Source organism: Pyrus communis, chromosome 14 (assembly GCF_041283825.1).
Source record: "Pyrus communis isolate YQ-2024b chromosome 14, ASM4128382v1, whole genome shotgun sequence".
NCBI lineage: Eukaryota > Viridiplantae > Streptophyta > Magnoliopsida > Rosales > Rosaceae > Pyrus > Pyrus communis.
The window spans coordinates 21,760,250-21,824,272 of NC_142578.1; the positions used below are offsets into that span (position 1 = coordinate 21,760,250).

The window sequence follows — 64,023 nt, forward strand, 5'->3', positions numbered from 1 at the left end:
TCCATCAAACACACTACACATTCCTCCTCCAAACAGTAGATAATACTCATGTTCATCCATTTGTCCAACAATCAACAAGTTTTCCTTCAAGCCTAGCAAATACATGACTTCTCTAATGTATTTCTTGCCTTTGTTGGTGTCAATTCCCAATGAACCCATTCTAGCAATATTTACCAATACTCTAGTAGGAATTTGCACCTTTCCTGCAATATTTGTTCTTATATCAACAAGAATATCAAAATTCCATGTCATGTGGTTGCTACAACCACTGTTAATTTACCAATTACCATTGACATTTGTCTCAAAAATAGCACAATTTGCATAGAAAAAAATTTCCTATCACTTCTACCTGATTTGCAGAGTTTGTTTTACCCACAGTGCATTCTCTGGCCCAATGACCAAATTTTTCACAATTGTAGAATTTTGGTTTCCCCTTATGTCTACACTCTCCAAAATGAAACTTAGAGCACACTTTGCATTGAGGTTTTGCACCTGCTTAACCCATAGGTTGTGATGAGTTCAAATTCTGTGTAGGTGTGCCAAATGGTTTTTGTTGAAACCTTGGCTTTGAATCTCATTTTTTACCCTTTGAATTCAAACTCTTCTGTGCCCTGTAATTACCAGACTGAGTATTGCTTTTATTCTGTCCATTGTTACTCACAGATAAAGCGGCAAAAGCTTTCTTAGTTGCATCAGAGGAATGCAAATCAAAACGTTGTTCTTGGCTTTTCAAAATTGCAACCACTTCTTGTAGCTCAACAATTTCAAGACATTTAGTATTTTCAATCACAAGACATATATGATCATAAGCTTTACTGAGACTAATCAACATTTTCTATACTAATCTCTCATTCAAAAGTGTCTCTCCAAATGTTTTCATTTGATTAATCATATCATTTAAACTAGTAAGATAGCTAGATAAATATTCACCATCTCACATTCTAGCATATTCAAACTCATGTATGAGATTTTGAAGTTTTACCGATCATACCTGATAAGCACCATGGTATTCTCCATACAACAGATCCCAAGCCATTTTAGATGAATCTGTGTTGGCGATTCAAGGGAAAATTTGATTGGAAACTGCATTTGAATAATCCTGAGAGCTTTAGCATCCTTCATGAACATCGAAGCAGTTTGTTCATCATCATCATCCACTGCTTCAACTTCATCAACCTTCTTTTTCTTCTTCACGTCATCAAGGAGTGTAATCCCTTTCTCTACCAATTTCCACAATCCATGAGACTTGAAAATTGTCATCATCTTGATCTTTTAGAACTCATAGTTCTCACTAGAAAAGATCAGAATCCTTACTTCTAAACTTCCAGATCTGACCATCATGAGCTCCGATGTATCGAAAACATGTAGTTTTAGATCACACAGGGAACTCCGGCGAGCTTCACCAAACTAGGATAAGCTCAGTTGAAGCTCGATTTCCCAGTTCCGGCAACGTCCCAAATTACACAGTTTACGCCCATCTACAAATGATCCAACCTGGCTCTAAGGCCATGTTAATGTGAATTGAAAAATAGCTCAGTAAATTGATATATTTAGAAGAAAAGAATTGAAGGAAGATGAATGCACAAGGGAAAGGATATGGTTGCTTCTTTCTCTCTGCAAATCACAAAGGAAGTATTCTTTTCATTGATTGCTTCTCTCACACTCACACAAGTCAGGTAAAAGGGAATAAAACTGTTAGGAGCTCTTAGCTGGATCACTCTCTCTCTCTCTAGAAACTGATCTCAACCACTCATCTAGCTAACAACTAGGATCATTACACATGGCACTCATAGCCTTACATATTTGAGCTTTACTCTTGGCAATCTTAAGCACAAGTGAATACAAAATTAAACACATGACTTATTCATTAATACTAATCAGCTCACCAGCTTATACATTAATTAACTCATGGCTTTGTTGAATTCTTTCTTGGTAATCAATCTTTTGTTCATTCATTTTCAAAGGAAATAAGCTGAACTCACAATATTCAAAACACCTTAATTAGAATAAGAAGTAGAAATATAAGTAGTTGTAGTTAATGTTCTTTCTCAATGGCAGAAATCCTTGGGTTTGCCTCTAGTGAGATTCTCTAAGAACCCATCAGGCTTTGATTGCCGGAGACGATCACCATCACAGGACAATGACGAGTCGTCATTGTGACTGGTCATCGCAACCTATGGCTATGGAAGCGTCTTGACTTCCAGTGAAGGAGGTGGGTTGGCGGTGTTGACTAAAGGTCAAAGCTGACATCGGTTTTGGTGACCCAACTCGCGGGTCGGTGGCTCGAACTCAAGCGCGGCTCAAAGCCGCGACTTTTGTGATTTAGGATTTTGGAATCCTTTGTTTTCTTTTTCTTTTTCAACGTACCCTCACATATTTATCAACGTATAACATGTATATTACGCAAAACAGTAATCACAGTATTTATGGCATATATTAAATTAAAACCAAATAAATTAGGGGTTAGGATTACTTGGATGTTGATGAAGATGGTGAAAGTAGTGGTAGCAAGATTAATAAATTAGCGTTTAACATTTACTTTTTTTTAAAAAAAATTGGATAAAAAATTATGAAATTTTTTAGGGAAATAGAAAAAAAAAAAAAAAAAAAAGGAGGACCCATTTTGTTAATCTTGGTACAGAAATAGAACAAACAGGCCATGCACAAACCATGCACATCATGCATAAAACCAAAATGATTAAAATACCCACATATGTACTAAAACTCTCAGCTCATTGCATCACTTTACATCATTTTTCAGATTTGGAATCGAGGAAGTCAAGAGAGAGTGTGAGCTCTAGGTTTCTGGGTTGAGCTCATATCTGTGAGCATACCATTTGCATATTATATGCATGTCGTGTACATATCGTGTACATACAGTGTATAAGTGAGCTTAATACGAAGAGTGAGAATGAGTTCACGAAACGATTTTGTCCATATCTTCTCTCTTCTTTCCGCTCTGATTTATCTTTTTTCCCTCAAATTTCTTTCTTCTCCAAAAGCCAACTGAACTTTAATAAGTTTTGTTTAATTGCAACCAAATCCAAACCTTATTTTAGTACTTGTAAATTTGGATCGAGAGAGGAAACAGATGGAGGAAGAAGACAGAAGAAATAAAAATCCACACATAAAATTGAAGTGAAATTAATTTTATCTCAGATCTGTAAGCATATTATGTGCATGTCATGTGTATACAGTATATGTAATTTTTTTGGAAAATTGAAGGATCTCGGTCTCCTCTAAGAAACACCAAACCAATCACTTCAACTCTAAAAGTCCACCTTTTTCGTCTCAAACACAACTATGTTGAATTCAGTATGAGGGCAAAAAACAAAGAGACCCAAAAACATAAGTTTAGCCTTCAAAATTTCCCCCCCAAAAAAAAAAAAAAAAAACAAGAAGAAAAGAAAATGAAAAAGGGAATTCCACATTTCGGCATGAACATAAATTGGAGGAGGTGTGCGGGGGCAGGGTTGCCTCTACCTGATAGGATGATTTGAACAAGGAAAAATTAGTATACGATCTCTAGTTACTAATATTTATTGGCTGAAACGTTATTAGTATTGAGATTTTGATCTAAGTTCCTAGCATTAATATAATAATGAATTTACATGTCAGTTACATAATTTTATAAAGTAAAAATTAATAATTGATTTATAATTTTAATACTCACACCTTTATCAAACTCCTAACTAATTTTCAATTCAAAATATTTCCAAAATTAATAAAAAATTAGAATAAGTTTGCACCCATTAGCTTTTCTAAAAAATGTTTTCAATTTTTTAATCTTATATGTACCCATACATATAATTTTTTTTTTCAAATTTTTAATATTAAAATTTATCATTATTAAATATACCAATTTATTATATGTAAAATGTAACTTTTTTTTTTATATATAAAATCTATTCAATTTTTTTTCTAATCTATTTTTAAACTTATTGAGCATATATCCATATCAAGTTTAATCGAAGAAATTTACTAATGTTATTAAGCCTAATATTTTATTATTTATTTATTTATTATATATATATATATATATATTTTTTTTTTTTTTTGTGATTTTGAAGAATGTACTCATGTTTTGGTATAATAATTTTTTGGTTAATTTTGATGAATGTACCCATGTTTACACACACACACACACACACACACAATAGCATATTTATATTTTAATATTTTTAATCTCACAAATTATGGGTTTTTATTTAAAATCTCATTAATATATAAACAACTATAATTTTTAATTTTTAATTTAAAAAATATAGTAACATACTTAGAAATAAATTATCACATTAATTTCAGGGATTTCGATCAAAAATTGAAAACTAACAAGGTTTCAGTCAAAGAATATTCATAACTAGGGACCGCATTCAAAGTCTCCCGATCTTTGGATTTTGGCTCTAAGGAGATAACAGATCTAGAGAGAAAATGAACCGAGAAGACGAGAGAGCAAGTAGCGAGAGAAGTCAGAAAATGTGGGAGGAATTAACACATTTATATATAAGGGCAATTAGGTCATTTCAACATGTAGGAAAAATCATAGTTCTGCCCTATTATCGTGCATGGCGTGTGCATATTTGAAAAATCCTATTTCTGTCCCAAGATTAAGAAAATATGTCATTTTTGTTATTTCCTAAAATATTATCACACTGAGTAATCGCGCCAAAATGCTCAACGTTATGTCCAAATATAGTCCTAATCGATTTCGCACAGAAAAAACAAAAATTATTACAAAATTTCAAGCATGATTACATGAAAGCATGAGAACTTCCTGGAAACAGTAAGCCATTGTTACAATATTGCCACACACACTTTATGAAACAAAAGACAATAGTCATTCTATGGGATCATATCCTTTAAATGGAATATGATCAACGTATGAGTGCCAGTCAATTGATTGTAGTCTTCTTATCATCTTCCAATTCTGCCTTCTTTCTTACTCAACCATTAGTCTGATTTGAAGTTCTTGATTCTGACTAATTCTCTTTTCAGGGCTAACTTATCTTGGAGTGAAAACTAGTATTCGCAGAACCTTCAGAAGTTGAAACCTGATCAGTATCGTCGAGACTATTTGATGGGACAGCTTCGTGGCATGTGACGTCCACGTTCTGAGTCTTCAACAGGCTACTGCTTGCTTGTTGTTGCAGATCAAACATCTCCTTGAGCTGCTTTCCTTGTTCTTCAATTCGCAGCTGCAACTTTCGTTGAATCTGCATTTTGAAATAGTTGAATGAAATTTGTTATGAAGATTGGAGTATTAAGAATGATTTTTTACTGCTACCAAAAATATTTGGAGATCATTTATATATAACTTGAGAAACTACAGAATTGGATCTCATGAATGCAAACCTCCAACTGTTCGTGAAGACGCCGCTGAACATCTAATTGCAGTTGGAGCGCCTCTTTGATTTGCAAGCCACTGCCAAAAAGTTCACATCATAGGTTTGTTAGAAGCTGGAGGATATAAGAGGAAAATATCAAGGTGAATGCCAAAACTAAAACCAAAAGCGTGTTCATTTTGAAATGGTAGACTGAAAAACCAGAATAACAGTCAGGGTAATATAACAGGTTACGTTTTCACAACTAGATGGGGTTCAAAATTCAAAGTAGTTCTTTTCTCAGATTTTCCTGCAACGCAAGAAAAGTACTCGGGTCAAAACTAATGTTAAAATAAGCCACGCCAATTGATCATTAAACTTTATAGGCACTTGTAGTTTGTAACAAGAAGTAAAAGTCTTATTCATTAGGAACGGATGTATGATTTGAACAATTTTATATTTACCTTCCGCAGGGTATGGTAGATATTTCGCAATTCGATATTTCTACAAGAAGAATAAAAAGGGGAGAGGAAAATAAATCATACTTCTAGAAAAGGAAAAAAAACAAGAATTTTTTAAAGGATTCCTTTAAACCTGCAGATGACTTTTAACATGAAAGATGGTTAATCCATCCAAACACATCATCTTCAGTATTGCCTTCGGTGTTGCTTCTACAATGGATCAACAGATAAAGAAGCATATCAATTATTCGATCATAGCAAATTGCACAAAATTATACCAAGTTACTTACTTTCAGCACCCCCAAGACGATTTACACACTCAACGAACTTTTCGTGAAGATCTTGACTCCATCGAATTCGTGTTTTACTGGAGAGTACAGGGCTAGTTGAAGGGGAATTACCATATGCAGCGGAAACATTTCCGGAGGAATATCTTGGCGACTGCTTTCCTTGTTGAGAAAAGAAGCTCGGTTGAGTTACCGGGGAAGTATTGAATGAAGTATGACAGCCCTGTGAACAAGAAACTAGCACATATGGATATCTTGAGGTGGAGTATATGAAAAATCAATGCACAAAAACAGCAATAAAAAAAAAAGATGATGATTCAAGAAATATTCGTACTACTTGATCCTGATTTTCTTTAGAAGGAAGGGATAAGGACGGTCTTCTAATTGTAGTAGTTTTATGATCTCCATGCAACTTATTTGATTGATGTGCAAAGAGCTTACAGCCTGACAAATCGCTTCCTGGGATTTGGTTAAACTTCTCTGAGGAATTCTGGTATTGATAGCTGCGGGGTTGAGTTTTCACAATCGACTGCAAAGTGTTTCTGATGTCGAAATCCAGATCAGTTTGCTCGGATGAATTCATGGAGCTGTAGCTTTCATTATAAGATTGACCTGAAGGGAAATGAGGATTATTACCAACTTGAGAGTCATACTGTGGAAACCCTCCCATACAGCGTTCAGTTGCATAAAAAGCAGAAGCCGGGGATTCGAGGCGGCTTGTAATACTGCTGGGAGATTTAGGAGGCCCAAGATTTTGAAGCAGTGACACTACATGATCCATGGTGGGTTGCTGAACCCAAATTCCCATGTTGTTCCAAGCCTGTTGTTGCTGCTCACCAAAAATTTGATATGACTGATTACCAACTTCAAAATTGCACTCACTGATTAATTCATGGCTTTGTTGATTTCTTTCTTGGCAATCTATCTTCTTCTCATTCATTTACAAAATGCGATTTGAAACACCGTTAACAAGAACAAGGAACTAACAGTCCCACTTCTGCTCAATATAATTGCCCAACATCCGAAACCCTATCAAAATACGAATTTTCAGAAAGAAGAAGAACAGCAATGTTAAATGCAGATTTATGGAATATAATACCAACATTTATTCCACAAGACGTTAAGTGTAAGATTTGAATATAAATATACGCAGTAATATTATAGTCCTTTTAATTGTTCTAAAAAGGATAGGTACGACAACTTATTGATATAACCAAGGAAGAAAAACATTGATAAAGACGCAACTCTTCCCATTACAAACAAATGTGTCGACAAACTATGTCCTAATAACGAGAGCTTAGAATATCGTGCTTGATGTGTCTCATCACCTAAAGAATAAAACAGAAATCTTCAAAAACGAATCGGTAAGGGGTTTCAGAAGACAAAGCTAATGATTCCCAACATGTTACTATTTTGTCGTCAAGATTTGGAATTGGAGAATAATTTTAAGACGGCATCTGTGTATATATAATTATATAAGAGATACTGGCATAAATTCACGAACCAGATCTATGGTTATTGTTCCTGCCGTGGATACGGATGAAAGTCACTTTTTGGCCACCCCAGAAAGATGAAATTAAATAAAATGTGCCCATATTTTATCTCAAAAGAAATGTAGTACTAATCCAATGATCTGATCAAGAAAAAAGATAAAAAAAAAAACAAAAAGATCCCAAGAGAAATTGCATCATGCAATGTCGATATCTAAAATTAGGATCCCTGAATTACAACAAAGTATTAAGGATAGTGAAGGACCACCAGATTGTAATGAGCATAAGGCACTAGATTAGTACTTAGCTTAGCTATTAAGTCAAGGGTGTTATAGTCAGTTATGTATTGCTGACTCAGCATTGAGTAAGATATTTTATTGATGTATATATCCTTGTGTAATCTGCAATAACAATGAGATAAGAATCATTCTTCTTACACTCTGAATCAATCTCTCTCTCTCTCTCTCTCTCTCTCTCTCTCAATATCAACTGCACAGATACATAAATTCATCATGGTATCCTCGCCGGAGTCCACCGACGTCGATCCTCCGCTTCCCTTCATTTCTTGGTTTCTTGAATTTTCTCACCTCCTAAACAGATCTTACCTAATTTTTCTATCTTCTCTCTCATGTTATTCGTCTGCAACAACTCTGGCGCCTACTCTTAATACTTCTGATTCTTCCTCTCCACCTACATCTTCTGATTCTACCAATGTACCTCCATTGATTGCGACGATTACCGTCCAAAATATTGCTGGAATGGTTCCGACGAAACTAAATCGGCAAAACTACATCACCTGGCGCAGCTTGTTTCTTCCTGTTCTGAAGCGATTCAAGCTTTTAGGGCTTATCAATGGCGATGATCCTTGTTCTCCTCAGTTTGTTCGTGATTCGTTTGGATCTCAAATTCCTAATTCTGCGTACGACTTGTGGTGTGAACATGATCAAATCTTGACGATCTGGATCAATTCCACTCTTGGTGAAGATCTTCTTCCTCTAACTATTGGAATGGAAGACTCTCGTTCTCTGTGGTAGTCACTTGAACGACGTTTTGTAGGAGCTTCGCGCACTCATGTTCACAGTCTCCGATCTAAAATCCAGACAATTCGGAAAAGGTGAAGCTTCCATGGCTGATTATCTTAACACTATTAAGGATATCTCTGATAAACTTGCTGCTGCTGAAGAATCGATTTCCGATTCTGATCTTGCGGCGTATATTCTTGCTGGTTTACCGGATGAGTATGAATCCTCTGTTGATTCAATTGAAACAAGGACTGAGTCGGTTAATGGTGATGAACTTCATGGACTTCTACTCAGTAAGGAGATTTCTCTTCAGAAGCACAAAACTCGAGCCTCTTCATCCTCAAGTTTTGCACCTTTTCATGCTTATGCTGCACAACAAGGATCATTTGGTTCAACCTCTTTCCAAGGCAACTTCAGGGGCAAATATCAGAACCAAAATCGCAATCAATATCAGAATCACAATCAATATCAAAGTCGCAATCAATATCAGAATCGCAACTTTGGTGCAAATCGCCAACACAATAACTTTGGAGGTATTCTTGGTCATGCTCCTTCTCACTTATCATTCTCTGGAGCAAATTCAAGTCAAACTTCTGGACCATCCCAATCTAGCCAATCCTTCTCTCTCACTGGTCATTCCATTCCTTGCCAACTTTGTAATCAATATGGTCATTATGTTCTCTCCTATGGCTGCATCTCACAGTTTGCTTCTCAGAGTCATCCTTCAATAGGATTAAATGCTATGTTTGGATCACATTCTCCAAGCTACTGGATTACTGACAGTGGAGCGACTCATCATGTCACTCTTGATCCAACTTCTCTTAATTATACCATACCTTACACGGGCACAGAACAACTTTTTGTAGGTGATGGCAAAGGTTTGTGTATTTCTCACACTGGAGATGCTTTAATACGTACTCCTAATGCTGTGTTCTAACTTCATGATATGTTATTAGTTCCTCAAGCCTCTCATAATCTCATGTCCGTATATAAATTTGTGTATAACAATTGGTGCTCGCTGACTTTTGATCCCTTTGGATTCTACATCAAGGATCTAAGAACTGGGAGGATGCTTTTCCAGGGCCCCAGTGAAGGAGGCTTGTACTCTTTTTACTGGAATGCCTCTAATGGTATTTCTGGTATTACTATTTCACCTCATGCTTTAATGATTGCCAAAGCTGATATCACTACATGGCACAAACGGCTTGGTCATCCTTCTAGTCTAGTTTTAAATAAAGTAGTGAATAAAGGTCAATTGTCTGTTGTTGGTTCAAATTCTCAGAAGTCTGTTTGCTCAGATTGTCAAATTGGGAAGGCCTCCAGATTGCCATTTTCTGTTTTGCCTTGTAATTCCACTCGGCCATTTCATCTTGTTCATGCTAATGCATGGGGTCATTCTCCCATTTCTTCTTGTACTGGATATTGGTATTACCTAATTCTAGTTGATGATTTTACAAAGTATAGCTGGTTATATCCACTGCATTATAAATCAGATGTATGTTCTATTCTTCAGACTTTTGTTCTTAAAGTCCAAACACTATTTGACAGTAAAGTTCAATGTTTGAGGTCCGAATCAGGGGGTGAGTTCTTAAGTGCTGATTTGCAACGTTTCTTTAATGCTCAAGGCATAACTCATCAATTAAGTTGTCCTCACACTCCTGAGCAAAATGGATGTGCAGAAAGAAAACATAGACATGTGGTTGAAATAGGCAGAACTTTACTATCTCACAGTGGCTTACCATCTCAGTATTGGGTTGAAGCTTTTCAAACTGCAGTGCACCTCATCAATCGACTACCACCTCAGACTTCTTCTATTAGTCCTTAGAAATTACTCTTCAAAGCCACACCTAAGTATCACACTTTGAAGGCATTTGGGTGTGCGTGCTATCCATGGCTACAACCCTATTCGTCCAGTAAGTTGTCTCCAAAAAGTAAACTTTGTGTGTTCTTCAGATATAGCTTAAATCACAGTGGTTATAGGTGTCTTGATCTTGTTACTAACATGTTATATATTTCAAGACATGTGGTGTTTGATGAAACCTTATTCCCTTTCAAACAATCTCTATGTTCATGTCTACCTACCTCATCTTCTAATCCTATTCCTCTCACTCCATTATCTCACCCTATTCTTCCCACTACAACCATTCCTGCAAACATACATAATTCTTCACATTCACCTATATCAGTCTTTTCACCCGTACTCATCAACAATTCCTCACCTTCATCCCTTGTCCCATCTCCTTTATCTATTCTCGTCAACCAACATCCTATGATTACTCGAGCCAAGTCCGGTATCTCTAAACCAAAAATCTTTACAGCCACTAAGCATAATCTTTTACCTTCTGTTGATCAACTCACCACCATCCCTCATACTCCTACCACTTATCTTCAAACTTCTAAAAATCCCAATTGGGTGAAAGCAATGACAGATGAATATCAAGCACTCCAAACCACTGGTACTTGGGAATTAGTACCTTCACACCCGAGCTACAATCTCGTAGGGTGCAAATGGGTGTTCAAAATTAAACACAAAGTTGATGGTTCCATAAAGCGATATAAGGCTCAATTGGTGGCAAAAGGGTTTCATCAACAAGAATGACTGGATTTTTCCGAGACCTTTAGCCCAGTAGCCAAACCAACAACAACCTGACTTCTCTTGTCTATTGCTATGAGTTATGATTGGTTTGTGCATCAGTTAGATGTGAGTAATGCTTTTCTGCATGGTCATCTTAAAGAAGTAGTGTTTATGATTCAACCTCCTGGTTTTGTGGATCAGTCTAAACCTCACCATGTTTGTAAACTCAAACGGTCTCTCTATGGTCTTAAACAAGCTCTAAGAGCTTGGTATAAAGCCTTCTACCGTGTCATTATTTCCTTGGGTTTTTCATCCCCCTCCTCAGATACTAGTCTTTTCATCAAGAAAGACTCTCACATCACCTTCATATTAGTCTATGTGGATGACATTATCATCACTGGGAGTTCCGCTGCACTCTGTCACTCTATCATTTCCAAGCTTCAATCTTTCTTTCCAATTAAAGACTTAGGAGATATCCATTATTTCCTAGCATTGAAGTTCACCGATCTGCCAAAGGATTGTTTCTCCATCAATCCAAATATGCTTTGGATTTACTTAAGAAGACAGATATGCTTGGGGCTAAACCATGCACAACTCCAGCTAGTTCAATGAAATTGGATCACTCTAGTACTCCTCTCCTAGATCCTGCCTCTTATCGCTCAACAATTGGAGCTTTTCAATATCTTATGTGGACATGACCAGATTTGGCTTTTGCAGTCAATCAAGTATGTCAGTTCATGCATAGTCCTAGAACCATTCATTTACAGGCTGTGAAAAGGATTCTCAAGTACTTGAAGGGTACCATTGATTCAGGGTTGTGGTTTACAAAAGGTAAGCAAGTTCTTACAGCAATGACTGATGCTGATTGGGCAGGATGCCTTGTGGACAGAAGATCTACTAGTGGATACTATGTGTTTCTTGGACCAAATCTCATCTCTTGGAGTGCTAAGAAACAAAGTACAGTAACTCGATCTTCTACTGAAGCCGAGTACGGATCCCTTGCTCACACTGCTACAGAACTTAGTTGGGTTTGTAAAATTTTACATGACATTTCATTTCCTCTTCTGCAAACACCAAGTGTTTTCTGTGATAACAAAAGTGACATTGCTCTTGCTTTCAACCTAGTGTTTCATGCTAGAACAAAACATGTAGAGATAGATTATCACTACATCCGAGAAAAAGTTTTTATGGGTCATATCAGTGTTCATCATGTGGCTTCCTTACTCCAAATAGCTGATATATTTACCAAATCTCTGCCTGCCGACAGATTTGCACAGCTCAGATCCAAGCTTTCAGTTCGATCTCCTTCCTTCAGCTTGAGGGGGTGTATTAAGGATATTGAAGGACCACCAGATTGTAATGAGCATAAGGCACTAGATTAGTACTTAGCTTAGCTATTAAATGAAGGGTGTTATAGTCGTTTATGTATTGTTGACTCAGCATTGAGTAAGATATTTTATTTATGTATATATCCTTGTGTAATCTGCAATAACAATGAGATAAGAATCATTCTTCTTACAGTCTGAATCAATCTCTCTCTCTCTCTCAATATCAACTGCACAGATACATAACTTCATCACAAAGTTCGTCTAAAGGGTATATTACTCTAAAACTAGAAGCACAATAGACTTTTGTAACAATAAAGACTCCCAAAACGTGTTCATAACCTCCTGCATTAATAAAATGTATTTTTTTTTTTCATTCCAAATGATATTTTACACTAGTCTAAAGGGAGAATATATATGAACCCGAGATGCAGTGGGTAGAAAACTTATTAACATTTTATAAAAAATAATAAAAAAAATTATTAACAATTATGCATATCTTTGTCTCACATTAACCTCTCATCTATAACATTTAAGATTTAACCATGACACGAGGTTTTAGGATTCAATTTCTCCCTCCTCAATAAGCTTGTATATAAAAAATTTAATTGAAAATAGAATTTCTCACTTGTTGTCAAATTTTTCAACAGATGCTAGCAAGATAGTTCATCTTAGTAAACATGCATTTTGACAAGGGGATAAAGTTTTTCTATCGATCTATATATACTTAGAATCTCTGACTGGCCTCCTTAACCATCCAGATGAAGATGAACATTTTTTATTCCTATACATGCACATAGGGAGAATCAAATGCGTCTTAGTGACGATTATTGATCTTTTTACAAGTCGGGTCGGAAAGCAGGATTCCTCGCTGAGACAATCAAATTCTTGAGATTTTTTTATTGTGCTCCGAAGTATTCGATACTCCAAATCTTTTAACTAGAAGACTTTCGTTAAAAATAAAAATAAAAATAAAATTCAATGATAAATTCTCAAAATATTCCATAATCCAGAGAACCATGTAATTTTTTCTTATTCTTTACTTGAAGAGACATAGCACTTAACTTAATTCGAGTGAGTGTGAACCTATATGGATAACACAGGGACGAGCGAACTCCACTTTTTTGGCAAACTAGCTAGAAATAGACCAAAGCCACTTGAATGTTGAGAACCTAGAACCTTGTTCTATGTCTTAATCAGAAGAGAATTCAAGTTATGAAAAGCAGAAGCACTTTCTCAAGGTGCAGGATCTATCTATCTATAATATATGCCCAACGTTGGGATAGTTGTTTCCTTCCATCCGATTTCGATTTTAATTTAGGACCATTTGATAATTATTTTATTTTTAATTTGTTAGTTTTCACTTGTTGTTCTTGTGAGAAAAAGTACATGGAGAAAAGCAAAGATGAAGAAGGGTGATGGAGAGAAGGAAGAAATAATGAGGAAAAATGAAAACAAAATCTTTTCGAAAATACTATTATTACCACATTTTTCATAATATAATTGTACCGCCACTTAGTATTACAGTTTAGTGGTATTCCCCTTCATTGGTAAGTGAGAGGTCTTAGGTTTCATTCCTGCCAAAGGCGAATTTGAACCACATTATTGCTAACTCATTGTGAGGCTAAGCCCACCCTATCCCCTTAGTATAGATAATATCGATTGTTAAAAAAATAATAATAATAACTAAAGAAAAAACATACATGTGTTCGTGGGCCTTACCTCTTAAATGAATCATACCATATTTTCTTTTCAACAAGGTAAGCGTAGCATTGTTCAAACCTTTAACATGAAAACAACTTAAATGTTGTAAACATTCATAGTTTAAGTATGATTGTGTAAATCCTATATTAGATTTGATTCTAGTTATCATTTCCTATTGTATCTTATATTCCTTGGGGATGAAGGAATATCTTCTCTCCCTTTACTACTATAAATAAAGGCACAAACAATTCTACAAACACATCTCTCTCTCTTCTCCTTGCCGCCAGCCCTCCCTCTCATTGTCAAATAAAATAGACCACAACACGTTATTTGCACGCTCCTACCCCTGCGCTTAGGAATTTGACTTTGAAGAATTTTTCTGCATCAAACCAGTTCATCCATATCATTACACAATCAGGTTCTTTCAAAACAACGGTTTTTATCTCGATATTCTTGCAGTCTTGATAGCATGAACATTCACCATGATAATGATCCAACTTTACGTTTTACGTATTTTAGATTCTACATAAATTGTATATGCCTCATAATCTTAATTGTTGAATTATGTGAATTTGATATTTGCTATGAATTGAGTCAAATATATTTGTATATGCATCACATTGAAATTAAATTAACATACTATTGTTTTGAATATGCATATAATTGAATAAAATGGTATTGAATTAAAAAAAATATATATTTCAAGAAACCTAGGGTTTCTTCCTCGTGACCCCGACAACACTGGGCTCACACGAGCCCACTATAGGCTACGAAGCACCGGAGCAAAACCCTTGCTCCATCTGAAAAGATGCCTTTAGCATCAAACCCTAACCCATGGTGCCGCCTGAAGTCGGACACGGCTTCACGGCCGTTATTCCTGGGCAATCACACCTGCAGTTGTGATTGGGACCTCGCCATCGCCGAAGACGATGGGTTTTTTTATTTTCAGAAACCCGATGAACATCGACGGATTCTTTGAATCCCCACCGTTCTCGGACCCCCGACGTCGAAACCGAGGTTTCCGTCTGCCACTCGGGTTCCCAGATTGAACCCACAAGCTTCGCCGTGCCATAGACTCCGAGGACAGTCGCCTGAAGCGACGCCGACGTCCCCACCCCGGTTCAAATCCAACACCCAACGCCGCTGGGGTGTCCTGGTTCTCTTCGACCCGAGCCCTAGTGGGCTTCGGTTTCCTCGGATTGACACCCTGCTCCAGCCCGTTTGGGCTTTGGACCTTCCCCGGAAAAGAAGGGAAAAAAAAAAAAAAAACTTCTTTTGGGCTCGCCTGAACCGGCCCGCGTGGATTTTTTAAGCTTATGGGCCTGCCTGCAGCAGCCCATTCCCCTGCCCAGTTCTCCCAGTGGGCCTGCAGCCCCACCCGAGACACCCTAGCCCAAATGTAGGGCCTAGGTCACATGGCACCATGTTATTAAGCCACCCAGTAGGCTTATATTTTCTGTTGGGTCCTGAGTTTTATTCGCCTAATTATTTTAGGCCCAATGGGTTTTATATTTTTTTCACCCAAACTTTAATTTGCCCCAACGGCCAAATAAATCAATTCAATTATAATTATAAACTAAAAATTCTATTTTTTGCATATTTGTTTGCATATATATTTGTATTTGCCTGCAGAAATATATGAACCTGAAGTTCATAATTATTTTGAAACCTGAAGTTTCTTATAAACATGCTTTGTTTGAAAACCTGAAGTTTTCACTTAAAAACATCACCCATGAAAACCTAAAGTTTTTCATACAAAATTAAACCAATACATGTCTATTAGGACTTGTATGTTCTACTCTTAAGTGAATGAATTTATTTTTTTCTCTATTACACAAACCACATCTTGTCCATCTCTTTTGTGATAGGAACATGTCGAATTTGAACAAACTCAACTTCACTACTTTAGAGGTCTCTAGAATGAACTACCTCAAATGGGTCCAAGATATGAAGCTCCACCTCATTATAAAGAACTTGCGTCCTACTATTAAAGAAGCAACATAAAAGCCTGTTGGCGAAGTTGAAAAAGTCGTTGCTATGATCTTCATCTGAAGACATATCCATGACGCTTTGTAAATTGAGTATCTTGCTAAGGAGGATCCACGTGCATTATGGGTCTCTTTGGCTGGTCACTTTGATCACCAAAAGGACATATTCTTGCCTGAAGCAAGACACGACTGGCAGCACTTACGCTTCCAAGACTTTAAGTCTGTGAATGAATATAATTCTGAAGTTTGTCGAATCCGATCACCTCTCAAGTTTTGCAATGAAACTTTGACTGAAGAGGATCTCCTGGAGAAGACCTATTCGACCTTCTCTGCTTCTAATATTGTCCTGCAGCAACAATATAGAGCTCAAAAGTTCACTAAGTTCTCATATTTGATCTCTGTCTTACTTCTTGCTGAAAAGCAGAACCAGTTGTTGATGAAGAATCATCAAGCTCGACCAATTAGGGCGACTGCTGTACCTGAAACACATTATAGCACCAACCAACACCTAAAACGCCAAAAGAGGCGTGGTAAGGGTGGCCAGAAGCCATCCCACCAAGGTTAACAGAGCTAAGGCCCATTCAAGGAAGGAAGCAAAGCTTAGAAGCGCCCAAACCTCGCTCCTAAGGCCTTGAACTACAAGAATAAGGGCAAAGCACCTGAAACCATGGATGCAGATATGTGTTATCGTTGTGGTCCATTGGTCCCAAGTTTGCTGAGCTCCCAAGAAGGTTGTGGATGAATATCATTCTCATCGTAAGAAGTTTGAATCAAACTTCATGCAAGTGGACGAATCTGAGACTACAAAGATGGAGGTTTTTGACTTTCAAGAGGATACCACCCTATGGAAGATTAGAATCTTACACATAGACTTATCTTTTAGTTGAAATAAGACAATTGGGGCCGAATTCTACTAAGTGGCCAAACCCCCCTTGTTTTTTTGGTTGATTTTTGAACAATTTTCCTTTATGTTTGGATTATTAGTTGGTGATTTGTTTTTGGATATTAAGTTTTAATTAATTACCATCCTTGAATAAATGAAATTATTTTGAATTGATATTTGTTTTTAAAACTTTTATACATGTGACCGATTCAAATTTAATTTTTCATTCTAGGTATGATTAGTGGGAAAGTTAGTTGTTTGGCAAATAGTGCAACCACGCTCACCGTTTTACGTGAACGCATCTATTTCACTAACTTCATACATAAGAATGCACCTCTGACAACCCTCTCAAGCTCATCCAACTTGATAGAAGGATACGGTAAGACACGTATAATGTTGTCCAGTGGTACAATCTTGACCATTGATGAGGCACTCTATTCTCCACGTTCTAGGAAAACATTGCTAAGTTTCAAGGACATTACAGATAACAATTACCACGTTGAAACCCACGTAGAAAATGAAATTACAATTTGGCAAGATCATTTAGGACATCCTGGATGAATAGCAATGCGTCGAATCCTCAAATCTTCACACAAGCATCCACTAACTCGAAGCTAGGTTCGATCCAAGGAATCACATGTCAAACATGTTCAATGGGAAAACTTATTATTAAGCCTTCTTATGACAAGATTCGTTTGAATCCTCCCATTTTTCTTCAACAGATTCAGGGGGACATTTGTGGACCGATTCACCCTCCCTGCGGACCATTTAGATACCTTATGGTTTTGGTTGACGCTTCCACATGTTGGTCACGTGTGCTTGTTGTCCATATGGAACGTTGCATTCTCCAAACTGTTGGCTTAGGTTATCAAGCTCAGGGCTCACCACCCTGATTATCTGATCAAATTTATTCGATTAGATAATGCTGAGAATTCACATCTAAAACTTTTGATGACTATTGCATGTCGGTTGGGGTTGAAGTTGAACATCATATACCCCATGTTCACACCCAGAACGGCCTGGCAAAGGCTTTCATTAGGCACTTACAAATGATTGCTCGATCGTTGGTCATACGTACCAAGCTCCCGATCGCTGCTTGGGGCCATGCAATATTGCACGAAGCAAAGTTGGTCCACTTAAGGCCTGTTTTGACACAACCATTTAGTTAGACCTGACATTTGTGTCGTTTTTTCCATGTTCGTATCATTTTTGTGTCATACTCGATATCTTAACAGGTCGTGTCGTGTAACACCCGTTAAAATAAACGGGTAAAATGACCTGACCCAAAATCGACCTGATAATATTAAAGGTAATATGACCCGACCCGTTACCCGTTAAGGAAAATATATTTTAAACCAATAAATAATCAAATGAAAAACATAATACTAAATAAGTATATACATACCATATTATCACATTCAAAACATAAAAACGCATTTGTCTTTCAAGTATTACATATTTACATACCCAAAATAAGAGCATAATAAATAAAATAAAAACATTAGAACATTACAAAATATCAAATGTTCAAAAGATTTGCAAAATTAAGGGAGTTATGTTTCAAGGTTTGGAACCTTGCACATTTTCTTAGAATCAAACTCTTCAATTTTCATCAATCACCATGGGAAACGATATTGGAACTTTGGCTTGAGGGAGTTAAGTTTCAAGGTTTGGAACCTTGCACATTTTCTTAAAATCAAACTCTTCAATTTTCATCAATCACCATGGGAAACGGTATTGGAACTTTGGCTTGATATATTGTCTTCAAGAGTTATATTGATGATATTTTCAGTGAGGCTTTACATTAGAACTCTCTTCTCATTTATCCTATGGCTATTGTTTAAGTAAAGTCTTTAATAGTTTTTTAATTAATGTAGAAGTGTGAAAAATATAGAAAAAATATATAAATGCTCGTAATGACAAGCTTTACAACTTTCATGAAAGGCTTAACTTTGAAATGTGCCACTATAATCATATAAATCATAGATCAAAATTTAACCGTCGATTGTTGTTTACATTTATGCTTCATTTTTCTCACCAAATTTTATTTTTTTTCAGATTTTGTTTCTTGAATACATGATCTATTAGAGGATACAAGAAGATGAACATTTTGGATCGTTGATATTATATTCAGAGTTTTACCGGTAGTGAAAATATCGCTGGTGTTTATAAAGTCTCTACAAACTATATAACGTCGACTCATATTTCAATTAACCGTATATATCGGGACGTGATATCAAAGATCCGAACCATTCATCTTCCTACATCCCCCATCATGTTTTCAAAAAAGAAAATTTAAAAAATGAAATTCAATATAAAGAATAAAGCCTAAATGAAAATCGACAGTTAAATACAAATTTAAGGTTTATGGATTATAGTGTCGGATTTCGAAGTTGACCCCTTCACGAAAGTTGTAAAGCTTGTCACTACAAATGATTGCATATATATATATACATATATATATATATATATATATATATATATATATTACATTTCTTACACTTCTACAATAATTATTATTAATTTTATTACTCTTACACTCAAATAAAAAACATTATTCATGACGGTTTGGAGGGTTTTAAAAATCTAAATGATAATGTAAGTGTAATTATTGTCTACTGGTGGAGGAATGATGAATCATTAGTGTTTATATATTCCTTCACATTTTTCATACTTGTAAGGATGTCTTATTGCCTATACTAATACTATACTAGTTTATTTTAATTTTGGACAACAACATGTTAAGTAAAATTTATCCTATTAATGATAATAAAAAACTCTCATAATAAAAATAAATAAATGAATAAAACTTAATTTTTTAACTTATATAGAATAATAATAATAATAATAATAAATATATATATATATATATTTAATATACAATATATCAATATATAAAATATGACTATTGTATTTTATAATAAATTTTTTAGTAATTAAACTTTAAAATTATAACTTATTTTTCTTAATGGGTCAAAACAGGTTGCCCACGTGGATACCCGTGAAGAACCCATTATTAACGGGTTCTTAACGAGTCACCTGATAATGACCCGATTAGTTATCGTGTTAACCCGAAACCTGTTATTTTTGTGTCGTGTAAGAAACTACCGAGTCTACATTTAGTGTCTTTCAGTTGGTTATCGGATACAAACCTGATGTATCGCATCTGCGCGTTTTTTTTTGTGCGATATATGTGCCGATCTCGCCGCCCTTACATACAAAAATGGGGTCTCAGCGAATGATGGGAATCTATGTCGGATATGATTCTTCTTCGATTATTCGTTACTTAGAACCTTTGATAGATGATATGTTTACTGCTTGTTTCACGGATTGTCACTTCTATGAGACAGTCTTCCCGTCGTTAGGAGGAGATAAGAACGTCAACGTTCCTGAACAACAACACGAATTATCGTGGACGACTCCCACTTTGTCTCATTTAGATCCCCGCACCGTTCAGTCTGAAACTGAAGTGCAGCGCATATTAGATCTCCAAAGCATAGCTCAGAGCATGCCAGATGCTTTCATCGATCTAGTGCGCGTGACAAGATCACATATTCCAGCTGCGAAAACGCCTGCAAAGATGGATGTATCAAATGTACGACGGACTGCCCTCCTGGAAGCCCTGGACGCTAATCTTGGTGATCCATGTACATTAGCGACTAGCCAATCATCTGCCCTTACACAAAAACGTGGTAGACACCTTGGTTCAAAGGATTCACACCTTTGGAAAAGGAAAACCACGACACAAGGTCTCGAAGAGCCTACCATGAATCCAACTATCGCTTACTCATTCTACCCAACTCATCAGGAAATTCTAGATTATGGAAACGTCCTTGAAGAGACGAATCCTCCTCCCGAGAATTGTGAGATTTCGGTCTATTATGCTAGCTTAGATGATGTGTGGCGTAGAAATGAGATGATTGTCGACGATACATTAGCATTTGCAGTAGCTACTGAGATCATGTTGAGCGATGACATTGAACTACGTTCCGTTGATGAATGTCGATGTAGAACTGATTGGTTAAACTGGAAACAAGCAATCCAAGTTGAACTCGATTCACTTGCGAAACATAAGGTGTTTGGACCTGTAACTCCTACTCCTCCACATGTGAAGCCCGTTGGCTAGAAGTGGGTTTTTGTTCGAAAGGGTAATGAGAAGAATGAAATTGTGCATTACAAAGCTCGTCTTGTTGCACAATGCTTCTCACAACGGCCCGAGATTGACTATGACGAAACTTATTCACCCGTTATGGATGTGATTACTTTTTGATACCTTATAGGGATCTTGATACGAAAATTTATATGAAAGTTCCCGAAGGATTTACATTAACCGGTTCAAATATTTCCAAACCCCAGAACACGCTTTCAATTTGGCTGAGGCGTTTACTCTACGGTTTGAAACAATCCGGAAGAATGTGGTATAACCGCTGAGTGAGTATTTGACTAGTCAGGGATATGTAAACAACGAACTATGCCCTTGTGTGTTCATTAAAAAGTCACATTCCAGATTTGCAATTGTTGCAGTATATGTTGATGACAAGAATCTTATCGGAACTCCTGAAGAGCTTGCGAGAACTGTCACGCACCTGAAGTCGAAATTTGAGATAAAAGATCTTGGTAAGACTCGATATTATCTTGGTCTCAAGATATAGCATTGTTCAGATGGAATCCTAGTACATCAATCGAACTACACCCAGAAGGTGTTGCGCAACTTTAATGATGTAAGAACCCGTCCCGGAATTTACGTAAGAAAATAGGTATTTTTGTATTTTCACTAAGTTTGGAGGATACCTTCCTTTTTAAAATTGTTTTTGAACCTTAATTGGTGAGCCCAAGGGGCCCACCCCCTGTTTTTGTCCCCCGGTTCCTTCCCTTTCCCTTTTCTTTTCTTTTTTTTTCTTCTGAAAAGTCTTCTCCTCTCTTCTCTCTTTCTTCCTCCGTGCTCTTTCTTTCCCCCCTCCTCTCGGTGCTCTTTCCTCCGACAAGAACACACACACACACACACCCACAACTACACCTACTCGAGGAAATCATCACCATCATCGCCATTCAACTGCATCTCTCTCTCTCTCTCTCTTTCCCCTGCTCGCGGCGCCGGGAGGACACGAACACCTCCAGCGAGTTTTGGTTGTTTTCCGGTTGGGTAAGCCCTTTTTTCTTCTTCTTTTCTTATGTTAGACTTTGCCTAGATGTGGTTTTTGAGTTTGGGTTCTTGATTTCCAAGGTTTTGGAGTGTTTTTGGCACGGGTGAGTGCACACCCAATTTTCCGGCGAGCACCGCCCCTTTCGAGGAAATTTCCGGCCAAACCACGGCGAGTTGGCCGGCGTGCGAGGTATCAATCTCTTCATCTCGCTGAGTACTACAACTTTCCTTTTTGTTTCACCTAATTTCATTGAGTATTGAAGAAGTTATACTCATTTGAATCTTACCCAGTTTCCGGCGACCTCAGTGACTTTCGAGGTGTTTTCCAGCCAAACCACGGCGAGTTAGACGTCGTGTGAGGTACCATTCTCTTCGTCTCTTCGAGAGCTACGATTTTCGTTTTTGAATCACTTGATTTGGTCGAGTATGAACAAAGTTATGGACGTTCGAAGTTTGTTTAAATTCCGGCCGAATTCCGGCGTCCTTCTCCGGCGCACCCAGGCCTTCGGGCCGTTCTCCACCCTCACACGGGCCTTAGGCCTGTTTGGTCTCTGGCCCAAAACCCTAAACCTTTTCTTTTTTTATTTTTATTTTGTTTCATTTAAAAAAAACCCAAAGGCCTTAGGGCCTTGGTTGCAGCCCAAACCCATTTCCCCTTTTTAATTAGGCCTTAGGGCCTGTTAGCCCAAAACCCATCGCCCTTTCTGTTGTGGGCCTTTGGGCCGCATGGGTTCAAGCACAACCCAACCCACTTAAAAACCTAACCCAATTATCCTAACCCAAACCCTTTAGGCCAAACCCAGATCCAACCCAAGTCCAAACCCTTTAACCCAACATGGATCCAAGCCCAGACCCGTTTGACCCGGACCCGGTCTGACCGTTGACTTTGACTTTAACCAGTCAACGTTGACTTTGACTTTAACCAGTCAACGTTGACTTTGACCGTTGACTTTTTGAGTGTTCGTGCGGGAACCCTCCTAGGCTAATTTCGACGTTGTGAATCCGTTTCCGATGTCCGTTTTCCCAAATTCAATCGTTTGAGTAGAGTTTGACTAAATGTACCATTTATGTGCTTAGGGGCGATTATCTGTGGCGTTTCCTTCTTCGTTAGATGGCATGGCTTTTCGACGGCGAAGTACTGTGAGTGGACCCCTTCTAAAAATGCATGTTTTAATGGTAGAATTGCATACACAGAAAAGCATGACTTTATGATTATGTTTTATGAAACGTTTTGAGATAACATGCTTACTGAGGCTAGTTTGAATTATTACTATTTTTCCTATAACCCATGTTCTTATAGCATATCTGATGGATGACGATATGATATTTAGAACATGTTTAGAACACCTCTTTATAGTATAGATGATGGATGACTTTATACTATGAAGTTGATTTTCAATATATGTATGTTCACTGGTTTTGTACTTACCTAGTGGTCCCTTCCGCTACGGGACGTAGGGATAGATCCGGTCCGTCCCGGGCGACGGTTTCGTGTTGGCATAGGGCCTGGAGTGTGTTTTCCTCTGACTGTCTGCTCAGAGACGGGGAGCCGGCAAGGGGCCTGAAGTGCATTTTCCTCTGACTGTGTGCTCAGAGACGGGGAGCCGGCATGGGGCCTGAAGTGTTATATTGGACATTCACTAGTGATTATTATTTTATGCGAATGATGATTTGAGATATTGCACGACATGCTAGGTTTCGGAAAACCTATGTTTATCATTATATATGTGTTTTCATAAAACCTGGGGGTTAGTATGTTGATAACTGTTTTATTATATATATATATATCAACTTGGTCCACTCATGTTTGTTTTGCGCCCCCTTCAGGACTTAGAATCGAGGCATACAATCCCGACGTCCAGGCACTTCCGCATCGGCATCTTCGAGTCCTCTCGGTGTAGGACCCACTCCTTTGTTTCATTCAATTTTATATTATTTTCTTTTAGTGTTCTAGGTTAGTGGTGTGCTCTGAACACGGTCCTTATTTGCATATTCATTATTCTTTTATATTTATAAACCTTATTTATCCCTTATTTTCAGCATTTGCACTTAATAAATGGCTTTCGTCACTCTCGAGTGTCGGCCAGCACGTGCCTATCCTAGTATTCGGGGAATATCGGGGTCGGGGCGTGTCAAATGAGGATAAAGCGAACCCTTCAGGTACTCCTATGGTCATTCTATCACTAGATGTAAAACAAGATCCCTTGCTTCCGAAAGAGGACGATGAAGAGATTTTGGAACCTGAAGTTCCTTATCTAAGTGCGATAGGCACTTTATTGTACTTAGCTCAATGCACTAGACCCGAGATCACATTCTCTGTTAATCTTTTGGCAAGATACAGTAATGCACCAACATGCAGACACTAGACTGGCATGAAAGACATTTTTCGTTACCTTAAAGGTACTACGGATCTGGGTTTGTTCTATTCCTATGAATCCTCGAATGATGTTGCACCCTTTGCTTCTCAAGTTGATTCTCGCCTTGTTGGTTATGCCGATGCAGGATACTTATCCGATCTGCACAAGGCGCGTTCTCAAATGGCTATGTTTTTACCGTTGGAGGCACCGCAATATCTTGGAGGTCAACTAAACAAACCTTAGTTGCCACTTTGTCTAACCATGCTGAAATTCTCGCCTTACATGAAGTAACTCGGGAATGCTTTTGGTTGAGAGCAGTAGTGGGCCATATTCGAAGCTTCTGCGATCTTTATCCCACCGTTGATATCCTGACGACGATTATGAGCATTTTTCTCACTGGGTTTTTGCTACCTAACTAGGTTTTAATGAGGCACATATCTTGGGTTGGTCATATTCTTGATGACATCCCGTAGATGTTACTTTTGACTTTGCATTTCTCATACATTTTTCCTTAGACTATGGATTTTGTCCCTATAAGGTTTTTTTAGTGAGACTTACTACTTATGCAAGTTCCTACCTTATTGAGAATAAGTGTTGTTCCTTAGAATCAATGTCGATGAGTCGTTTTCCTCAACTTCTGTATGATGCTAAATCTACCTTGAGTATTTACACACTCAAGGGGGAGTGTTGTAAACATTCCTAGTTCAAGTATAATTGTGTAAATCCTAGATTAAATTTTATTATAGTTATCATTTCCTATTATATCTTGTATTCCTTGGGGATGAAGGAATATCTTCTCTTCCTTTACTACTATAAATAAAGGCACAATGTAGGAGGGATAACAACACACACATTCCCCTACAATTCTACAAACACATCTCTCTCTCTTCTCCTTTCCGTCGACCCTCTCTCTCCTTGTCAAATAAAATAGACCACAACATTAAATACTTTTTTGCTTTCATTTTGTGTGATTTTTCTTATCTTCTACATCTCTCACATCATTCTTCGTCCACTAATTCTGCTCATTTTCATCCTTCATTTTCCCTCTATCACAAATATAAAAAAAAAAAAAAAAATGAAGGAAGGAAAGTGTTATTGACACTCCAAAAAAGTCGTTTTGAACTTCTCCTAAATGAATTTTTATTTCTAATAGAAAATTTTGAAGTGTAGGATGACTTTTTTTGAGTGACAAACATCTCCCTAAATTATATTATACACACACACACACACTAAAAGAGTAACTTTCAATTTAATTCCCATTGTTCCTAACAGACTTAGATCACTGTTACTTCTACAGTGTGCTTCCCTTTTTGCCCCTGCTTGATTTGTATAATTTTGATTTTGCCTCTTCTCTACTCTTCTGCTTTATTTTTGTCACTGTGGGAAGGGAAATATATGTATGTACAGGTGTGGGTCATTTAGGAAGGAAAAGAGGTAAAACGTAAACGTGTTGATCATCTAGGATGGGAGGGAGTCCCTCTCATTCCACTCTTTATCTCATTTCTCTATTCTACAACACGCTCATCTAAGGGGGGTGTAGTCAATTTGGATTTCACAGGATTTTAATAGATTTTGTTAAGGGACATATTTTAAAGGATTTTAATAGATTCTATAATTTTATATGGATTTTGAAAGATTTATATGAATTTCCATTATAGATTTCTATGGATTGTATGAACTTCTTTCATGGATTCTTAGGATTTGTGTGGACATTTTTCATGGATTTTTATCAAAGTTACAAATGGCTAATATATTTCTTCCCAATTTTTATCTAATCACATCTCATAACATATCGACCCAAAATCTCAGTAGTATCAAATTCATGTAAAAAATTGCCACAACATTACACACATTATACGAAAAGCAATTAAAACCAACAGAAACTTCATTAGACGAAAGGTGGAGGAAAACAAACTCAACCAATTCATCATATACTTCTTTGAGGCATTTAAACAAACAGCTTGTAGGCCAAAATTGCATAACCCTAGTTCACCAAACCAGTAAAGGGAATTCCCGAAAAACAATTTTTTTCTACTTTCTGATTAAACAAAAACAAACTCAATTGCCATTTTCACGTATTGAATCCAGATCAACGAATTTTTCAATTGCATTCATCTAACCCACCAAAAAATTGTTCCAGTTTTGATAATTTAAATTCTTTTCAACACCCCCAAAAAAATTGCAAATGAGTAGTGGAAAGAGCACGAATTATAAAGCAAAAAAATAAAAAAATAAAAAAATAAATAAAGGGATAAAATCCCAATTCAGAAAAATCATGTTCCAATTGTTACTCATCTTCCTAAAGGAACAAACCAAATGCAGAAAAAAATATAGCAAAAATGCGACATGTGAGTTTAGTGGGGAATGCTTGGAACTCATGCTAGGACAATTCATCTTTTATGGTTTGGCGTGAAAAGAAATTAGATGAGGAGGGTTGTATTGTTTATGGCATTTGGTATTTATACCACCCACCTTCAAATCCATTAAAATCTTTCATCCACCAAAATTCTAGCAAATTTTTAGCATTCTCACTACACTTAGATTTGTATGGACTTTTTAAAATTTTAATTGACTACCCGTAGATTTGGATGTATTTTTTAAATCTTCTCAAATCTTGATTTAACTACACCCTGATTTTAAAATCTTTTAAAACCCATCTAATTGACATTTTAAAATCTATTAAAATACCATCAAATCCAAATTTGACAACACCCCTAATTTTAAAAGTTGGGGGTAAAACTGGGCTCTTCTAGAGGCTTCACCCCATCACTCACCAGCGAACCCACCTTTCCCTTATTTTCTCTTTCAAATCAAACTTTTTGAAATCTTCAAAATTCCGACAACAGCCTTCGTTGTGTCTTCTACGACTTCGACTAGAACCCGTCTCGACTTCTCTCTTAGAACCCAGCTCAAGTCCTGGTTTTTTCTTCTCAGAATCTTACAATACCATTCGTTTCTTCGTATTCTCTGTATGTTTGGCTGAAATTCTAAGTTGCCGACTCCAGCTGTTTTCCTTCTCGACTCATCTGCCAAAATCTCTTCAGTTTCAACAACAGCAGTCACCACTCTTCTCAAAGGTAAATTTATCTTCTCTTTTTTGAATTCAGAATCTTCCAAATCCTCATCTACATCGTTTGATTTCTACAATTTTGATTCCACAGAAACATGGACTTGCTTTGTTCTCTATGCAGCGCTGCCCATTTTCCACCAAAATCACATCTCAAACTCTTCCAATTTCGAACACGACATGCCCGGCGAAGGTCAGTACCCTCACTCATACTCAATTTTTCCAAAAAGATAATTTTAATATCAGTGATGGGTTTTTAACAAGGGCTTCAATTGAGTTAGGGTTTTGTTATGTTATATCCCATTTTCCACCAAAATCACATCTCAAACTCTAAAGAAAAGGAGCAAGATGATCAAAAGCAACAATCTGCATCACCTTTCTTTGTTAAAAATTTTGAACTGATCCTAGGTGAGAAGAAGCGTTGATACTCAATAAATTTAGTTCCTGAGAAAGTAGTGTTGCGCAAGGTTTTGGAGCCAAATTTCTCCCTACCTGCGTTTTTTCTCACCCTTTGCACGACGAACAGTTAGTGTTGTTGTGCAATACCTTTTGTGCGACTACTATGTTTGTCGCGTAAGGTGTTTATTTTCTTCTTTTGTCAACACATTTTGCACGACAAAATGTCTTCCATCGCATAAAGTCTTGTCACTCAAATAATTTTTTCTACTATTGTCCTCTATGAAACTATACATGCTGAAATTTTTTTGTATTTGACGAACCTAAAAATATTTTATAGAACTATCTCATTTATATATCATTGAAAGATTTTAGAAAAGTTTAAAAATTAGAAGGTATTCAATTCGAATTTTAAACGAATTTATGAAATGTCCAAAGGTATTAAATTAGAAATTTAAAGGAGTTCTTTAAATTTAGGTATATTCAATCAGGGTTTGATCTTAAAGAATTTTAAAAAGTAAAGATTTTGATTGATTTGGAGGAATTTCATAGTGTATTATAGGCTTTAAATCATGCTTTTCCCCTAGGGGTGAAATTTTTTGCCAAATTACCATACCAACCGAATTACCACCATACCAAAGTTGTGCCAAAAATTTTGTACCATTGGTAATGGTACAATATTTGTACCATACCATACATTTTTGGTATGGTAATGGTATTCAAAACTATTACCAGTGGTATACCATACCGTACCACAACTATTCATTTATATATAATTAGGTATTATTATCATTATATATTCACTTTATATTTTTTTTTTCCTAGCCATTATTCCAATCATCTCACCCTCTAACCTTTACTTTCCCAATAAAAAAACCTAAGCCTTCTTGCGATGCAACTCTTCATCTATTCACTCATCTAGCCACCGACTTCATCTGTGTTGCTCCAATTCCGACGACTCTCTTTCTCTCCGGAGTCCATCTCATCTTCTCCTTCATCAAATTGGGATGTCTTTCTCCTTGGTTTCGTCTATCAAGTTAATTTTTGTACAATTTTAAAGAATGTAAAGATGAAATTTAGGAATCTTTGTACTATTTTTTTTAGGGATATTAGGTTCTTTTAGCAATTCTTCCATTTATTTACTTCTCGTTTCTTAAATGAATCTCTATAAAATTTCATAATTAAATTTAAAAAAAAAGTTTTAGAAACCCAAAGGGAGTGGCCAAAATCGGTTTGGGCCTTGAATTGGGTTGGAAAAAGAAATCAAATTTTGGCCCAAAAAAGGGCCCAAAACAAAGTGGTAATTACTATTACCATACCATGCCAACCAAACTATTTGGCATGCCGAAATTCGGTATATCAAAAATTTGACACGATAATGGTAATAAATTGTCATACCAAAAATTTGGTATGGTAATTGGTACATGAATTTTGATACGGTAATCGTACCAATACCACCCTTACTTTCTCCCTAACAATCAAAGAACGGTAGGAAATGCGTGTGGATTATGATTTTTTTTAGAGAATTCATTTGATTGTTACGTGACATTATTTTTGCAATGGGAGCCAAACACAAGATGCTTAATCCAAAATTTTGATTGCTTAGTCCAAAAAATATTGAATCTGAAGCAATTGTTTTGACAATTAATATAGTTGATGTGCAAATTAATTAGCATGGTTTGGGAAGAAAACTATTGTCTAAAATTTGATTTTGGGGTATCACTTAGTATTATGGTCTAGTGGTATTCCTCTTCACTTGTAAGTAAGAGATCTTAGGTTTGATTCTCGCCAAAGGCAAATTTGAATCACATTATTACTGACCCATTGTGAGGCTAAGCCCCCCTTAGCGTAGATAATATCGTTTGTTAAAAAAAAAAAAAAAAAAAAAAACAATTTTGATTCTGGGGTTACAAAATTTGGGCTTTTAGTACTTTTGGGTTGGGATATATTAGTCTGCTTGTGGTAAATAAACCCTATATTGAATATTCCTGCTTCGATTTAATTTCTTAGAGCTGAAGATAAGCATAGCAAGGCATGAAGACGCGCGTTTGCTTGTTATAAGAGCCACAGCTGGATTTGATTCAACAAACTTCAATAATGCATGATTTGTTCATTGTATCCCAGATTGGAATTGGTGAGGGCATGGTTGAAGTTCAGAGTAGAAACTTGTCATCATCTTTTGGTTTTCGAAATTACATATATACCTTCAAGCTTTCAGTAATGACCAACTGAATACAAAGTCGCAAGCTCTCTGACGATTAATCAATTATTGCATGAAATTTGAAGTGTTTTAGCTGCTTCTCCAAGGAAAAATATACAATGTGCTGAGTTGCTGATGCACATACCTGACCACATTATAGCAAATTCATGTGAGCATGAACCTATCAAATCAATGGCTGAAAATGATGTGGGATTTTGATTATATCATGCAAGCTTTGCCTTCAACTTTCCCATGTGCAAATCATTGTTGATGGTGAAGTCATTGGCACATTGATTTGAAAACTTACCGTCAGCGGTTACATTTCCTAATGCATTGCATGGAAGACTAGTATAAGAGCCTTTTGATATCATACAGCTCATTGCGTGTGTGCGCCGAATTCCGAATGTCGCAGGACAGTTGTTTGAGGATCCAGCCTCTTTAGCCCAATATCTTCTCTTGGTATGCAAGTTATTGCTGTGACTGACCTTAGAACAAACTCCGTTGATTTGTTCTATTATTGTGTGCTTACTACTGTGATTTCTCTGTCTGAAGTCAAAAAACGTAAAGATAACAAATTTACACGTTTGGCCAAGTATAATTCCTTTGAATCTGTCCTTGGGGAACTGGATTTGAAGAATGAGCGTGAATTTATTTCAACTAATGGGGAGACTTAATTTGTATCCAGCTTATCAGGTGATCAAGATTCAAGAATTTAAGGGATATAGGAGGAGAAAAAAACAATGCAGATCTAGGATTAGCTACGTTGGTTAGAATATTGTACTCCCCTCTTTGCACTCAAATTCGAATAATCACTCTCAATGCGCATATTTAAGAAGAATTTAGTGTAGAATGAACCATAAAAGAAGTGTAAATATACTGTATCATTTGAAATAAGGAGGTAACTCTTCAAAAAGCAATTAGGAATACCAAAACATTTAAAAGCTCAAATTGTCACCACGCTCAATGGTTGGACCACCTCACCTCCCGCAAAAAAAAAAAAAAAAAAAAAAAAAAAAAAAATATGCCATCCATGTTAGTGAAGCATTTCTCCAAATTACAAGCACTTTAATTTATCAAACAACTTGGCTGAAGTGAAACGGATTGACAGGTTTTGTTTTTTAAATGCAAGTGACTAATAATTTACTTTTCAGTTTTTTTTGCTTTTGAACTTTCGTAGATCATCTCTATCTAGAAGTTTGGAGGAATAGACTTAATTCATTAGCGGTGAAAATTGAAATAAATTGTTCGTTTATCAAGTTTTATGTCCAACCCTAGACCTAGCTAGATGTTGATTATGGGACATTTGTAAATTGCACAAGTGAAGTAGAGTCTGAAAGAGTTTTGTTATAACAGATAAGATAAACCAAATGAAAGGAAAATGATCTTCGTCGGATTATTTTTCTGAGGATTTTAAGGATTTCGTTATCATGATCATTTATTGGACATCGTGCGGTCAGAAATCGTTTGGTACTATTTATGCTTAATTTTAAATTTTAAATTTTAAAATTATTTCTAATAATACGATGTACGATGAACAATTACGATCACGAAATCCGTAAGATCACTAGAAAAATGATCCGGCCCAAATGAAAGAGAAACTCAGAAATTGCTCAGAACATATAAAGTTGAAATGTTGAATTGCATGGGACTTTCCTTGATGGGACAAGTGATTCTGAGGGAATATATTAAAGGAAAGGTGATGCATACCAATCTTCAATGTATGTGAATGTACCTTTTGGTACAGACTAAAGTCGTTTGGGGCCTAACATTTGCTCCATACTGTAACTGCTTCCCCTTTGCTTTTTCTCTTCTCTTTAGTTGATGTTCCTCAGATTCTCAATGCACCTTCTATTGTCAGGAGAAACACACAGCAATCTTATCATGTACTTCTTTGTGATTCCTTGGAAAGATTTGATTTATAACCAACAATTGATAGAAGAATGTTATTTGAATTATTAATCCTGCTTTATAGCATAGTATTAACTATTTGACATGATCCAGTTGGTATTCATATGCCTTTCATCTAAGGAAAAGATTTAATGTCCAACTCCCACATACAAATCTTATAACATCTGAAAAGTTTCATACTTTGTTCCTTAAATTTGTAGTTTATTAGCATCTGCTTTGTACGTGTGTGCAAAATATATTTGTGTTCATTTAGGTGATTCCTGTTTCATAATCATTTCGTTTTTTTTGTTTTAATTTTTTTCAAGATAAAGTGAAAGAAGATACATAGGAAAAAAAGAGATGAAAATGCTGGATGTACGTAGGCTAGTGGGATAGATATGAAGAAAATGTATAATGATAGACAAAAAAATGAAACAAAACACGAAAAAGTTTATTGACAAAAGAAAAGCTTATCAAGCTGACCCTTATATGTTTTCGTCTATAATATAATCATATTTGAGACAACTCTGTCGGTTTTGGTAAACCATGTATAATTCTTATTAATTTATTGTGAATCAATCTACCACATTGATCCACGTGTTACCTGCACTAAGTAATTAAAGGGTAATGACAATGGCAAACTGGAAGTCGTTGGCTTCTCAAGTCAAAAGTGTAACTTGTCATGCAAAATCAGAATTATTAAATATTAATTCCTACATTAAAAAGGGGGACAATAGCTAAAGCTGGAACTAACTGATAATGTTTGGCATGGACTTTTTACCTGCCCAGAAAATAATAGAATACAGACATTACGGGGATCAAGCAAACCAAAAGAAGATAACAAACCTACTATTAACGGATGCAAATCCAAAGACTAATTGTAATTTGGAAAGTTGTTCCAATTGGTTAATTAGTAAACTTCCCTCAATAGTTAAATACCGTGGTTAGATTCCACATCATACCTTAAGATTAATGCAAAATAAATTATGTTGAAATGTAACTCGTTCTACAGCCTTGAAGTTTCGAAGACAAGACCAAGAGGCTGGAGCCTCTACAACGGCTACGTCGGCTAGTTTATTTAAGAAAGTAACGGCTAGTTTTTTTATAAGATCACTACATAGAATTAAATCTAGTCATTTACTAGGATTAGAACATGTGGATGACTGAGATTTACACATCCAACTATTGCTTTGGATGACGTATTACCTGCAAATTCTTGTAGATAAGAGGATGTTTTGTTTTTGATGATGGATGTTGAATGAAATGCTCAGTGTTGTTGCTATGTTTTGCAAACTGAACTTACAACAAAATTCTTCTTGTTTTTTTATTAACCATTTGTTCGGGCAAAGATTTCTCTGGAGAAGGTCTCTGGACCTCAGCACAGTTCCCCAAGGGATTGACACTTTGAATGTGTATGTTTGGTAGTCGGGCTCTTGCTTGTCTAGTTGCTACAATAAGAGCTTAAAGTTAGTTTTGAAATGTGCCTTTGTGGGGCCTTAGGTGTAGGCCTTGAGGCTCGCAATTAAAACTAACTAAATGCTTAGGCGTGCCATTGCTATCTCAGTATAGCAAATGTAGAGCAAGTGTGTTTTAAGTTGAATACTTGTGCCCCAAGTTACTCAAACTTTTTGTTATCAAAGGATTGTCGTAAATGGGTTAAGTCTGCATTGAGTTCTTCTCTTTGCCTTGTGACCAAGAACTTTAATTCATGATCTTGTATGTTCAAATGGAGGGAATCTAGAGCCCTTTAAGTCATTTGTTTGGTTCCAAGTTACTCTTAATGAAAACAGATGTATTAAGTTAACCAGATCCAGATGCAAATGGGACTTTTAAAATAGAAAAACAGGTAACAATGACTTGAATACATGCTGAAGAGTGCATTAAGTAATAGATCTACTAATTCATAGAATAAACAAAGAGACTCGGGCAAAATTTCACCTTGTATGGCAAGAATGAACCTCTTGCAGCCATTTCTCTTTGAGTTTACAGGGTTTGTATGTTAAAAATGGATGGATTGTAAACATACTACAACACTAAAAGGTAGTAGAGCTTTTATACTAGACAAAAGATAGCTTTTGTAAGGAAACTATTGCTAAAAGGATTGAATCTGAGTTGATTTCAGCTTTTTGGATGCAAATCTGGCATGAAAGCAGAGTTTGTAAGTTTGTTTGTTTGACTGGTTAAGTGTCTTAGTCTTTGTTGTCTCTTCTCTCTTTTATAGGCGATTTGGGCCGAGGGTCAGGGCTTTGCTCTTGCTCGAAAGCTCTTGGAGGGTAGTGAGTCATCAGTCTTATAGTGCCACTGTAAAGTGTTTTTTGGTTAATAGTAGGTTAGTCTCCATCACTTGTCATCTCAGTTATAGGCACGTGGCTTGTGTCTTGGCTGATAAGGCTTTAGTTTGTCTTTGGGCTCGATGCTGGGTTATGGGCAAATCTTCATTTAATTTGGCATCCTTGGGTTTTTCTTCATTCAAACCCAATATTCAAATATTAACCCAAACACCATTATAGTGAAATTCCTTTTGTTTTTTTTATTAATCATTCCTGCATCATTTCTCCCTTATAATCCAAATTCTAACATGGCATCAGAGCCTATTTTTTATCACTAAGCTGTGCGTTATCGTGTTTAAGGGGAGACTTCAAAACCTTGATACCCCAGAAAACTTTGAAAACCAAGAAACTCAAGCTCAAAACACCGAAACCTTCCCAAAAAATGTTCATCTCTAGTTTAACTATCTGTAAACAACAATGGAGAAGTTAAGGATCAGTCATTACTGGAGAAAACTATGAATTTTGGAGTATCAAGATGGAAACCATCTTCAAATCCAATGACCTTTAAGATTTGGTACAGAAAGGCTACGAGACTTCCAAGGCAGATGATAAAGATGATGAAGAACTCCATCTGGGCAAGGAAATTGTATAGAAGAAGAAATGACCAATGATGCAAAATCATTGGGAATCATCCAAAACTCAGTCGCAGATCAAATCTTTCCCATAATACCTCATGAAGAAACCTTAAAGGGAGCTTGGGAGACAAACTCCAGGATGAGTTCAGAGGTGACACGAAGGTTAGAAAAAGTTAAACTTTAAACTCTTAGAAGATATTTTGAGTATACTAGAATGAAAGAAGGTGAACCCTTGAATGATTATTTCAGGAGGCTATTAGAACTTGTGAGTCAGTTGAAAACCTATAGAGAAAAACTTACTGATACTATAATAGTGCAGAGAATACACATTAGTCTTACTAGGATAGATGATAACATTGTTAATGTTATTGAGGAAAGAAAAGACCCTAATACTCTAGGGATTCAAGAGGTAATAGCCTCTTTCAAGGCCTATGATCAAAAGTTTGACAATCATGATGAGAACTCTACTGAAAATGCTTTCCAGGGCTTGAATATTGGAAACAAAAGTAACTACTCTAGTGGACAGTTATCTGGAAGTCAAATTTTAAAAGGCAAGAAAGGGTGGAAAGGTAAAGGCAAGAAATGGGACGGAAAGCTCAATATGGTACAAAAGAAAAGTGTTGGAAATGGAGGAAGTGAAACTTCAAAGATTGCCTGAAAAATATGTGACAAGCTACATTTTTGGGCTTACTGGTCTAAAGGAAAACCCAATTACTCTAAGTGTAATAGATTTGGAGACCCTGAAAAAGATTGCAATACAAAAGGAAATCAATAGATCAATTTTACGAACCAAGTCGAATGTGTAGGATGGAAACTATAAAGAATGCCAACACTACTTCGTACACTAATAGTAGATGCAGTAATCACATGACTGCACATGAGTCACTTCTAATTGATATGGATACATCCTTCAAAGGTAGAGTAAAAATGAGAAATGGGAATCTAGTTGATGTAGTTGGTAGAGGCACTCTAGTTAATGAAACCAAGAAAGGATAGAGGAACATTCGAGAAGTAATGCTTGTGCCTGGACTTGATGAGAACCTTCTCAGTGTAGGCAAAATGATTGAGAACGTGTACTTTCTCTTATCTGGTGATTCCATGGTTGAAATTTATGATGATGGATCACCGCCCAATTTGGTGGCTAGTGTACTAATGAGAGAGAACAAAAGCTTTTCTCTATTCCTAAAGCCCTGATTCAATTTCCATGATAGGAAATGTTGTTGAAAATGCTTAGTTATCGTCATAGAAGTGTTGGTAATCTTAACTATCAAAGTCTCAAGAACTTAAAGAATCAAGAGTTGGTTTATGGACTACCTGAGATTGAAGAAATGAAAGAATCATGAGAAGGTTGTGCAATGGAAAAGCAACAAAGGGAACCACTCCCTACATCACAAGCTTCGAAAGCAACTAAACCACTAAAATTGATTCACATTGATGTGTGGTCCAATGAGAACTGCAACACTTGGAGAGAATAGGTACTTCTTGACCTTTATTGGTGATAAAAGTAGAATCTGATGGTTTACTCAAGTTTGATGTTTTTGTTGTGTTCAACAAGTATTGGTGATAAAAGTAGAATCTGATGGTTTACTCAAGTTTGATGTTTTTGTTGTGTTCAACAAGTTCAAGCAAATGGTTGAGAAACAAAGTAGTTTTGAAATAAATAAATATAAAAAAAATTGAGAAAAGACAGAGGTGGAGAATACACCTTATTGAAATGTTAAGTTATCTGATGATGTAGGCTTAGAAAGGCAATTAACAATGGCCTATACCCTTAACAGAATGAAGTGGTTGAAAGGAAAAATAAAACCATAGTTAAAATGGTAAGATCAATGCTACATGAAAAGGAAATGTCTTACCATTTTTAGGGAAAAAACTGTCAATACTACAGTTCATCTATTGAATAGGTATCCAACTAAAGCAGTGGACAAATTGACACCATTTGAAACATTAATTAGAAGAAAAACCTCTATGAAACACCTTAAAGTATTTGGATCAGTGTGTTATGTTCATGTTCCTAATCAACTCAAGCATAAGTTGGAAGAAATCAATAGGAAATGTGTGTTTGTTAGGTATAGAAATTGTTAAAAATGATATAGGTTGTTCAATGTCATACACAAAAGATCATAATCTCAAAGGATGTAGTATTTGATGAAAAAGGCAAAGTGGAGTTGGGAAAATAACACTAAAGTACATGTGTCAATACCTTTCAGTGACAATTCTGTCAACAATGAAAAGTTTGGAACTTAGGAAGAATTTGAGATGATCACTGCTTCTCAAACACCAGTTCAATCCCCTCAATCCTTCCAAACGTTAACATCTCAAATTTTAAGTGGAAACTTTAAATGACAGGTTCACATGAATTCACTCCAAGCTCAACTTCTATCAGAATGAAGAGTTTGAATGTGATATATGTTTCTTGCAACTTCTGTGTTGTGGAACTAGAAAACTTTGGGGAAGCTAAGGATGATTTAGCATGGCAGAAGGCAATGAAAGATGAGATTACAGTAACTGGGAAGAACTCAACTTGGGAATTGGTCAATAAGCCAAGTGACAAACCTGTTATTTGTGTCAAGTGGTGTACAAAACCAAACTCAACTTGGATGGGTCTATGTAGAAGAAAAAAGCAAGGTTGGTTGCCAAAGGGTCCTCACAACAACCTGGAGTTGATTTAATGAAACATTTTCCCCATGGCAAGGTTGGACACAATTAGAACATTTATTGCACTAACAACTCAAAATGATTGGAAATTGTTCTAATTAGATGTCCAATAAGCATTTCTTAATAAAGTACTAGAAAAAGAGGTATATGTTGAGCAACCAGAGGGTTTCCAAGTTGAAAATGCAGAAGATAAGGTGTATTGGCTAAAAAGGGTTCTTATATGGCCTTAAGCAAGCACCATGGACATGGTATGGTGAAATTGACTCGTACTTCACCAAAAATGGGTTTCAAAGAAGCTCAAGTGAAACACCTTGTATACCAAGATGCAAAGCAACTCATATATGATCATTGGGTCTATCTATCTGAATGATATGGTCTTCATTGACAACAATAAAGGATTGCTCAATGAGTTCAAGAATGACATGATGAAGCAGTATGAGATGATGAATTTTGGCCTACTGCACCAATTTTTCTTGCTGGATAAATTTGGGTTATATAACTGCAAATCAATTTGCACTCCATTAGTATCAAATAAAAAACTAAGCCTGATGGAACTGAATTTATGGATCAAAGTTTATACAAAAGCATCATTGGCAGCCTCCTTTATTTGATTGCAACAAGGCTATGAATCATGTATAATGCAAGCCAACTATCTAGGTTTATGCATTGTGTAACAAAGAGTCATATGAGGATTGCATAAAGGGTCTTGAGATATGTCCAAGGTACAATTGATTATGGAATTTACTATGAGAAAGGTCAATCCTCAATTCTAATTGGTTTTGTGGTAGTGATTGGAGAGTCAGTGAGGATGATTCAAAAAGCACCTTACGTTATGCTTTCACCTTTAGATCATAAGCATTTTCATGGGCTTCCATCAAGTAATAAACAGTTTCATTATCAACTGCAAAAGTTAAGTATGTAGTTGCTGCATAAGCAACATCTCAAGCCATTTGGCATGGATTTGTGCAAGAGAATTTTGGTGAAGTTCAATTGAAAGCCACACCATCGATATGTGACAACATGTCAACAATTTCAATGACTAAGAATTATGTGTTCCATCACAAGACAAGGCGCGTAAAAAAGAAGTACCATTTCCTCAGGGACACATTGCAACAAATTGATCCAACTACTCTACTACAAAACTGAAGATCAGGTGGTTGATATCTTTACCAAGCCACTACCTAAAAAGAGATTCGCATATCTTAGATGATTGTTTGGAATCAAGTCTGGAAACAGCTTAAAAGGAAGTGTTGATGAACTATATGCAGTTTTACAGCCTTAACATTTCGAAAAAAGAGGCTTGAGCCTCCACAATGGCTAGTTTATTTTAAAAAGTAACGGCTAGTTTTTATAAGATTAGTAGGTAGAAATCTAGTCACTTAAAACAGATGTAGGGCTAGATTAGAACATGTGGATCGGTGAGATTTACACATCCAACTATTACTTTGAAGGACATGTACTACCCGCAATTCTTGCAGATAAGAGAATGTTTTGTTTTCGATGATGAATGTTGAATGAAATGCTTGATGATGCTGCTATGTTTTTGCAGACTAAACTTATAGTGAAATTCCTTTTGTTTTTTATTAATCATTCCTATACCATTTTTCCCTTATAATCCAAGTTCCGACAAATGAATTATTATTTCTTGCAAAAATACTATTGATTGGTCACTACCAAACAAAAGAACCATAATCAAAACCCAAACTGCTGAAATTTGTCTCTCTCATCACCCGAAAAGCGAGTTTTCATTTGAATTCCTTTTAAGAATTGCAAGTAACTTAAGATGTATCATTTCACTACAACTTACTGAAAATTGAGCATTATTAAGATCGTTGACACTAGAGCTGACCAAGCGATTATTAGAAACTTGTTAAATATTGTTAGTGCAAAATTGGCAATTCTTGACAAAATGCCTGAGTCTGTAATAGCTTAGACTTGTTACATATTTTCAATTGTAATTGTTTAAGTCTAAGGATGTCTCTCACACTTCGTTGCAAAGATGTTACGTAAACAAGATACTTATTCAGGTACGTTTGCGCGCATGCATTCAACTACATTCATTTGTTATCTCATGTTATTGTAGTTAGAATAGGACTCTTGACCATTGTGTGTTTTATCTCTTTTAAATGACTTATCCTTTCTATATTAATTATTAAAACACACTTTCAAATAAAAACAATCTGATTGAATTAAGACTACTAATCTGATTGCATTGAGACTAATCTGATTGCATTGGAACTTATCGGTTTGCATTGGGACTTATCGGTTTACATCGGGACTTATCTGTTTGGATGTTGGTAGGAGTCATCTGATTACATGGATTGCATTCTTATCGGTTTGAGTCGGTTAGTGCATTAAGCTTTTATAAGAGTTGTTAAACTCTTGGAAAAAGGGAAGCCGCATATGCATGTTTTTCTTTGATTATAGATTGGCAGCAGCTTTGCATTTTTAAAGATAAAAAAAAAATTAACTTTTAAGTGGCTGCCATATTGTGGTTTCTATAGCAATTGTTTTTAAAGAGAAAATATTATTTTCATGCTAGTTTCATTTGTTTTATTGAATGTCAATTATGAAAATGTGCCGTGTGATTTTCGTACTTGATTGTTTTCCAAACAAACACTTTATCATATAAACACTCTGCATGATCGAGTTAGTGTCTTGCAAAGTTTGAGGAAAAGGTGATTGACGATCGTGTTAGTATTGTGCCACTTCAACTCGAAGATTGATGAAAGATCGAGTAGCAAAGCGCGAAGACAAAGCTGCCAACTAGTATGGTTGTCTAGTTGATGAGTTCTTGTATGTCTTTATGTATTCTTTCTTTCTTAGTGCTTCCTGGCTTGGTAGCCCGAGGATTTTCCCAGTGGTGGGTTTTGCCTCGTTAAATCCTACATCATGTGCGTACTCTTTATATTTATTTTGACTATTTGTGTAGGGATTAGTTTACATAACTAATTAACTTAAATCTTAAATTGCTTTAGTTTTAAGTTGAAATTTAGTTACATTTCTAGGTTAAATTAGTACCCATCCTAGGACTTTCAAGTATGCTCTCGACAGAAATGACAAATGTCAAGTCCAAGGCTCTTCAGTTGAATATGTTGGAAATTTCTCAAATTTTCTTGCCATGCATCATCTTTTTTGTATCTTACTCGAAAGGTCAATGCATGTTTTTTAACAAGCAGCCAAAATACACAAGAAATCCTCTATTATTGTTGGAGTTTTGTTTTTCTAGACCTCAGGTGGATGAAAATCACAGTCACTTCTCAATCTTAATAAAACAGTAGAAGAGAAAGTACAATAAAAAAATAAATAACCACCTATATATATATTAAACTAAAACTAAATAATGGGTGACCAAAATTTTCTTAAACTTTAGGATTAATTAGGAGACCATATCTGATTATTATTGTTATCAAATATTTGTGGATAAAGTAAACATAGAAAGTTTCATCCCCTATTGACTGATATTTTCTTCTGTGCAGTAAGTCAATGCTTCTTTCTAAACCCTATTAACAAACACTATATTAAGATTGGTTTATATTTAGCAACTGGAGGGCAGAGTTTTTTTTTTTTTTTTTTTCCCAAAACAAATGGTATTATATACATTAAGAAAGAAGGGATGGGTTAAGCCTCACAATGGGCAGAGTTAATTTTGATATTAAGAATAAATATATCTTGGTCACAAAGAGAAAAGGGACTCATGGTCACTAGTCTTATATTTGATATCAAGAAAAGAAAAAAATGGATGTGCATTTAATATATTATCCTCAATCCTTAATGTTAAATTTAATTGTGAGTGACTATGTATTCTTGATCATGAGAGCGACCAAAAGAATGAAACTATGTTTCTATATAACACAATACTAAAATAAATAATCAAGGCGAAATTTTCTTTTTATACAATCTAAAGTGTGCCCCTCTTAATATAAATTCTTAGTTCCACCACTAGATTAAATAAATTATGTAAATCATGATAAAATCGATTATTCTAGAGGCTGTGCTGTACAAAATTTGATAGTCTAGCATATCAACCACCATATAGGATTTACTGAAAATATGCTTAATTAACCGAAAATTGCAAAATCTGCTCTAATATATACTAAATATCTTCAACAAGAGATCTTATATTTCATGGTGATTAGATTTCTTCATAGAGATTATGTTACTTGCATCATATTTACCTACCATTGTTTTAAGTCAGAATGGTTAGTTACCACATGCTAATCACATCTCTCACACGTCATCACAAAGGTAAGATCTTCTTGCATAAGTAGATTTCACATCTCCCACACGCGATAAGCAATATAATCGTTTGACCAAAAAAAGATAAGCAATATAATCAGCAATAATGTAACAATATAAGCAAGAATACATAATTTAACAAGATTCTATGAGAGCTGCACATGTATGGATTAATCCATTGGTCAAACAAAAAGAATTGTCATTTTTCTATTATAGTGAAGAGTGGGATTTAAAATTAGGTAGTGTGTTCATTACTATATTTGGATGGGTGACTTTTAAAGTCACAAGCACTGTTCTAAAAATTCCAGCCTAGCGCCACGTAGGCCCCGCTTAAGCAGCTGACCATCAATCCGATTAATGCCTATGCATTTGAAAATTAAGAAAGGACACCTAGACCTGCTGAGGTGCCTGCCTAGACCACCTAAGCACCCGCCTAGCCCTCCCATACCCACCTAGACACCTGCCTAAGTTGCAACTCACTTAGATAGAAAATATATACCTTTGTTTTTGCATTTTATTGTTTCCAATAAATTGTAAGAGACTTATTGAACACTTAAATAAACGCACATTATATGTTTGCTCCACATGTTTTCATTATGTTCCAATACTTCGTAATATATAAGTCATTTTATTTTCTAATTTATGATGAAATTATATATATATATATATATATATATATATATATATATATTAAGTATAAATAGACACTTATTTACACGAAATACAATAGATTCACTTAAATCCGTTTAGTTAGCCTAGGGGCCAAGCCCCAGCCATCTGCTCGATTAGCGCCTAACGTCTTTTAGAACCTTGATCACAAGAGACATTAAATACTCTTGTTTGGTGGGATTAACCTCCTGTTTTTATTTTGCCATATTATCATCAAGATTATGTGGGTCTTCCCAGCTACTGCTTTCATTATGTTTTATTTTGTTGTCGTTGTTATTTTTGTCTCTTTTTTTTTTCATGGTCTTCTTTCGTTGTCATGGTTAGGCTTCATGTTCCCCTTGACATATTGTATTTTTCTTTTCTATTAATGAAATTATCAATTAATCATTTTTTATGATAGCAATATTGGAGTGAGATTGACTTTGTGACCTTAATTTAACAAAAAAAGTGCACCACTCAAACAAAGCTATTACAGGAACATTACAGATGCACTACAAGACACTAAACAAAGGGCTTGAACGTTATCTCAAATATATAACACCTAGTCATTTTCAAAAGGGTAATGATAAGGAGAGAAAATTTGTAAACTAAATGACGTGGTTTTTAGTGATTGGATTGTTACTAAAGTATAGATCGATGTACTTATTTCTTATTTGTAACACATCATTTAGTTTGCAAATTTAGTTTAAAAAATTAGTCTCCCTAACATATTACCCTTTTCAAAATCCCCTTCATCTAATTTTTATTGTGTATCATATCTAATTCGGCATAAATACCATTGAACTTTAAAGTCTCGTCCGAACGCACCCTAAAAATTAAGGATGCTCTAAAAAGTTGTAATTCTTTGCCAAGTGCATACTGGTTGTGGCTGTGCACATCTACATTCCTAATATTTTCTTTTGTGCACAGTAGCATTATAGTAATTTTAACATGAAAAAAGCCTAAGTTAGGGATGTTCTAAGAGAAAATGATCTTTTATCTCTTAAACTCGATATTTTTGGTCAAGCTATTTAACTTTTGATTATTGAATTTCAATTCTCAATATTAAGAATCTCTATTCATATTATTTGCTCAACATTGAAGTGTTTCACACACGGAGCTAGAAACACTTTTTAGTTGGGGCAACTTTGAATGATGAAATTGATTTGAAAATTTGATACAATGTTATCAATTTATTGTCCAACTATATGATTTTGCGTAGTATTTAAAACGCTAAAAATTGGTGTTTATGAAGGGTGAGAGAGTAGGAAAAATATATAATGTGAGGATAATTTATATTTTACATCACAAAAGAAGTTGATTGGGGGCATATGCCCCCATATGGTTTCATAGGGTACACAAGTTGAAGTATTAACTGATTGCATCAATAGGTCGGAAATTACAGATCTGCCAAGTGTCAATGAAGAAAATTGAGATTCTACCATAAAATTAATTGGTAATATAGAGAGTAGCCCAACCTTTTATAAGCTCTTGCATGGATTGTTCCCTCACCAATGTGGAACTTTATCCTTATTACATTCTCACATGCCCTCTCACGTGTTGCGAATTTTTAAACATAACACGCGGACAACATAAACAGGGTAATGTGGAGTACATGTCACCATTGACAATATTGCTCTATATGATGAAGAAAATTGAAATTTCACCGTAAAATCAATTGACAATATTGAAAGTAATCTAACCTCTTAATTATAAACTTTTCCATAATTTGATCCGTCTCTCATGTTGAACTTAGTCTTCCACATTCTCGCATCCAAGTACATTATAATATTTCTTGAGCTCGTAATTTCTGCGAAGCTTGAGCCTCAATTGCCGTTCTCGAGCTCCTGCATTTTAAAATACACTCTCTTTGGGATCCTGGCGTCACCACACCCTAACTTTACCTGTCCCCATCTTCTTCCCAAGTAACCCCCAACTTAACTTCAAATTACCAAGGCTACCATCATTTCAAATAATCTAACCGCGACTTGTATCAGCAGATCTTGCGAGTTTGGAACCTTTGCCAGCTTTCAAATTTGAAGTCTTATCAAAATTGCAAATCTTTAAAGGTTCAAGGGCCATATCTCCTAGGTCACAAAGTTGAATGGCACATCTTTTAAATAATCAAAAGGTCAAGGGGCAAACATGGAATGAAGATCCTTTATAAATCCCTTTCCGTTAGGGCCCTTCAGCCAATTACCCCCGCAGCCACTTGGGCACACACTTTGCACACACAAAAATGGTTAGAGTTGGACCCTCCTCCAATCTAAAATCCCTCCACCCTCTTCAAGTTTTCTCCACCTTACCACCACCACCACCAGCTTCTACCTTGAGCTCCACCATGAAGATCAAAGCCCTACTCCACACCCTCATTTTCTCACATGTGTGCCGCGTAATTCGGTGCCTCAACAAAGCCAGATCCAAGGCCTTATCAATTCTCATCCAGGTTCTCAGAGATAGCCAACCCATGCAGCTCATCTACCCTACAAGAAAAACCAAGAACAAGAACAAGACCAAGAAGATATTTTTCGGCTCGTTTAGACTGCACTACAACTGGTGCTCCTCTACGCATGTGTTGCCCGTGCCTGCGCATGTCTACGATGGATTAACAGCAACACATTTGTACTATGATTCCACATGGAATTCAGTAATTTCAACTGATGGTCAGCAATGTGAGGATAATCATGGTCCTGAGTCGCAGCTCACTGGGTACCTCCAATGGCTTGAGGAGAAGAAGGTCCATGATAATAATAATAATTCCATGGACGATGACCAGACCGATGCTAATGAGATCGATAAGTTAGCTGATTTGTTCATTGCTAGAAGCCATGAGAAGTTTATTTTGGAGAAGCAGGAGTCCTACAGGAGATTCCAAGAAAGGCTTGCCAGAAGCATGTGATATACTGTTAAGTGATTAGTGTGTGTCAATTGCTTTTTTACCTTTCTCATTCTTCTATGTAACATCTTTGGACTGAGGAAAGTGTAGCAGTTGGGATGGTTGAGGTTTTTTTTTTTTCTCTTTAAATTAGTTACTTGGTTAGCTTATGTCTTTTGAAAATGGTGGGGATGGAGTTAGAGAATTGTACATGATGGGGTTGTGGGTATTTGTGCAATTCTTATCATATGGTGATGGAGAGCTGAAGATCCTGATTGCGGTTAATTCTTAATTAGTACTTAATTTGCAAGTTTAAAGTGGGTGTGCTTTAAAATCCTTTTTTTCACATTATTTTGTGGCATGTGTGTGTGCGCGCTGTTTTTACACAAATTGCGTGATCTACTTACTAGTCATGGGAAGCCATCTGATAATTCTCACAAATTCATGATGAATGAATATTCTAAGCTTTCTGCCTCTTTTTTCACTAGCTAAGTAGTTAATTAAGGATAATCATATTTTAAGGTTACCAATATCTAATTTGTAGAATTTTATGTGAAAAGGTAGCTATTTACAGAAACTTCCAAATCCCCATATCTTTTGAATTATCTCCTTGTTTAAAATTTGGGGACAGCTTATCCTAGATCTCGGGGAAAAATGTAATTAGGTGGTTCTCTTTTTGTCAATGACCTAGAATAAACCAAAACTGAAATACTTGCCCGCCGATATCTTTGTTTTTTTGTTAATTACCCAATTCATTAAAAATTTCACTGTCCATTTCCCAGGCATCTGATTATTTTTCGGAGTGGGATTCTCTCATCTCGAAAGATTTTTCAATTTGACCGGTACACGGGATCATACATCATATGTCATTATACAAATAGTAGGATATGTGTGTCAAAAATTTAATAACTTAAAAAAAAAATTTTCTCACCACTTATACCAACCGTGTTTTAGTCACAATGAAACATTTCTCCTCTCATGTTCTTCTCTCCTTCTCCCTTCCCTTCTCAAATTTTGCTTTTTGTCTTTTGATGTCTATTAAAAAATCAATATAAAATGTTAACGTGATTTAATTGTACCTGTTCAAGTAAAAAAAAAAAAAAAGATAAGAGAATCCTTCTTCTTATTTTCCTCTGATAAAGCAAAATTTCTACCCAATTTATAGACACTCAGATATTTGTTATGGAGGTACGGCTTATATTTGCTTAAAAATCTCTCATTTGGTGATTTTTAGTAATGATTTTCTTGATTTTAAGACTCGACTGGGTCAACAGCCTCACTGCCTAACTTACCTACCTGTTGCCTGTCCTTATGTTCTCTCTCCCCTACCGTGTCAGCAAGCATAAGCGCGCAGTTGTTGGATCCCAACTTCTTGCTTCATCTGTGAATTCAGTCATGTCATGTCGTGTATCTTTTCATAAAGAATAGTTTTCAAGTAAGAACTTGTGGTTAAGGACGTGGTAGAAAATTACTCTCCCATGATACTACTAAGTGATCTAAAGAATCAATGATCAAGTCTTACGTATAAAAATCTAGATAAAGAATCTTTATAACTGTAAGGTTTTGCATAATTCAAAATTTTAACCAATAAAAGAACTTGTGCAAATAAAATCTCACAATTTTTTCTGTATTTGACGGCCAATTGAAGACTAGAATATGCAAACTTCAATTAGGAACATTTTCTCTTGAATTGGTGTGTAGAGAGTAGAAAAGAAGAGTAAATAAAAGAAACATCTCTCATGTTGTGATAAAATTTTGATTTCCTACTGTATCAACAAATACGACAATTCTCATAACAAATTTGCTACAGCTAGCTAGGAGTTGCCAACGTCATTGTGACTAACTTTTAGCCTTTGATTATCGTTACTATATGAATCAATTCTTATTCTTGCAAGTGTTTTAAAGTTGAGTTTCACAAAGTTACAGCAAGACACTCCCATAAGCCTCTAGCTAGCTTACCCTATTTCATATAAAAGGGGGTATCTTAATCGATCTCATGCAACAATCGAGCACATGCACATGACGACAAGAGTCATATATAGAGTCAATGAGGTCAGAGGCAGATTGCAACCTTCAGCAAAAAAATAATAATCATATGGGAAATAATTTAGTAATTTAGTGTTTTACAAGTGAAATTAAATAACCAAAAAATAAAAAAAGAAATTAAATACTAATGCAGCAGCCAATGGACCAGTATACGATCAAGAACCATCCATGCACTGCACAAGAGCATGTGATTTGTGAGCTCCGCAGGGTCCTGAAACCACGCCTTCGAAAGCAGATGAAATGTGGCTTCTAAATCATTTCTTAATTGACATGTGTATGCATTGGTAAAAGTGATTCTTATGAATATAGTGACTAAACTTTTTAATTATGCAAAGTACGAAATATGGAAGCTTGCTTTGCTTGGATTAAAATAGCTTAAGCCTTTAGAGCATCTTTAATAAGGGATGCCTTTAAAGTGGAGCATCTCTAACAAGAGATGCCTTTAAAACGGACATTATATATATATATATATATATATATATATATATATATATATATATATTGTTGATCGGAAATCTCTCCAATTAATAATATTCATCTGCCCATCTTTAGAAAGTAGGCTCTGTGAGTTATAAGTTATAACATCTTCTTTATTATAGAATCCACATTCACATCTCTTAGAGATGCAAAATGAGATGTACACGTAATTTTTACATCTTAAATTTACATTTCTCCGCTAGAGATGCTCTTATAAACTTATTAGAATTAGGTGCTCCAGATGATGATAAAATTAAGAAGTGTTTTTACTATCAAGTACAATCTACAACACATGATACATTGCAATATATTTGGTCACTATTTTGTTGCTATTATGTCACTTCTATCTATTAATATCAATAATCAGGAATATACCAATGCCTACTTATTGATACCAGATACCAGCCAATCACTATCATTATATCAAGTTAATTACTACAACCATTTTATTAGGTTTTTGGTAAATTAGTTTGTTAGTTCAATACAATCGACTATGTTAGCTGCAATCACTACCAAGTTAATTACATACGCTGTTCTCAGATTCTTTCTTTGTCCAAAGCTACCAAAGAGTGAATTAGCCACCAAACACAAAAATGTTGTCAAACTTAGGCCCTAGGGGCCTTTTTTTGTTCAATTTTTTTGAAAACTAGTTTCGTAAATGTTTTCAATTTTTGTTAAAATGAGAGCTACTTTGTTGAGTTTTCAGTTTTCGAAAATATGAAAATTGAAATTGTTACCAAACGTGCCATACCTCCTCCTTTTTTTTTTTTTTTGTCAAATCCTTGAATTAGACTACGAAAAATTAGTTAGGTCAATAAATTTTCAGTGGGCGCACATATCATTGAAAATCTAATGACGAATGAATCTGGGTGATATATCAGGTTCTACATTTTGTGGCACATAGATTGAGTGTAACATCATTTAGGTTTGTCTTGTTTGATTAGTTATATAATATACCTAATCAATAGTTACATGACCTTATCAGATTGAATCTTATCTTATGTACTCTGAGAGAGAGAGAGAGAGAGAGAGAGAGATGCACAGTATCCTGGAGAATCACGAATTAATGTGAATAGTTGACATGCATTACTGTTAACTACGTACTAACGGAGTAGTAGACGTAGATATGAGCCAAAGAGAGACCAGACAGTCAAGCTTGGATGCTTTTGTTTTGGAATAGACATTTGTGTTTATAAGGCATCAATATTGATGCCTCTTTAGTCTATATATTCGTTGTTTCTTTATTCCAAAGCCCGCTTTGCTGTTACTTTTATTTGAAGAGAGATAGAGAGAGAATAAAACTTTGGGAAAGCCATTGCATTTTGATTCTTTTGGTCTCCTAAAAAAACCTTATATATGTACTAGCCTTTACATAAAAGTGAATGCCTGGAACTTCCTGGGGATTTTATTCCCTTCTATAGGATAAGATGTGGGTACTTGTAAGTAGTGTGTTTCCTTTCTTATGGCCCACGTGCATACATGCATGCCTTACCCCCTGAAGAGTTAAGTGCTATTGCTATATATGTGTATAATTAGGAGTGTGAGTTTGTAAAAAATGTACAAATACAAAGTTGATGCACATGAAATATTGTAGCTAATATGTTACCTAGTACCCGAGAGTTTGCGGACGATTGCGCGCATTTGAGAGTCTTTGATGTAGAACAAATGGCAAAATGGATCGAAGCGGAAATGGACCGTAGGAAGACAAAAGAACGCAGCGAAAATTTGTAGATTTGGCATCTGAGCTCCGATTTGGACGCGTGATACCTTTTCGAAAAAAGGAACGACATCACAAGTCCAACACACCACTTTGTTGTGATATACATTGAATTTTGGCCATTTGGGGTCATTTCAGCCTTCAAAATAGTGCTTAAAGTTTTGTAATAAAAATCGGACTCTTTGTTTGTCGTCCGATTAATGTTGTTTTTATTATTGGAAGTCGTTTGAGATTTGTCACCAAAAAAGTCATTTGAGTTGCTCCAAATGTTTGTAATCTTTATTTAAGTGATCTGGATTTCTCTCAATTTTCTAGTGAATTCAAGACTTTTTTCTACAAAGGATTATGTTGATAATGGTTTGATCGCTTTGTGCTGCGTCAGTCTTTGTCTTTGGGGTTTAGGGTTTTACACAAAAGAATGAAGTCAACACCCAAAGAATCAAAAGAGAGCCCGGAATCAAGTTTGGGGAGTCTTCCTCATCATCTAACAAGTACCTTGTAGTATGATATACTCCTGCTGTAAGAAAATAAAATTAAAAAGAATTAGTTTACTTGAGTTATGCTATTTGTGTGAAAATTATGTGAACTTCGTGAAATTGGAAAATATATCGACTAGACTTTATTTTTTCTAACAATGATCAATATAGATTAGATTTATGAGAACAAAGGAATTATTTTCCTTCTTTAGAATAAGGGAATTATTTTCCTTCTTTCTGATCAAGGCTATGATGAATAATGAAATTTTTTAAAATATATAATAAGAGAATGAAGAAATGGGAGGACACACCATAAATAATGTTTACGGCACACCAAAGGCACATCATTCATTCACCCAAATTGACTCAGAAGCAAATCTCTATCAGAAAGAGGAAGCCAACCCTTTGTATAGTACAACCCATCCGTTGTGAGTAAAAAGAACATCCATCAATCCATCCTAGTTGTTGGAATAAACCAGCAGCAGCAGATGTAATGGAATCAATGTATCGACATACAACATAATAAGTAACCTGCAGCAATTAATAAACAGAAAGTTGAAGTGGATTTCACAATTGGTATACAGAAATTACAAGAAAAATAATTTATATATGGCATTTGTTGCAAATTGAGTTCGATGAACTTACAGAATTTGTAGAGCATATGGCTCAAGTGGAGCCTTTTCAACAAGCTATCCTTTTCTTTTGACCAACAATTAGTTTATTTTCATGCACCGGAACAATATACCAATACAATATAGTATTATACAAGAAGGGCTGAGAAAAGATCTTATCAAGCTTCGTCCAACCAAAATTATTGAAACACTGGGTACATAATGCTGCAGTTCAACAATCCACATAAATGGAAAACAAAATATCAAAATTATCCCCACACACCAATGAAGACATTGTATATTAAAGTAGTTCAGTGTATAAATGATTATAAAGAAGGTTTGGAACCTTTTTTGCAATGTTTTTGTAGTTGCTTTTTCTTGCGATATAGATAGCTCAAGGGTGTTAATCTCTTGTAATCTTTCCCCCGTTAATAAAACTCTCAAAGCGCAGGAAAAACAAAACCAATCAAATTTGCATGTAACAGAAGGGAGTAGTAAAATCACCAGTTGTATCTCATAGTGCTAGCAGGTTGACAGTGCTTCATGTTTTTCGATTACAGCACACAGTCAATTATATATGCAAACCACACCCAGTTACAGCACCACATGCAGTGGGTGTGGTTATTAATAATTTCCATAATATAGTTGTTGAGTTTCATATTTTGTTATGGTCGGTTTATTGTGTGACCTAGTATGACCGTTGTATCAAAAGGGCAAAAAAAATCTTTTTTTTTATTTTTTATTTTTTATATATTTTTTTTAAGAAAGTAATCTTCATTGAAATCAACTAGCAATCAATCAGAATTAATAAACTTAGAGAGCCAGTTAGGCACCTCCTCAATCCAAGAACTAAACTCAGAAGATGTGAAAGCATAGCGGGGAAGTTCATGTGCTACAACCTTAGCTTCCCAATGATGCCGAAAAAAAATTTGTATTCATGAAAAAAAAAAATTCGAAACTCTAGTTATACATATTTCATATTTCTAGCTAGTAGTCGATAAGATTTATTAAATTTTTATTTTTAGTAAAGACAATAAGTATTTTAGCAAGGTGATGGATGATTTACCATACATGCCATGTATACAGATAAAACCTTTTGGGTTGTAAAGACAAGCATGTAGCTAAAAGCCTAGAAGGACCGTAGCGCAAACTCACAAAAACAATGCAACGTGCACTACTCTTCACACCAAATGATTTTTTTTTCTTCAGAAAACCTCGAGGTGAAGAAGAATTTTATTGAATAAAAAAAAAGTTACACCTAATTATGAGGGACATAAAACTTTAACCCTTATTAAACAAAGCAAGGGAAAAAATAAAAGGAAAATTATAAGAAAAGAAGGGGCATCAACCTTACACTCCTCTCCAAAGAAAAAGTAAAAATACAGGAAAAAGAGGTGAAATAAAACCTAACAACTCTAAAGCAAAGTCTAAAATGCATAAACCTACAAGACAAGCTTGAAAACACAAAAAAACAAAATGTTACCAACAAAAAGGAAATCATTAGAAAAGTGGGACTGACTTGAAAGTTTTGATGCACACTAATCTGAAAAACAAAAACCCGGCAAGCAAAAGAAATTCAAATGCAAAGAAGTAAGAACTGCCAACGGAAGGCAGTTATCCGAGACCAAGTTTGAGGAAGATAATACCTTGTTAGCAAACTATTAGCAACAATATTCCCTTCCCGATAAATGTGAGAGAAACATAATTCATTTCTCGGATACAAGCCAAATAAGTAAATCATTGTGTAAGAAAAGGCCAAGGAGAAACAAAATCATTTGAATGGAGACAAGCAAGAACACTAGACCAATCACTTCCTAACCAAACCATATGCCAATCCGATGATAAGCAAATTCAACACCAATAATAATTGCTCACAACTCCACACATAAAAAGAATTTTAATGATCAATAATTTGACAAATTCCTCCAAAAAAATAACCAGCCAATCCCTAAAAATTCCCTCACAAGCAATAGGACTAGGATTTCCATTAGACAAGCCATCAATGTTAAGTTTATGCAAGGGAAACCAAGGTAGAGACCCAAGCGTATGACATATATTAGGTGCCTTGCGAGGGATAGGTCGAACACCTATAGAATAAATTATACAAGTATCTAAATTTGGAGAGCCTCAACTAATAAACTTTCCAGTATGAACAATTATGTAACGACGAGAAAAAGGCTTATTGTGTGCTTTCCATATGATAGAAATGGTGAAAAGGCCCGCAAAATCAAAAGATAATGTAACTGACGAGAAAAAGGCTTGCGCACAAATGTGTGTCAAAACATTGTTATTGAATAAAAATTAAAAAAAAAAAAGCAGAGAAGTACCAAACTAGCAAGCCAACCATGTCTAAAATTGCTTCAATAATGAACAGTGAAAGAAAAGATAAGTAGCAGATGTAAGAATAATTTTGAACAACTTATCAATCTAAAGAACATGGATACAACCAATCAAATCACAACTTCACTCAACCAAGAAAAGAACTTAAATATGAGAAAAGATCGAGCACGTACCTGCAGAATTTCAACCAGATGAAGAAGCCAATGCGACTTCTCAAGCTTGTAGCCTTCTCCTCTTTAGCAAAACACAATGGTTCTTCCAAACAATAGGACCTGGAATACTATGAACCGTATATCGCAAGAGCAATCACATAAGCCTTATATAGTACTCCTTTTACCATTCCCTATCATAATAGATTTAGGATTCAAACTCCATAATTGATACACAATCATATGAATCCTAAACGAGTTCCAATACCAAGTGTTAATTCCATAAGGATTACTCAGAATCTTACATTACTTATTCCACAAGGGAACCAAATAAGATATAGCTTTTGACTAAGACTTTTCCATATCAATCTTAAACACAACAATTGATTCCTTTCGTAATTCATACTCATAAACTTACATTCTCCCACTTAAGTATGAACATGAAAAACCAGTATTTTAAGATTGATAGAAGTGATCACTAAGTCTAAAAATCAACAAGCTCACAAGCACACCAGTATACATTTCAAAATAGGGAATTCAAGAATCTAATTTGCACAGCATATATGATCTGTACTTTAAACTTATGTGAATTAACTTCGAAGTAATACCAAAACATTACTCCCACTGATATTAGCCAACTTCATATCAGAATACTAATAATCAAAATGCAGCCATCAAACTTAATAGTATAATAATAGCTTTTAAAGAATGCATCAACAAAATCCAAAACGATTTTCAAGCAATCTCGACTATTATTAAATAAACTTGTCTTCTGGAACAATTAATCACATAACTGGAAAAATTGAACACTAGTTGAAAACCAAAGCAAATAAACTAGCAAAAAAAAACAAAAAAAACGGCGAGATGGGCATAACTAAGCCAACTAAACTACCTAGTTTTGAAGATCTTCAAGCTCAACAATGTTGATTACTGAATAAACAATAGCAACGATCTTCAGGCTTTCAAATAGTTCACTCCCACTAATCAAAGGACTCTAAAACTCTCATCTTAGTAACATGCCTTTTAAACACATTATTTGGCAAGGCCTTGGTAAGAGGATCTGCAATCATTTCACCAGTAAACAAATATTAAATATCAATTTCCTCCTTTTTAACCATCTCTCTAACTTTGAGAAATTTCATATCCATTAACCTTGAGGCTAAAGTTCTCTTATTGTTCTTTGAGAAAAACACAGCAGCATTGTTATCACATAGCATTCTAATTGGTTTTTCAACTGAATCTACTAGCTTCATATCAGTTATCAAGTTCCTTAACCAAACTGCTTGCTTCATACCCTCAAAACATGCCACAAATTCAGCTTTCATTGTTGAAGTAGACATTATGATATGTTTAGCAATTTTCCATGAAACAGCCCCTCCACTCAACTTGAAAATATATCTTCCAGTCGATTTTCTTTCATCTATATCCCTTGCAAGATTTGAATCGGTGAAGCCAACTAACTCCAAAGTAGTTTCTTGTCCATAAACCAACATGAAGGCTTTAGTCCTCTGCAAATACCTCAATACTTTCTTTGCATCCACCAAATGAGACCCTTCTGGATTTGATTGAAATCTTCCCAAAAGTCCAACAGTAAAGGCTAAGTCTGGTTTAGTACAAATATTGGCATACATGAGACTACCAGCCAATGAAGCATATGGTTTTAACCTCATGAGCTTGGTTTCATGTTCATTCTTAGGACATAAATCTCTAGAGAATTTATCACCTTTGTTAACTGGAACATCAGCCTTGTTGCAGTTTTCCATATTGAACTGATTGAGTACTCTCTCAGTGTAACCCTTCTTAGATAAACCAAGAAGCCTTTTGTTTATGTCCCTGATAATCTCAATACCCAAAACATAATGAGCTTCACCAAGATCCTTCATTTCAAAGTTCTTACCAAGCATGCTCTTTCTCTTTCAACATTTGCATATCTGAACTTGCCAACAAGATATCATCAACATATAAGACAAGAACCCTTTAATTTTAAGATAAATGCAATCAGCCATCTTGTTTTCAATGAAACCTTGTGAAGTCACCACCTGATCAAACTTTAATAACCATTGTCTTGAAGCTTGCTTTAATCCATATTGTTTAGTTTGCATATTATATTCTTTTTTTCCCCTTTCAACAAATCCAAGAGGTTGAGTCATGAAAATTTAATTATCAAGCTCACCATTCAAGAAAGGAATCTTGACATCCATCTAGTGTAATTCCAGATCAAAATGAGCAGTCAATGTCATTATTACTCTCATGGAATCCTTTGAAGATACTAGTGAAAAAGTGTCATTATAATCGACACCCTTTCTTTGTGTAAACCCTGTAAACCCTTTTGCAACCAATTTAGCCTTGTGTCTCTCAATCATTCCTTCAGCATCCCTCTTGGTCTTGTATACCCATTTACAGCCAATCGGTTGAACATTAGCTGGTGAGTGCACCAAGAACCAAACTTTGTTTTTGTACATTGAAACAATTTCTTATTTCATTGTCTTTTGTCATAAAACAATCTAAGGACTCTTCATTGCTTGCTGAAAGGTCACAAGATCATCGATATCACCATAGTCAAACTTTGCCTCTTAAAGATATATAGTCTTTTGAGATTGCAGATTTTCTTATTCTGCTAGATTTCCTTGGTTATGGTTATTCCAACAAGATATCAGTATGCTGATCATTAACAGTATGATCTAAATCGAACTGAGTTGTTTCTTGAGTCTCTGAACTTGGATTCTCATTTTGAATAGGATTTTCATGCACATCTATCATGTCTTCTTCAATATCAGGATTAGTAATGTTGGATTTCTGAAGCAAAGGTACTTGAGTATAATTCAGCTGTGATGTATTAATATTCAACTACGCTATTTCTTCAAATCCAAAACTGTCTGGAACCATATTAGATACATCTTCATCTTCTAGAAATATGGCATTATGAGTTTCTTGTATTCTTGTGTGTGTTTGATTGCAATAGAATTTGAAACCCTTTGATTTTTCTAAGTAACCAATGAAAAAACATGTGGTGGTTCTCGAATCTAATTTCTTCTCACTTGGATTGTACAATCTTGCTTCTGCTTTGCATCCCCAGACATGAAAGTGATTAAAGCTTGGCAATTTGTTATTCCATAGTTCGAATGGTGTTTTTGGCACAGACTTATATGGCACCTGATTTAAGATGTAATTTGTAGCCTTCAATGCCTCACCCTAAGGAAAACCTGGAAGTTTTGACCTTGAAATCATGCTTCTCACCATCTCTATTAGTGTCATATTTCTCCTTTCTGCCACTCTATTCTATTGTGGTGTTCCAGGAGTGGTATATTATGCCACAATCCCCTAACTTTCAAGATAACGAGCAAGTGGACCCTTTTGCTGTCCAACTTTTGTATACCTGCCAAAATATTCCTCTCTTTTATTCGATCTAACAACTTTAATAACAAGGTTTAACTGTTCTTCAACTTCACTCTTAAAGATTTTGAAACAATCAAAGACTGTTGATTTCTCACTAATAAGAAAAATATAACTGAATCTTGAGAAGTCATCAATAAAGTTCACCAAATAAGTATTTCCTCATATGGTTTTGATAGGAAAAAGTCCACAAATATCTGTGTATGATCTCCAAACTATGAATTCTTTGAAACTTCCTAACATTAGTTATTTTTCCTTTCATACAATCAATACACTCAACTACAGTTTTAAAATCAATGGTAAGGGATTAACTGTAATCTAGACAATTGATGGATTCTGTCCTTGGAAATGTGACCTAGTCTCTTATGCCAAAGCATAAATGTTTGATCAACACCATGCATTCTTTTAGTTGCAGGGTTCAAAACATGCAAATTTTCAATTTCAATAGTGCATTGCAACTTCCAAAGATGATCAAGTAAAAACACTTGTCCCTGCAATGAGCCCTTTTTGAAAAAAATTTGTACTTTCATCACTTCCCATAAAAGAATACCCTTGTCTTACTAGTTTTGATGCTGAGACTAAATTTCTCCTCATTTTAGGTACATATACACATCATTCAACTGCAACTGCATTATCATTCCAGTGACTAATTTCAATTAGACATTGCCTATAGCTTCAACCGACACTTTGGTTCCTTCCTTAACAAAAACATTAAAACAGTTTATTTTCTTTTGCTCTTTAAAACCATGCAGAGAATTTGTGATATGCACAGATGCACCGGTATCAAACCACCAAGAATCAGTAGGAATATCAATGAGATTTGACTCTTCACAAACATAAACATCAGTTCTTCCTTTAGATCTCAGCCAATTCTTGAAAATTTCACAATCTTTTATATAGTGACTTTTGGTTTTGCAATGATCACATCTGACCTTTTCAATATTCTTGTTTTTCACCTTAAATTTGTTAGATTTAGAGGAATTGGAATTTTTAGCAGGCATCACAGATTTATCAAAAGTTTGAGGTTTAGAAGTTTTACCAAAATTTGCCTCCTTCTTTCCTTTGGTAGATTGCACAAAATTGACAAACTCGGGTTCTTTGCCCTTTTCTTGCTTTTGCCGATTCTACTCTTGTACACCTTGAGCAATCAACTCATCCACGGTCCAAGTTTTGTCTTAAGTGTCGTATGATACCTTGGGTTGGCTATACTTTTGTGGCAAGGCTTGCAATATCAAGAAAACTAGTTGCTTCTCACAAATGTTAACATCCATGGAAGTAAAGCTTCTCAGCCGCATCAGTCATCCTCATGATATGATCTCTGATTGAGCCTCCCCCTTTAAATTTGTAAGAAGTCAATAGGGACATGTGTTGAGCAATCTCGGCTTTCTCATATCCCCTGAATTTTTTCTCAATGGCATGGAGATAATCCTTAGCAAGAGCAAATTTCTTGATTCCTCCACGCATAATGTCTATCATTCCACTTTCTAATATGGACAACCACCTTGTTTACTCTAGTCCATCTTTCAAACTCGGTCTTCTTAGCTTTGGTACTTTTATCAGTCAAAGCTTCAGGTTGTGGATTGTCAAGGGCAATGTTATACTGATTCAGTGTCAAGCGCAATTCAATCTCTCTTCTCCACTTCTTATAATTTCTTTTACCAGTGAGTATAGGCACTACTGCCAAATTTAGTGTCTTAAGTGAAACTACATAATTGATTAATGAAATCAGAACTATGAACCCTTTTAAAGATTCCTGATTTCCATCTTTTCACCACTAAATTTAGCCCATTGAATCAATTTAGTCAGATACATATTAGATTTAAGAATATACATAGAGTAAACAATTGCAATGATATCGACAAACAACACTAATTGTTCTAACTGCAATATTACTTGTCATATTTCTGCAGAATTTTGTTAGCACCGATTGTACAATATAGACCAATAAGACAAAACTTATTTGATTGATTTCATATTAGTCATACCAGCAGAAGTAATTTGTAACAATCTATGCAACTATTTAACTCAAATCTATGTCAATATCCAGGGTAATCAAAAATGCATAATAGATTCAAGTTATCTTTTAGCATGACTATATGCAGAATAAAATTTAATATTGAAAACTCAAGTGTGAAGTAAATCAGAAGTCATACCTTTATTTATGCAGTTTGAAAGACTTATTGCTCGACATCAAGATCATAATCGCAATATGGAACAAGAAAAGAGAAAACCAAAAGGAAAACCCATTTCAAAGAACACAAGCGGAACAACTTTTCTAGATTTGTAACGGTCGAAAATTTTAACTATCAACCTTTATAAAAACGACACTGTTTTCCCCCTTAAAATTATAACGGCCATATTTATTAAACGACACCATTTTACTTACATTCGAATTCTTATAACCCTAGTATACAACTTGTTTCCCAGATTCAATGGTTTCATGCAGGATTGAACTTTATGGTTAGAATCCTAGGCTCTAATACCACATGTAAGAATAATTTTGAACAACTTATCAATCTAAAGAACATGGATACAGCCAATCAAATCACAACTTCACCAGTGGCAAAGCTAGGAATTGCCGAGGTGAGGGGCAAACTTAAAAAGTGCAAAGTTAAAAAAAAAAAAGGGCAACAACCAAATTACAATTATTGCTGGCGATGTTTCATGTCATGAAAACGTGCATAATAGATTATTTTCAATAAAAGCAAATACACGTATCTCAATGTAAACAATCATGCTATCATTTAACCATTGATCCCGACCGTTATAAAACATCGATTGTTGCTAGCTTTTTTTGGCAATGAATTGGTCTTTAGGTTGACAATAATCATTTTGAAGAGTGTCTACGAATTGCTTCGCGATAATTAGGTAGATAAGCAAGCATTTAACGTCTATGTCCAAGGTCTGCAAAAAGATTAGCCAATAATTCATCAAACTCAATAGCCTCACTTTGTTGTGAACTACCCAGAATATTTGAAGGAGGATTTTAGGCACTGTTTTTTTTTTATAGTATCGTTGCATTACTTAATTGTATCATGGAAGAAAAGAAAAGAAAAAAAAAAAAAAAAACTCTAACTCTTAGACTATAGTGATATGACTAATAACTAATCAATCCAATAATTCAATTAATCAATACTAATAATCATACAAATTATTTAATAAACAAAAATTATATTCAACTAATCAGTATGAATAATCGTATACATTATTCAATAATTCAATTAATCAATCAATAACAAGATTTCATTTTTTACCCTAAACAATAATTTCATTGCCATCAATAATCATAGAATTCATATCAATAATCAATAACCATATTATTGTATTATCATATGATTCTATACTAATTAAAGAAAAAAGTGTATTGAATAATTAATTAGGGTTTGAAATAATATATAAATTTAGAAAATAAAAAATTTACATAAAATTGGGAAAGATGGCGTGACGGGTGGTGATTGCAATGGAAGCTAGGAATTGGGGGATTTGTTGTGTTTGGTAAAGTGTGAGTGAGAGATGGGAAATTGAAAGGGATGATGGCTAATGGTGACCAATGGCCCACACAATATTTTATTATTGTTTTCTAATGAAGATGTAAAACTGTGTCGTTTTAGTTAATAAATTTTTTTCTTTTTATAAAAGCAAATCCTGTAGCGCACAGAAGCATTGCATAGCAACAAACGCCAGAAAGGCACCATACTTTCCAATTTCCAACCAAACCAAAGAGGCGCTCCTGGGCTTGTTTTCCGACTAGCGGAAAGGTGACGACCACCCCTCGCCCCTATGTAGCTTCGCCACTGAACTTCACTCAACCAAGAGAAGAACTTAAATATGAGAAAAGATCGAGCACTTACCTGCAGAATTTGAACCATATGAAGAAGCCATTGCGACTTCTCAAGCTTGTAGCCTTCTCCTGTTTAGCAAAACACAAGGGTTCTTCCAATCAATAGGACTTGGAATACTATGAACCGTATATTGCAAGAATAGTGACATAAGCCTTATATAGTACTCCTTTTACCATTTCCTATTAGAATAGACTCACGATTCAAACTCCACAATTGATACACAATCATATCAATCCTAAACAAGTTCCAATACCGAGTGTTAATCCCATAAGGATTACTTAGAATCTTACATTACTTATTCCACAAGGGAACCAAATAAGATATAGCTTTTGACTAAGACTTTTCCATATCAATCTTAAACACAACATCTGATTCCTTTCATAATTCATACTCATAAACTTACAGCATATTCTCTACATTAATGGCAAATAGAAGCCAAACAAACACCTCAACGCCGAAGTGCATCATGTGTATAAAGCTTAACATGAAAAAGCCTTCAAACCAAAATAGAAAGCAGATGAGGGATGAAACATCTTCATATAACCTTAGCTCAAGAACAGTCGTCATGTTTACTACGAAGAACCTCATAACTCGATGAGATTAAAAAAATCTTAGAAGAAAAGGACTTTGTGTGTATGGGACTTGTGAACAAGAAAAGTTAAATGACACTTCACATGAGTTTTTTCTGAGTATAACACATTAGTCAAGATTCCTGTAAATATATTAATTTCAGTTAGTATGGGACTTGTGTCCAGTGTGACCCTCCACCATTTTTCAGTTTAAGGGAGTTTTTATCAATAGAGAGAGAATTCGAACTTGAGGTGTCTTCTATATAATATTTCAAGAAGTATAACTCTATACGAAGAGTTAGTTGGTAATTACGCAACAATACTTTTAGCTGGGAATATGCCGGATCTGTAAATGGACTAGTAGTTACAGGTTACTCCAAACATACATTAAATTAGTAATTAAGAACTTCTCCATTTTTGTTCACTAGCTAGGGTTGGAACTTGGAAGCCGCTAATTAAGCATGTGATAGTGAATTAACTATTACTGTTTTCTAACTTTGTTGCAGAGCAAGAAAGGTTAAACTATAAGACTCTCATGTGACTCAACACAGAGATTCCAAATCAATCATTAATCGGTTACATAATCAATAGTTTCTGGTTTCTTTCATGATCTTTTTGTTCATGTTAACTACTTAACATTATAGCTGGGAATTAATTAAGCCACATTGCTTATTTCTCTTATATAACCCAACTCCCACTAGTGAGAACCTGAAGAAATCCTAGATTTGGCTAAGATCATCTACCTAGTGCCACCCTATAAGCGTAATTATAAAATTGCATGGTACTATTATTTTTAACTAACTAGCTTGGCATAGCTGGATTGTGAGGAAGAATTGAAATTCCTTTGATTCCATATGATTCTTCATAGATTTATTATCGACCAACCCGACCAATTAACTTGTTCTTCTCTAAATAGATTGAATACTATAAGGTACTTTGGAGACGCACCAAACACTAAAGAGCAGAGAAATCAAGCTTACTTCGTTCATGGGAATAAGCAGCACATGTACATGACGCGCCAAATACTTAAGGAGGTAGCTAGTTTGGGGACGACAACAGTTGAGACATGATATATCTTCGTAAACTTCGAAAGGAGTGCGAAAGCCGAGAGAGTGATTGATCAAATAACAGGCAACCAAAATAGCATGGCTCAAAGATAATTGGAAACCAACTTCTTTACATATCCAAGAGCACAGACCAAGCCACTTCAAGTAAATGACGACGATTCTTCGTTCAGACACGTCATTTTGTTGGGACGTGAACGGAATAATCCTCTCATGAATAATACCTTGTTGACAAAAGAAACAACTCAAGATATTATTCCCATATTTTCCAACGTCAGCTGATCGGTGCACTTTAACTTGGGTCTGAAATTGAGTAAACATCATTGCACATAATTCTGGAAAAGTCACTTTTTATCTTCTTCGAAAACATCCAAGTAAATCTAGTAGTGTTATCTATAAACGTAACAAACTAATGAAATCCATTATCATAACCTTCGTGGGACCCCACACTTCAAAATGTACCAAATTAAATGGCAAAAGCAACTTTATAATCACTTAAGTAGCATGATGATTCTTAGTCAGGATATAAATTTTTAAACCTGAGCTCCAAATCACTACAACTACGAAACAAGAACAGGAACAAGTGCTTCAAATAACTGAAAGATGGACGTCTCTAATGACGATGCCAGAACCAAGTTTGCTGTTTGTTTTCCACTTTGGTACTGTAAACCTTAGAATTACTTGATTATGATCTAAGATGTACAAACCCCTAACTTTCTTACCACAACCAATTGAGTTTTGAGCTAAATGAGCAGAACAATGTACACATTTTTAAGTTGATCTAGGTATAAAAGTTGCTTTCATCAATCTCCTCTACATGCTATGTAATTTGTTTGAGCATTCTTGACAAGCATAATTTTGATTTAATTCTGATGCTCTCTTATGCTATTTGGAGCGCTAGGAATACTATGCTTTGGTCAGGTAAATGTGACCCCCTTGACATTGTGGTATCTCACACCATCTCCTGGTGGCAAAACTTCCAACTTGCCTCCACTCCTACTTCCACTGCTAGCCACTCTTCAAACTCATCGACCGTGAAGTGGGTGAAGCTGAGGCCTGGTTTTTTGAAACTTAATGTAGACGGAGCTTGGAATGCGAACGGTCTCATTGGTGGTGTAGGTGATGTTCTCCAAGACATTGCAGGCAATTTTGTTGCAGTCTTAGCTAAGTCTTTCTCTCACATTCCTTATCCTCTCTTTGCTGAGGCTTTGGCAGTCAGGGAAAGTCTTGCTTTGGCGTCTTCCTAGGGTCTTCACAATATAGATATTGAGAGCGATTCGCTCCAGATCCCCAATCTCTCTGATCTTATTCGTCAAACCTTTCTCCTATTGGTCTCATCGTCGAGTACTCTAGAAAGCTTTCCTTGGGGATCACTACAGTTTGTTTTAACCATGTAATACTACTACAAAAGTACCCAGTAGTGTCATTTTAAAAAGCAACAAGAAAAACCCATTCCTATCGGATATTAAGGAAAAATTCAACAGAAACTCATGTAATGGCGGATAGAAGAACCGACAACATTGCTAGCATCACAAAAAGGCTTTTGTTGTCGGTTAGTTCCCTTAATCCACCAAGAAAAAAGAAAGAATTTAAAAATAAAAAAAGGACAATAGTGTCGGATAAAAGTGGCATTGAAACTCCCGTCGGATGATAAAAAAGCAGATTTGTGTTGCTCATAATCGACACCACTAACCATTAATAATTAAAAAAATATAAAAAGCTTATTCCAGTTTTTGATTAAATAAAATAAATAATTAACAGAAGCTAAAAACACAAACCAATTTAACAGAGTTCAAAATTTCAGTAAATCATAGAATATAAACTGAAAACCAACTAACAAAGTCTAGCTTCGCAATAAATTATAGATTCTAATACAAAAACCAACTAAGAAAATTCAAGAGCAGTTAA

General features: G+C 35.4%; 2 protein-coding genes, 2 long non-coding RNA genes and 2 pseudogenes across 6 annotated transcripts; 4 read left to right on the forward strand and 2 right to left on the reverse strand.

The window, feature by feature from the left end:
- Positions 1-4,680: 4,680 nt before the first annotated feature.
- LOC137713910 (myb family transcription factor PHL5) lies at positions 4,681-7,471 on the reverse strand. 3 transcript variants are annotated; one of them, XM_068453265.2, is made up of 7 exons: positions 6,407-7,471; positions 6,073-6,292; positions 5,916-5,992; positions 5,786-5,825; positions 5,577-5,631; positions 5,353-5,422; positions 4,681-5,213 (listed from the first exon to the last, which is right to left on the reverse strand). In XM_068453265.2, the coding sequence occupies exons 1-7, from the start codon at positions 7,007-7,009 to the stop codon at positions 4,998-5,000; spliced, it is 1,281 nt and encodes a 426-aa protein (XP_068309366.1). In that variant the 5' UTR covers positions 7,010-7,471; the 3' UTR covers positions 4,681-4,997. The 3 variants fall into 3 exon arrangements, with proteins under 3 accessions (XP_068309366.1, XP_088539894.1, XP_088539893.1); XM_088683768.1 differs by having other exon boundaries at positions 6,184-6,292; positions 6,404-7,471; XM_088683767.1 differs by having other exon boundaries at positions 6,404-7,469.
- An 8,586-nt stretch (positions 7,472-16,057) lies between these two features.
- On the forward strand, positions 16,058-17,060 carry LOC148691395 (uncharacterized; annotated as a pseudogene).
- A 4,930-nt stretch (positions 17,061-21,990) lies between these two features.
- Positions 21,991-24,232, forward strand: LOC137713998 (uncharacterized). Its single transcript, XR_011065350.2, has 5 exons — positions 21,991-22,199; positions 22,281-22,389; positions 22,491-22,559; positions 23,277-23,339; positions 24,027-24,232. It is a non-coding gene; the product is annotated as an uncharacterized LOC137713998 (long non-coding RNA).
- Positions 24,233-27,349: 3,117 nt separating this feature from the next.
- LOC148691396 (uncharacterized) lies at positions 27,350-30,827 on the forward strand. Its single transcript, XR_015956010.1, has 3 exons — positions 27,350-27,633; positions 27,718-27,816; positions 30,030-30,827. It is a non-coding gene; the product is annotated as an uncharacterized LOC148691396 (long non-coding RNA).
- Positions 30,828-44,730: 13,903 nt separating this feature from the next.
- Positions 44,731-45,748, forward strand: LOC137713886 (uncharacterized). The gene has a single exon (XM_068453238.2). The coding sequence runs from the start codon at positions 44,796-44,798 to the stop codon at positions 45,453-45,455; it is 660 nt and encodes a 219-aa protein (XP_068309339.1). The 5' UTR covers positions 44,731-44,795; the 3' UTR covers positions 45,456-45,748.
- An 8,587-nt stretch (positions 45,749-54,335) lies between these two features.
- Positions 54,336-55,130, reverse strand: LOC137712115 (secreted RxLR effector protein 161 pseudogene; annotated as a pseudogene).
- Between the last annotated feature and the right edge of the window lie 8,893 nt (positions 55,131-64,023).

Coding starts and splice junctions, on each gene's coding strand:
- LOC137713910 (XM_088683767.1), bottom strand. CDS start 7,009: ATGAATGAGAAGAAGATAGATTGCCAAGAAAGAAATCAACAAAGCCAT. Junction 6,293..6,403: donor AAGAAAATCAGGATCAAGTA/GTACGAATATTT, acceptor TCTTGTTCACAG/GGCTGTCATACTTCATTCAA. Junction 5,423..5,576: donor CCCCATCTAGTTGTGAAAAC/GTAACCTGTTAT, acceptor ACTTTTTGGCAG/TGGCTTGCAAATCAAAGAGG.
- LOC137713886 (XM_068453238.2), top strand. CDS start 44,796: ATGGTTAGAGTTGGACCCTCCTCCAATCTAAAATCCCTCCACCCTCTT.